The following is a 70,077-nucleotide window of genomic DNA, read 5'->3' as shown; positions in this document are numbered from 1 at the left end:
TCCAGTCCAGAATCACCTGCCAAAGGTTCGGCACACATTCCCCCCAGCGAGCCCCGTGGGATACATATCACCCCTCTGCCGATGAAAAAGCAAGCCAGCTGGCTCCAAAACTCACCCTCTCTCTGCCTTAAAGGGAAGCCCCAGAGTGGGTGCGTGGCCCAGGTCTGGAGAAATCAACAGGCAAGCATTCCATCGTTCATTCATTCGGTACCGCACTCTGGAGCCCAGCCACACTGTGTGACGACAATAATGACACCTGCCACGACCCTCGGGGAGCCCTTTCCCTCCTGCTGCAGTTTGGCCTCCCCGCGGCCTGGGGTCTGCTCTGCAGGACCTCTACTGTTTAGCCCCAGGCCACAGGACAGAGCCTGAGCAGAGCCTCCCCTGGGAGGCCTCCACCCAACTGCTATGGGACTTTTGCTGGGCAACTCACCAAGACAGAGAGAGGAATTCTCCACAAGCGAACGGGCCGCACTGAGAATCAGCAGGTCTCAGCCCAATGACAGTAACGACAAGGATGGCAGCAGGGAGCTGATACCAGGCACACAGCTGGGCGCCTTCAGTCAAGAGCTCAATCCCCCGCTGCCATCCTGGAGGGCATTTGGTGTTCAGGTTCACGCAGCTGGTGAGGAGCTGTGCAAGGCTCAGAGTCTGGAAGCTTCGTCTTTCTGCCCCCAGATCCTCTGCCCTACCCTACAACTGCTCTGTCCCTGACATGCTTATGACTTTCAGCATATCCTCCTCCAATCCCTAGGCCTCAGTTTCCCCATGTGTAAATTGCTGGAGCAGGATTGGCTGAGATCTCTTCCAACTCTGACAGTCCAGGGTCTTGATCTGGGAGATGCAAGGCGGAGGGTGGCCGCCAGGACCCAGGAAGGACCAGAGAAGGAGACCCGGCGCCCGGCTGGACCATGCCTCTGCCAAATGGAAGGGGAAGCCTCAGAATGGAGGTCAGTCTGGCCAGACGGCTTCTCCCTGGGAGCCAGATTTCTCCAGGACATCCAAGTTAAAGCCCCTTTGTGACATCCCCATGGCAAGCTGCTTGCTATAAGGGACGCCTGCCCTAATGAGCTCAGAATGTCGAGTCCCATCAATCGGGCAGCATGGACAGGAAGCGAAGAAACATCCCGTTCAGGGAGAAGGTATGGCTCTCTTGCCTTTGTCTGTTTTCTAGTAACATTTGTCACTGCTACACAGGAAAATAAAAACCAGATGGAATCCTGAGCTGAAGAGCGGGTCTTCCCCATCCCTGAGCAGTAGGACAAAGTCCAAGGCAGGCACGGAAGATCTCTGTGGCCCAGGAGAGGCTGCCTGTCCTCTTCTCAGCAGGGCAGCCTCCCAGCCAGGACCACCTGATGGCAAACAACCGGGACTTACCTGCCTCCTCTCTGCTGAGCCTCAGGAGGTTGTAGAACAGCTGATGAGCCGAAGTTTCCCCAGCTCTTCCAAACTCCATCTACGCCACGAATGTTCATGTCCTCTTTTCTCCTCCTGGGAGTCTCTTTTCAGCCTCTGTTCAGCGCACTGTTCAGCTAGGGCCACTCACAAGAAGCACACTCCTGCGAGGCCTACCAGCAAGCACGGGGCACTGAACAGGACACACTGGACCGAGACCCATCCAGAACCACAGTCTGAACCTCACCTCCTCCAGGAAGTCTTCCCTGACTACCACAGTCTTCTCCTTCAGAGTCATTCCATACTTTAAGACCAAGCCACACAACTTCCCACTCCGCATCCATTTGCCCTGCTTACTAAATATGTCGTGTGCGGTTTGCAAAGATCCTCACTCAGACTGTTGGCAACTCCTAGGGGAGGAGAAGCACTTGATACTTGCCTTGAGGACCCCCTTGGCCCTTAGCACAGTGCCTGGTTTATTAAAGCTGCTCTGTAGATATGTGGGAAGAATGCGGTTGTAGCATCACTTTGATACACTATAAGCATTTAGACAACATTTGATAAGCTCATCTCCCCCGCTATCTACTATGAGCTGTGCACAGGGCTGAGCATTTCTTTTTTTTTTTTTTAAGATTTTATTTATTTATTTGACAGAGAGAGAGATCACAAATAGCCAGAGAGTCAGGCAGAGAGAGGGGGATGCAGGCTCCTTGCTGAGCAGAGAGCCTGATGCAGGACTCCGTCCCAGGACCCTGGGATCATGACCTGAGCTGAGGCAGAGGCTTTAACCCACTGAACCACCCAGGCTCCCAGGGCCGAGTATTTCAACTGCATGAACTCAAGCCTGCAACAGCCTTATCAGGTGCAATTCCTCCCACTTAACAGGTCAGAGAAGAGAACTATGACCTGCCCAAAGAAGGAAATAAAGCAGGAATTTGCAGCCAAATCTTCCAAAACACCACTTCCCCTGTGTGTATGATTGGAGGCCTGTCGTACCTCTGAGGTACCTTGTTGAGAACAGCCCCCTCTCTGTTCTGATCCAGAAGGAGACAAGGCAGGATAGAGTGGAGGGTTGGCAGCGCTCCCCCCAAGGCCTCGCTTTGCCACACAGCTCATTTCGATTTCCTGCACACAATGGTGCCAACTCAGTGAAGCTCCCCCCGTCACGGGTAGGCTACAACCCCGCAGGAGAGGAGAGGCCAGGGGCCCCATCCTTGTTCCCCAGCGAACATCCCAGAGGCCAGGGCAGAATCTCCCTGGGCCTCAATTAGCTCACCTGCAAAGTGGGAGGGTCCGTGCGCATTCAGAGATTTGATGAACAAAGAATGAGAAAGAGGGCTGACGCTAGCTTAGGCACCCACGGAGGCTGAGATGGGATCGAAGCTGGGTCATTCTCACTGTCCCTTCTTTCTCTATGTCTGTTCCACTCCGGAACAGCAGCAGCACCCAGGGCAGCCACCGCCAAAACAGCAGGCCAGCACAGTGGTGAGCAGACGCTGGGCAATGGTCAGTGAACCGGCTCTCAGAAGACTGTGCAGCCAAGCCCCCCCCGTTCCCCAAAAAGTGCTAAGCAATGCCCTGAATGTTTTCCTGTGTTTTCTCCCTTTTCCCCCAAGCTCCCAGTCTGAGAACATTCCAGAAGAACTGCTTGTCTCCAAGTCCAGAAGCTCTCCAGAATCTTCAGTCCAATTTGTCTCAACCCTGGGGCCCCCAGGATAGGGTTGCCAGGTACCCTGCATCTCAGGACATCGTCCACCTGCTGAACACGCCCCCCACCCTGCATGGGCCGGCAGGATGTCCTCCGCGTCTAGTATTTGGCTTTTATCAACCGATTACGTAGATTAAGCCCTTCTAGAGCTCCATTCCTAGTTTTCCTGGGCATCCTCTATTTTTATTTGCTAAATCCGGCAACGTTACCCTGGGGAGCCAGGCATTCTGAGACCACAAACCACACTGCACCACACCCTGGGTGAGGGCAAAGAGGATGATTTATTTTCTTTTGTTATTTTCTTTTCTTTTTTTTTTTTAGAGATTTTATTTATTTATTTGACAGAGAGAAACACAGCCAGAAAGGGAACACAAGCAAAGAGGGTGGGAGAGGGAGAAGCAGGCTTCCCACCTAGCAGGGAGCCCGACGTGGGGCTCAATCCCAGGACCCTGGGATCATGACCCAAGCTGAAGGCAGATGCTTAACAACTGAGCCACCCACATGCCCCAAAGGGGGTGGTTTCTACACAGAGCATGTGAGCAGCTCTGTGTCTGTGTGCGTGTGCGCGCGCGTGCGCGCGTGTGTGTGTGTGTGTGTGTGTGCCCCAAGCCCACTGGGAGTGTGCTCTGTGTGTGGACAGGTATGAGCCTCTTCAACTTGGTGAGGGGGACCATCTCCACCTATCTCTGAACAAAGCATGGGGGAGAGGGGAAGACTCCCCAGAACTTTCCTATCCCCTTTTACACGGACTTGCTCCTCGTAGCTGAGGATCGCTCCTGCGGGGGTCCACCTCTGAGGGCTGCTCAGGTACTCCTCCCCAGCCACTCTACGCTTGCTGGCCAAGGAGCATCCCAGGCCTGTCAGGCTGAGGAGATCCTTTGGTCCAGCTCTTTCACAGCCCAGGTGAGAAAACCGAAGCCCAGAGAGAGGAAGGGACTTGCCCAAAGCTACACACAGCCATCAGAGAAAGAGCTGGAACTAGAATCAGGGCCCCCGAGTTCAAGTCCAGGGCTCCTCTCCCTGCATACACTGACTCTCTGACAGCCAGACTCGGTCACGGGAGAGCTGAGCTCTTGAGTAATCGACGGCAGCCCCTCGATCCCCAAACCACGGAAATGACCCTAACAGTGGCTGGCATTCCCGGAGCTCTTGCTTGTACTGCGTGCTGGGCTCAGTTAATGTACGCGGCAACCCCATGTCGGAAGTGTTATTACTGCCCGAATTTGTGGATGAGCAAACTGAGGCCGAGAAACTTGCCCCATGTCTCACAGCTGCTGGGTGAGCAGCAGGCACCTCGGTCACGGTCAGAAGCTGGCCTCCTCCTTTAGCTGGCGCTAAACTGTGCTGCATAGTCCGTTTTTCAGATGCCTCCATGGCCGGCGTGAGGGAGGGCCCATCAAAACAGGCCGTCATCACATCCCCAGGGTCCAAACCTTCTCTCTCCAAGTCAAAGGTGGCTACACGTCCTGGCCGCTTCTCCTCTTGCCCAAGTCATTCGTTGCAGCTAAGATTTTTGAACCCCCCTCACTAAGAGATTTTCCAAGACTCACGTCCTAGACAGGAGGTGGGACATGATCATGTTTCTAGCTTGTAAGCCCTGCCTTGCAACTCGCCCCTTGAGACGAGACACTTTCTCCTCTTTCCTTCTGAATGGCTCTTCCCTCCACGTCCCCCACACCCCGCCCCCATCTTCCCACCGTCCTCAGCTCAGGCCAGCCACTTACTTCAGCAACCATTTGTCCCAGCGCCCCCGACACCACACAGGTGTCCTGTGTACGTACCTGCTTTCAGGAAAGTAAGTAGTTTTTTGGTGGGCAGCCAGTTAAGGGGACTGGATACAGACTGAGAGCAGAACACAGCCCCCTCCCCAGGGGACTGCCCAGGGCATGTTATCAGGCGCTCTTGAAACCCAATGCCTGGTCCTGTGGGGCACAGGTGTGCCCCAAGACAAGGCTGGTTTTCCTCTCCAGGAAGAAGCGTTCCCTGTGGGGAGGAGGGAAGGGGCTCTGCTTTCTCCTGCCAGGTGGGATATCACCTCCGAGGACCCTCTGGCTGGACCTGCTTGCTCTCTCCTCCCCCTCCCCCAACTCCATTATTCCCTTCATTGATCCTCATCTCCCTCCGGACATTTCTGGGTCATTCGGGGTTAACCTCCTCCCACCTTCCTCTCCACCCTCCCCAACATCCTGCTCCCCAAGCCTCCCCAGACTGCCCCTTTCCCCTCCAGGCCAAGCCCCTCCCTCCTCTGTACAGGATCACAGGATGCACACGGGCTTCTTCAAGGTCGCTCAGCACCTCAACTAAAATCCCTGCTCTGTCCTGTCTGGCTGTGTGACCTTGGGCAAGTCTCTGAACCACTCTGAGCCCAGGTGCCCTCACCCGTAAAATGGGGATAAGAGAGTCCCCACATCTGAGGTCATTATTGAGAGGATTAAAGGAGATAAGGTACGTGAAGTTCAGAGCCCAGCAGAGAGCACGTTTAATAAGCATCGCTGCTAACACAGACACCAGGATATCATCTTACAGCACGTCCATGTTCCAACGTCCCCCGGTCTCGACTCTTAATTTATGGCTTTCCCACCAATGATGACAAAGGGTGGCATGTGAGTCATAGATGATGAATTTATGGCTTCCCCAATAAAAAGTATTGACTTTTTACAGCCTTATTTTTATATTATAATTTGTTTGTACTTCCTATGTATCGTGAATTAAACTAAATTATATTCCCTGCGGGTCAACTCAAACATATTTTTGTCATGAGACACACAGACCCATGGACACCAGCAGAAGTGACAGGGAAGGAGAGAGAAAAGGGAGAAGACAACGGGAGGACTAATGAGGGGAAAGATGGAGCAGGCCCGGCTAGAGGCAGGCACTCAGGCCAGAGCCTGAGACGGGCAAGGCCCAGACCGGGCTGGCTCAGAAATCCAGGTAGAATTCCTGGAGGGGGAGGACCTGGAACCTGCCCTAAAAGCTCAAGGAAGGTGTGATGGGACAGTAAGGGGACACAGGAAGGCATTTTGGCCCTTGTGAGCAAAGACTGAAATGAGGAACATAAAGGAATCCCCTGCGGGAAACTCCTTATACTTTCCCCATTTCTCACCCACACACACAGAGCTCTCTGAAGGGACCTCTCCCTCCCCTCAGCACCCACATTGTCATCCACACACACCTGACAAAGCACCCAGGCCCGTGTCCCGGGGGCGGCCCCACGGGCCCTCTCGGGCCAGGCCTGCTAGAGATGGCACCTTGGCCTACTCGCAGAGGCTGCTGGGAGGGCTCCAAACACCAAAGCAGGTGGAAGAAAGTGAGGGGTGGTACACCGAGGTGGCCGTGGGGAGACACTGCTCCGCGAGGCACCAGGACATCCTGCCTGGAGGGTCCAGGGACTCCAGACAAACGCCACAAGGGCTCCTTCCTCTCGCACCCCTCCCTCACTGAGCCCCCTGTCTGGGGCGCGCAGAGGGACAGCAGATCTGTCTCCAGAGGGTCAGCCGAGGAAGTCCCCCAGCTCTGCTCAGCCGGAGGCCCGCAAGGCCCCCCCGCCCGAGCACCCCCAGGCCAGCCCGGCCGCACCACAGCCCAGATATCCGTTTCCCCTCTACCTTCTCAGCACAGGGAACTACGGGGCTCTTGAAGAAACTCGAGAGGTCGGCTCCCTTGAAATGGAGAAGGAGGTCAGGAGACACATTTCCTAACTTTCAAAAAGAACTCTTGGGGATAATTAATCAACACATCACCAACACCGAGGGCTTGTTTTATATCAGAAGACATATAATTAAGGAAACAATAGCAGGTTTGTTGTCTATTTTGTTCCTAAAGAATGCTAATTGCGTTTAGCACCCTGACACTCCGAAGGTCCTCCCCAATATTTAGAAATCAAACAGAACTTGGCTGTGAGGGCATCGCTTTGCCTCGGCCGAGAACAGGGAGCGCTGGAGAAGCGAACAGGCCTCCAGCAGGTCTTCCCGTTGCTTTTTTTTGGGCCCCTGATCGCTACACCGGTGAGGAGGGGCACTTGCCATAGCGAAATCGCCCTCACTGTTGTTTAATGACCCCATCTGAGCAGCACCTAATTTGCTTAGGGTGCAAGCGAGCTGCCTGCCATGGGGAAAGGGCTTGCCAGGACGCTCCTTAGCAATGCAACCACAGGCTGAGGAAGTCAGAAGCCAGGCTCAGCTTTGCTCTGAGAGGCTCAGGCCCATGGCAGTGGTTTCCAGGTCCCCAGACCCCGCAGGCCAGAAGAGAAAAAAACAGCCCCAGATATCCCTAAAAGCAAGCTGGGGGTCAGGGCGCTCAGGAAGGTTCATCTGGAGGTGTTCAGAGAGTGACAACTGTCCCCCTCCTGGGCTGACCCTCCCAGGGGAGCCCTGCCCAGCGGCCCCTCCACGGAGGTGTGACAGCAGACCCTAGAATGTGACCGTAAACCCTGGCTGGGTGCTGCTCAGCTCTCCTAGTAGCCCCTGCTGGAGCCTGGTTCCCAGGGGTACTCCGTGCCAGGGCACAGCCGGAAAAGTAGTGTCTGATGGTGTCCAGGGCAACAGGCCTAGGACCACGGGCAGGCACCAAGGTGCCCGATGAGGGAGAGGAGAGCCCTTTCCTAAGACCCCTCAAGCCTGCTAATGTCTGCAGTGTGGCTAGCCTGGCAACATGTAGATCTTTGGTCCTCCCAAAGGAAGAGGGAGGCACCCACGTTTCCTCCCAAGTTGCACATGCAGGGATCCTCTTGGAAAGAAATTCTCCAAATGGGAGGAGGACCTCAACATGTGCAGATGGGCTGCCCTGTGTCCCAGATGGGTTGCCTCTCCTACCCATAACCCCGGGGAGCCCATCGCCCCATCCCCAAGAGGGCATAGGTGTAGGCCCCTATCTACTCACAAATAAGGGTGTGGCCTCATGGAGAGTAGAATTAGTAAGGAATCATAGTGTTGTGGTTAAGCTTTTACAAGAGTCCTGTCAGAAATACATCCTGAAATTGTTACTAGAGGAGAGGTATGAGGTTAGGAATTGGTTCAAAATAACAATGGGATGGGGCGTGCCCGGGAACGAAAGCTGGAACAAGACTGACCTTGAGTTTATCGTGTGTATGAGTCTGCTCAGGCTGCTGTAACAAGTGCCACCGACAGGGAACCTTAAACAACAGAAGTTTATTGTCTCACACTTCTGGAGGCTAGAAATCCAAGCTCAAGATGTCCACAGGGTGGGTTCCTTCTGAGGCCTCTCTCCTGACTTGTAGATGGCCGTCTTCTCTCGGTGCCTTTATGTCATCTTCCTTCTGGGTGTGTCTGGATCACACACACGAATTTCCTCTTTTTATAAGAATGCCAGTCAAGTTGGATTTCATAAGAACACCAGCCTACCCTAATGACCTCATTTTAACTTGGTCCTCTGTAAAGACCCCTGTCTCCAAACAAGGTCATGTTCTGAGGTCCTGGGGCTTAGGACATCCACATGTGAACTTGGAGGGGACAAAATTCAACTCATAGCATAGTTTTTGAAGATGGAGTGTGTAATACGTTATACTCTTCACTCTGAAGTCTATCAATCTGCATTTTTTAAAGATTGTATTTATTTATTTATTTATTTATTTATTTGAGAGAGAAAGAGAGAGAGAGCATGAGAGGAGAGAAGGTCAGAGGGAGAAAGAGACTCCCAGCAGAACTGGGAGCCTGATGCGAGAGTCTACAGGATCATGACCGAGCTGAAGGCAGTGGCTTAACAACTGAGCCACCCAGGTGCCCCTGCACTTTTTTTTTCCATAATAATGGGAGAAAGGGGCACATGGGGAGGTGATGCTCCAAACAATTGTCACATCACCAGATGACCTCCGGGGAGAGAATTTATTCTCCCAGGCCTCAGAGAAAATCCTAACACTCCCATCTGTTTCAGAAGAAAGACAGCAACTCTGATGGTCATCTTGGTTCCTCAAAAAGCCAACGCTGCCTTGGACCACAGTGATGGAAGCCACAGCAGCCAAAGCAAGGATGAGAGAATCCTATTCTATGGGGGACTAAAGGGAACCACTTGGCCCCGGGTGCTGTATTCCGGAAACCCTACTGCAAAGGGGACATTAAGCATCTCAGAGCTATAGCCTTACATCTGGAGCGGGGCAGCCGGGTGCTCCGGGAGGAGTGAAAGCATGCCGTAGCATTCAAAAAAGACTGTGGAATCTACTTCCTCCGTTTCTTTTGTATCCTCCTCAAAAGATTATAAGCAACTTCAAACAAATATACACACCCTTTATGTAATTCTTTTAAACTGATGGTATTCTATGTGCCTTCTTTTTGCTCTTATCAGTGGACATTTACATATCTTGGAGATCTTCCCATTTTTAGAACACTCTTTTTAGCTGCGGCATAAATCCTATTCTGGGGTAAATCATTTTTACCAATCCCCTACAGATGGATATTTAAATTGCTTCAAATATTTCCCTATAGTGAACAATACTAATTAATCTCATACATATATCACTTCACCTATGAATGATTAAACCTGTGGCATAAATCCATGTAAGTAAAAGGAAGAAAGGAAGAAAGGGAGGGTGTAGGGAGGAAAAGAGGGAGGGAAGAAGGGAGGGAGGCAGGGAGAGAAGAAATGCCTAGAGAAAGGGGCTGGGCTCTGGGGAATGGCTCTCCATCCTCCTTGGAGATAGATAACGGAAACATGGGTAAGAAGCACAATCAGAGGCAACAGAAAGGGCAGAGGGTCGGGGTGGGCTCTCTTTGTTCCTATCTCTTTGGGTGACCCCAGCACCACCGCAGCTTAGCATCTTCGACTGGTAGGAGAGAGCGGGTCCTGCACCTGGGAAGGAAGGACACAAGGGCTTCCTCCACCCCAGCTGCCCTCCATCTCCCCATCGGTCTGCACTAGAAAGAGAGGCCAGAGAAAGCAAAGGGCAGGAGACCAGTAGCACGAGCCTGACCTGTGGCAGAGGGAAGGCATAGGCTGACCACTTCTTAGTGCTGACACATAGTAGGTACTTGAAGCAAAAACAATGGCTACTCGCTCCTTGCTCACACTTGGCCTACGATCCAGCCCAGGGGCGAGGGAAGGGGTCAGAACACCTGAGATGAGCATCAAGGCCAGTTGCAAACTCCCAGAGGCTCCTGGCCTTACCTGTTCCCTGGGACCTGGAATCTAGTAATTTCTCTGGGCTGTTCTTCTGAGGTTTACACTGAACTCGCCCAGAAGAATCCTGTTCAGACAGCTGATGGATGGTGACCAAGTGAGGACCTCGCTCCTGGGTCTACACACACAGATCCCACATGTGCAAGCTGGTCTAGCCACTCCTGCCCTCCTGAGGCTGCCCACTGGGTCTGGCCTGTAGTCCATGCTAAAGAAAATCTTCTCAGCTGGGAAAACTCAAGCCGGTGGTGGGGGGTGGAGGGAGCTTGTGTTGGGTGGCAGGGGGTGAGCAGAGAGGGGCCTTGAAAGTGCTCTGGTCTTCCATCAATTTCAGCACTGACCAGCCCCCACACACAGCCAGGAGGTCCCTGGAACTGAGTAAGTCCCCTCTGCGCTGCCCCAGATGACAGGTGCAGAAGGCGACGTCTCAGTCAACGGGGCGCTGTTTCCACAGCAGTGGCCTTCCACTTGAACGGACCACTTCTGTTTCTCATGAAGACGTAAGTGCAGTCATTTCGAGCAGGAGACAAGTGGTGTGGGGTGAGCCCTTTGCAAGGCAGACCAAAGCGGGGGCCCAGTGAGGCCAGGAGAGCCAGGGAGAACCAGGGCAGTGAAGACAGCTGCACCCCAGCCCCTCACACAGTCCCCACCCACACACTTAGTCATGCCTTCCTGCCATGGTAACCCTGTGCTCACCTACACACACACACTCACAGGCTCTCACCCACAAAGTGTTCACACTCTTGCACTTCCAGTCACACACACATGTGACTTTGTAGTTAATTACTCAGCATTCCCCCCCCCCCCAACAACATGCTTGTGGTTACCACCCCTCTGTGTGGCGTGCAGTATCTCCATCGTGGCTGAGACCCAAGGCTGGGAAAAGGGCGGTGGGTGGAGGGGGTGACAGTCCCCCGATAAGTGCACTGCAGTGATGCGAGGATAGCTCAGAACAAAGCTGACTCTTACTAATAAAGGCACCTTCAATAATATCGAGCCAACACACAGAAACTCTGCCCGAACTCAAGTGTATGGAATACAGAGTGTGCACAGCCTAAAAGGCCGGGGGATGGGGGGAAATTCTCCCTGACATGCCGCTCACACCTCGTTCTCTAAGGCACAGAAGGGAGGCCTCTTCCCTCAGTTTGCAGACACAGTGTGGGCTGCAACAGCCCTTGTCCCTCAAGGCCTCGTGCCCACTTACACATCCATGTGTGTGCCCCACGTGCTGTGTGAGCACATTCAGGTACAGACACTCGGGCCTGCTGGGTACACAGTCAAACTGGGGCACAAAACTCTCTTCCTTATTATGTTCACTCCAAGGGATCCAAGCCCAGAGCCTTCCCCCTTCCTTGTCCTGTGCCGCTGCTGCTGGTAACCCCCGTCCCAGGCCTGGCACCCCACAGGCAGGCCCCCAGAAACCCTGGCTTGAGAACAGGATCCAACGAGCAGGGTCTCCCACAAGTGACTCCCCTGTCCCCTGCTACCTGGCACTAGCATGAGGCCACTGCCTGCACAGTCCTAGCTGAGGGGAGAGGCTGGGCCTCGTGGGGCCCTCTAGGTAACCAAGGACATCTCCGTCCACCTTCTGAGTGGGCCTGCAGTGGGTGCGTGGGGGTTTGGGGGGGAAAGGAAGGTGCTGTCTCAAGGAAACCTGGACTCCCACAGCCCAAGACCTTGCAGCCTCTTGGAGCCAAACAGAGGGGAAGCTCCGTCCAGGTCCGTCATTTTTAAATAAACCAGGCCTTCTGTCCAGGCTGCAGAGTCGGACCAAACCCTGCCCCCCACCCCCACCCCCAGCCCCTAGGTGGGTCCAGGAAACCCAGGGGAAGGACAGGAGGTGGCCTTGAGATGACAGAGGCTCTCCGACCTAAAGAGACCTTATGGGGGCCCAGGAGCCCCTCCCCACCCCCGCCTCAGTCCAAGCACGGCACCCTGAAGAGAGGCGGGGGGGGGGGGGGGGGGGGAGGGGGAGATGGTGTCCCAGGTAACACCGCCCGGTACCTCCACCACTCAACGGGGCAGGGTCCCGCCCAGAACCACCCGCTGACTGCTGGGGTGGGGGGCGGCCCTGGACGCCTGCCTGCCCCCCAGCTCCAGGCTAGCTCCTCGGGTTTAGGGGGGGAGGGGGAGGAGCATCCACACTCTCTGGGGAGCAGAGCGGAGCCCCGCGAAGTGACCCCGTTTCTGAATGAAATTGAGCTGCCATTTTCATCTTCTTCCCAAATGTCAGCTGCGTTAGATCAGATTAGGAGCTAATCTCTTGCCAAAATTCATTTCCGAACTAGAGAGGTGGCTGCGGGCGGGCGGGCGGAGGTTTGTTGTTTGTTTCGGTACTCCTCCCCCCGCCCGACACACTCCTTCTCCGCGGGGACTGGGCGGCCGTGCGGGTGGAGGCCGGGGGGCCCGCCCTGAGGGCGCGAGGGGAGCTGGGGGAGGTCCGGCCGCGGCACCCCCGGGAGCAGCAGGTCGCCGGCGTGGGGTTGGGAGGGCGGCAACCCGGACCCTGAGCTTCGCAGTAGCGCCAAGCCGGTGCGATTTCTTCTCCGAAAGCTCGGACGGCCGCGAGGCCCCAGGACGAGCCCTAGGAGTCCTTTTCCGCCGGAGACGAAGGGGACCCGGGACCAGAAGGGGCAAGACACGAGGGACGGGCACGGGGAGGGCCTGCAAGCCTGCACCGCATCTTTCCTGCGAGCCCGAGGTCCCTCCCCAAACCCCGCCTCCCCCTCCCCCAAGCCCCCATCCTCCCACCCTGCGGGCCAGGGTAGTAAAAGGGAAAGGAAAAGCAATTGCACCTAAAGAGAGAAGAGGAAAGGAAGGAAATAAATGCCCAAGCGAAGTGGTCAGTACCTTGCAGGCCTCATTTGACAAGTGACCAGAACACAGCCGCTGGCCTGAATGCATAATTACCCCCAAGTGAAAATTCCCCATCTAATTTGATATTTGGTTCTTTGCAGAAGCTATAGCCTTCGTAAATAATATACAAAGTAAGAAACCTAATCCCGCCTGCTAGAATGTTTAATTCATCATTATGCGAGCTAATTGGAAGGTGATTATATGGTAATTGCTCATTAGTGGTGTATATTTATCGCTGTACCTTATGTCAAGGCCATGGGAATTGTGTAGAGTCTGTTCTCTCATTTCAAGGATCAGTTTCAGAAGCAGGAGCGAAGCAGCAAGATCAAGTTCTTCCTGACGTCAGGTCCAGCAGAGGGCTATGGAGACCCACGCTATATATAGGGCCTGAGGTGGGCTGGGGGCAGGGGTGGCCTGGGACCAGGCTGAGGCCAGGAGCTGGGAGGTACCAGGCAGCCAGAACCCTGCCAGGAAACCCGGTCTTCCCAGGGAAAGAGAGGAAAGACATGGGGCTGGGGGCCCTGGACCCTTTTCCAAGCGCTACCCCATCCCCCCTCCAGGCTCTTCCCGGGTCCTGCAGGTGCGTCTGGACCTCTGGGCTTATGCTGGGAGGAGCCCTTATTTCTGCTCTTCCTCTCGGACCCCTACGGTGTGCGGAGGGACAGTAGGTGTGGGGTAGAGAGGAGGATGTCTAAGGCTTGATGTGGACACGGGGTAGGAGATGGGAAGCGAGAAGGTAAGGTGTGATTTGGAGAAAAAGCTAGAATTTGGAGCGCTGGCGGCTTGGGGTTCCTCTTCCCTCTGATCCCAGAAGACTGGGGCATTCTAACTCCTAACTCCCTGCCCGGCCAAAATTTTCTCTCAATTTCCCATCCAGAGAAGCGGGGCTCTGGCCCGACAGGACTGTGTTGTTGGTGGTGCCTAGGGAGGAGAACCCAGAGTCGCTCTGGGTAGGCAGCAAGACCAGCGCGAAAGAACTCTAGAAGCCTGAAGAAAGGCAGGACGTGAGCCCAGCCCAGCGCCAAGGCCAGTCAGTGCCCGAGTTGGGAAATCGCGAGAGGCAGGAAGGCCTGTCTGGAATCCCGAGGGTGCGGAGGAAAGATGTGGGCTGGGTCTGCGGGTGGAAGTGAGGGCAAGGAAAGGGCGGTGGGCCTCAGGCAACCTGGAGGACCCCGCCGGGAGTCTAGAAGACCAGCTTCCCGCCGAGCATCCTTGCACGTGCGCGCGATCTTTGGCGCGCTCTGGCGCCCCCTCGGAGGAGTGCGACGCACCCTGCCCTCCCCCGACCCCGGCCGGGGGCGCCAAGCACCCCTGCTCCGCAGCCCCCGGGGCCCTTCCAAACCCCCTTCCCACTCCCGCTGGGCAATAGGCACTAATGAACAAAAGGCCAATTAGACGCCGGGGCGCGGCTGATGAATGGACCTTTCGCTTTCAAGCGTGGCACCGCCTCGGGTTTCCTGGCGTACAGGGTCGCTCCAGGAGAAGCTGCCTCCCGGAGCGGGGTCACGGCTGGGGTCAGCGGGTTCTCAAAACTCCCACTTCCCCCTCGCTGCGGGTTTGGTTGGGGGAGGTAAATCCGGCGGCCGAGCCCTGGGCCTACACCAGCGGCCTCCGCAGCCGGCCTCGCTGCACCCCTACTTCACAGGCCCCTTGCCCCCGCCCGCCCGCCCGCCGCCGCCGCGAGGCGGCACCCAAGGAAATCTAAGCCTGATTGCGGGAACAATAAAGGCCGGCCTAGAAAAATGTGTAGGTATCCCCAAAAAACCGGCTGTTTTTTACGAAACTCCGGGGCGAGGGGTGCGCTGTAGGAACAATACGTGAACCCAGGCTTCTGGCGGGACACACGCGCCTGGATCGCGAGGCGTACAAAAGCTGCCCCTGTGCCGGGCAGGGGCGCCAGCACTCAGGGACCTCCACCCAAACACAGAGAAATGTTCCCGCGGGTCACACGCAGGCTGAGGGCCTTCCCGTTGCCTGCGATCCACAACTAGAGCCGAACTCCCAGATGCGCACTCTGCCAGCGGACCCTGGCACACACGTTCCCTACAGAAAGTCCATTTCTTCCACCTCCGTAGACACGAGAGCCACGCAGCCGCCCGCCCTCGCCCCACCTCGATATAATCTCGATGCCCAGGGCAAGCCGGACCCCTTGACACGCTCACACAACCCACAATGGGCAGCACTGAGCTCTTTGGCCTCGAACATGCCCTCAGCACCTTCAGCACCTACACGTCGTATCCTGACTTAAGTCCTGGCTCAGAGACACGCAATCACATCTCCGCACGAACACAACTGTTCCACGGACCTAACTCAGGCGCTCCAACCGCACAAACACACGAGCCTAGCCTCTCATTCTAGGGACTTCCACCCGCTTATTCCGACTTGAAACTGCCCACGGGCGGGCAGGCCAGCCCAGATGCCCCCACCGCGGAGCGGGGCCCGGGGCCGAGCCGCCAGGGTCCCTCCCCAGCCGGCCTGCGCGACCGGAGACTTTGTTTCCTGCGACTCTGAGGCGGGGACGGGGAGGAGCCGAGGTTTCCAGAGCCGAGCGCAGGCCAGAGCCCCCTTTCTGCCAGGCCCACTTGGCGCGGCTGTCTGCCTGCCACAATCCGCCCCGAGCACAAAAGTGGCCCGGCAGGTTCCGGGCCGCCGCCAACGCTCCCGCTCCGGCTCGGCTCGGCTGCCAGGAGCAGCGACGGAGGGAGCTGGGGGCACCGGACACCCAGAAGGAAAGGCAGAAAGGGGGAACCTTCTGGAGGTCCCAAGGCTTCTCCCACCCCAGGAGTTTCTGGTGCCTCGGAAAAAGCCCGACCCCGACCCCTCCCGTCCCGCGCCTGCATACTGGACCCTGGGCTGCGGAGGAGTAGGACCCCTAGCAAGACACGCGCACGGAGTCCACGGATACCTGGCGGAGAACCTAGGGCACACACTGGCACTGTACACTCCGCTTGACTTTCTCAGGGTAGCGCAACCCACCCCAAATCCACTTGGCACAGTGGGCTACACGAGAAAGGCCCACCAGTAATCAACAAGAGAGCAGGATGCAAACGTAACCCACATCCCCGTTTGGGGTAACAGGCGGGACACAAGGCAACACTCGTGCACTTCAGCCATGTGCAGGGAAGAACGCAGGACCTGCCCCTCGATGCCCGTAGAGCCCTTCCAGGGGCATCTAGGCCTGGCACCCGTATGCCACGCAGGCGTACGCAGACCTGGGGCACACAGCTCCCACGTACCCCAGCCCAAAGGGTTCCAGTCCCGCGTCCGCTCACTGCGGAGGGCTCACTGCAGCCGCGAGGGCCACGCGCCCCGCACCCTGCCCAGGCGCCCTGCGCCCCGCGCCCAGATAGTCATCGTGGGATGGCATCTCGCAAATATTTATATTCCTCAACGCCACGGCAGCCCGCGTCCACATTAGACGCTCTAATCCTGCCACTTTAAATAGATGAATTAATAAAGCAAACGAGCGGCTAATAAGCTGACTGTCCTGCCTTTTTGAGGCGGGGGAAGGACTCGAAAGTGCGCCAAATTTGTTTGCAGTGGATCAAGGCGAGCCGCCTCTGCTTCACTTTCTTTATCTTAATTCCGACTTGAAAAGATATAATTATCTAGTTTGAACAGAGCTGCTATCAAATCCTTCTTTGGGCCGGGAAGGGGGGCGTTGGAGTGGATTGCGGCTCTCTGAGCCGCTCCGTGCAGCCGGAGATAGCGCGTAATGAAGATGTGGAGGCCTGAGATACAAAGGGCATTAACCTCATTAGCATGAAACCTTTTCTTCTTACCATTGTGGGACCCTTTCAGCCGCCTAATCCCCCCTATTTTCAAAGCTTGGTTTGTAATAAAGCTTTTAGGTTTTTTTTTTCCCAAAGCTAATAGTATTCTCTGATGATTTTATTGCTGTTACACTACATAGGACGTTTACCCAAAAAAAAAAAAAAAAAAAAAATCTTGGTCACCCTCTCCCTTTTCTTGTACTTAAAAAAAGTATATAGTTTCTGCAGAAATAAGCCTTTTATTAAGATGGGAATTTTTTTTTTCTTTCTGGAAAGGCCAGTTGGAATTTCGACTTGGCTGTGCTCCGTGTTGGAGGCATTCTGCGTTGGGGGAAATGAGTGGAAGGAAAAGGTAACTTGTTTAAGAAAAGGGGAAGAGGTTCTGTGGTGCTATAGCAGCGACTGCAACGCACTCAGGACAGCCATCCGACAGGGAGGTCTCACTGTCAAAGCAGCTGGAAAGCCAACTTGTTTCCAGGATACCCAGGATAGCACCTGTCCCTTAGAGAAGCAAGCCTGGAACTCTCCCGGCAGCTTCCTTCCTCCCAGCATCATCCTGCAGGCAGGTGTCCCCCAAAATACATACACCTTCCTAGGGCAGACTGCGTGAAAATGTGCCATGGACAGCCAGGGTTCTCCAGAGGAACTGAGACAGAGGAAAACAGGAAAGACAGGCAGAGATAAAGAAGGAAAAAAGAGAGAGAGAGAGAGAGAGGGAGAGAAACCAAGAATGAATTCTACTTTAGAAGAGAAGAGGGGAAGAAAAAAAAGAAAGAAAGAAAGAAAAGAAAAATTTCCATAGTGCCCTATAGTCCCCACACGTGCACAGAATGTCTAATCTTAACTTTTCAAGGCAGGGTGTTAACAAAGCTTGTATTTTTGCCCTGCATTGTAACTTGGCCTTATCACAGTGTAAAGGGTGGGGAGATTGTCCTAAATTATGTCCAGGCGGCCCCCCTGGATCCGTGGATTAAGAGATTAAAGGAGACCACTGGGCAAGGCCTCCTCTTTCCCCTTCATATTCCTGGTATGATAATTGCTTAAACTGATTTGCACTTTCACAAAAGCTCGCAGGACGCTTTGTAGCTCGAACAGAACAGACGAGGTTTCTCTATCAATGGAAATAAAACTGATTAATGCAGCCTATCAGGATAAGAAGCAAATGAAGCATGCAAAAACAACCTCGTACCCCCAGAAGGGGGAAGGAGGAGGGGAAAAAAGCTAAGTTTCCTCCAAGACTGGTTACAACTTTTTCTTTAATGTTAAAATTAAGAGTTGAAGGTTTCTCGGAATGCTTGCCTTATAAGGCTGCTGAGGGCCTTGTGCTTGCCCTCAGACTGGGTCCTGACGGGAAGGAAGGAAGGAAGCAAGCAAGCAAGCTCCGGAGGGGGATAGGAAGGGAAAGGAAGGGAGGGCAGAGGAAGGGAAGGGAGGAAGGAAGAAGGAAGGGAAGGAGGGAGGGAGGGAGGGGAGGGAAGGGAAGAGAAGAAGGGAAGAAAGGAAGGATGGGAAGAAAAGAAAAAAACTGGTGGGGGGGAGGAGCCTGTACTTCGGGGTTTGAAGTCAGAAGCACAGTTTAAAATTCTTAGGATTCGGATTCCGCTAAGTGTTTCCTCCAATCCTAGGGGAATATTCTTCAATGCTTAACTATGTGTCCAGATTAAAACAACAACAACAACAACAACAACAACTAGAAATTAAGAGAAGTAAGCATTTTTTAACCTGAAATTCAAACTCAACTCCCTCAGGGAGCCTTGCAATGGGCAAAGGTCTGGTTGGAAAACTTTTCTCCCATCCCTTTTCTGAAAGGACTTAAGTTTTCCTAATCCTCTCCCTTTTCCACCCTCATCTCTCTTTAAAATGCCCAAGAATCCATCAGTCTGGCCCTTTTGTGGGTGAGGAGCCTGGGTTTCTTGAGCCTCATTGGAGAAGGACCACACTTAAATTATAGATACTTAAAAAAAAAAAAAAACTCACTTCAATTTCTCAAAACGACTACTCTGAGGGCATATTGATAAATCTTTATTGACAAAATATTGACATTGACATACTTCTTGGAAGTATATAGTGTGTTAGAATTCTAACAAATTAACACAAAACACAAAAATATTTACATTCTGGTATAGAAGACATTAAGGAAGCATTTGTCACTCTCTTTAGTAAGTCTATGATCTTGGAATAGAAACTCAGTGCTTGAAAACTTGCCGCCATGTCCTTGGCCACACTTAACATCCTCCCCGCTAACTACAGTCCTTTAGTTTTTGCAACAGATAGATTTAAAGTTTGGGAATGGCCTTTACAGCGAATGGTTGAATTTGGCCAACCTCTCCAACCACCAAAAGGAGTTTACTTCGGGGTTTTAAGCCTTCGGGATGTTAGGAAAGGGAATGTTCAAGAAATAGAATTAATTTAGGGTTTTTTTGTGTTTTTGTGTTTTTTTTTTCCCAGCACAAGTCCTGACTCCTCTTGTGGGCACCCTCCCCCACCACCCCCAGCCCCCCTTCCTGCTCCCCATTTCTCTGTAAGAGGACCACTATCGCGGAGCCTACTTCATTTACCTTTCACAATCACTTTGACATCAGAAGGTATCAAGAAGTGTTTACAGACTGCACATTTCTCGAAAAAAAAATCAAAATAAAAAGCACACAGAACCTGTCTTTCAAAGGAAAAGAAAATTACAATTCATTTTCTGTCTTTAGACACCATTCGTCCAACAACTGCAACATGCAATTCAAGTTTTTAAACAGGTGTGGGTTGGGGCTAGATACGGAATTTCGATTGCTAGTATTACTAATTATTTTTTAAAGATGGGGGGGAGACTCTGCGAAGTGCAAAAGAAAAAGTCCTGTGCCTGGTTGGGGTTTTCTTTTACCATCATTATTATTATCATTATTATTTTTTTAAAAATCAGGACTGCGATAAATGGAATACCTGCCAATCATCTTGTCTCGCTGGGCTGGCGTTTGACTGACAGCTTCCCTTGTTCAGAGTGCCTTCCACGGTGCCACCTTTGGATCTCTCTCTCTCTCTCACTCTCTCTCTCTTTCTCTCTCTCACTCTCTTTCTCTCTCGCTCTCTCTCTCAGCTGCCTCTTTAGACAAGGGGTGCCTGTTGATCAAGAAGCCTGCGTCCTCTGCCATCTCCGTGCAGCCTGGGGTCAGGACCCCGCGCCCTCGCTGCCCAAAGTCCGCGAAGCGCCGACACTCTCTCTGACTCCCTCTTCCTCTTCTCCGTGACTGTGTGTGTGTGCGGTTTGTTTTTGTTTTGTAGCTTGTTTTTGTTTTTCTTCTACCCCTCCTCTCCCTGTCTGTTTTGCTCCGTGGTGTCCGTTTCTGTGGGGTTCGGTTTGTGTTTTTAATCGTCTGAGGTCACGTCTATTTCCTCGGGACTCGCCTGCTTGGTGGCAATTCTCCACCGGTTAATATGGTGCGTCCCTTTTTTCTTTTGTTGCGAATCTGAGCCTTCTTCCTCCAGCTTCTGTCTTTTGAACTTCGTCCTTCGGTTCTGAAACCATACTTTTACCTGTGGACAAGAGGCGGATGGGGCGCGTTAGTCCCGCCACAGCGCCCTCCTATTGCTTCCTCCTCCAGGCAGTGCCTTCCAGAGAGCCCAGTCCCCCAGCGGCACCTCAAAAGGGATGGCCTCCCCCAGGCCTCCCCTTCTGGGGTCCGAGCTCCTAGTGCTGTCAGGAAGCCTGGCTCCCTACCCTTCTGGGCCCTGGTGGGGTGTTTCCCCCAGACCAGGTGGCCCAGAGGGCACAGTGCCCCTGCCCCGCCTGGTCCTGGAAGGGACACCCACCTCCTGCTGAAAGCAAAAGCCTTGCAAACCCTGGAAAACCCCTACAATGATCATAAGTAAAGTAAAATAAAAAGAGACAAGTCCCTGACTCCCTCTACCTCACCAGTGCAGGGAAGACCTTACTGCGGTCAGCGGCAGCAGCTTTCTGGTGCAAGGCCCAATGTGCTTTCTATTTTGTCTGTTTCCTCAGCCTTGCCTAAATACAGCGCCTCCTCCGCCAGGCCTCGGCCCTGGGTAGGCAGTCGGGATCTGCCTGAGCTTCCTCTTCCTCGCCCAGGACTCCTGCAGGTGAGCAGGAGTTGGGGGGCGGGGGAGTACTGGAGGAAGCCTGCGGGATGGTAGAATGCCGAGGCCTGGGGACCAGCCCAACTGTACCTTTCCAGCTGGGAAATGAAGCTCAAAATTGAAAGCTTCTGAAAGAACCGTGGGATAAAGAGGAAGTGAGAGAGAAACTAAACAAGAGGAAAGAAGAGTGGAGCTCCCTCCCTCCCCTCCTGCGGACCAGCCCCGGGATCCACCAGGCCCAGGCTCACAGGCTGGTCACATCATTTCCCATCAGAGCTGGTCTGGAGGCCTCGTCTCCCCAGAGCAGCTGCTAGAGGTCCAGGGAGCAAAGATGCGGGGCTGGGCTGCCATCCCCATCAGCACCAGGGGGTGCTGGGCACTGGGTCCCCATTCAGCCACCACAGGAGACACCAACACTGTCCCAGCTTCGCAGCAGTGCCGTACAGTGAGGGAAATGCGGGGGACAGCACCTCCCCTGTCCCCAGGCCTGTCCCTTCCTGCAAGCAGCAGCCCAGACCCCTGAAGCCCTCCCCTCTCCCTCCTTTTCTAAGGCCGGCCCAGGTCCCGGCTTGCTCTCCCCAATGCCCCAGTCCCCCAAAGTGCCCCATGAAAAAGCCGAGCTGGAACAAGGCTGAGTTTAATTTGCTTTGAGTTTGCTAATTGAGGGGGAGGACGGTTCATTTCTCCCCGGCGCTCGCCCAAGGCGCGCGACGGTGCGCTCGGGGCTTGACACGCACACAAAGACTCCAGGCAGCGTGGGCAGCGAGGCGGACAAAGACCACCGCGGCCTCGGCTATCCAGGAGAAATCAGCCGGGCCGCGCCTTGTGTCGGGCCCCGCACCAACCCGCGAGGCCCTCCTCGGTTTTGTCCAGGGGGACGTTTTAAAACAAAAGCCTCGACCTCTTTGCGCCTCCCAGAAAAAGTGTTACAACTTAATCTGCCCCAAAACGTTACTGTTCGCCGGGAACTTTGACCCCGCCCTGTGGCTCTGCGTACTGTAGCGCTACTGTAGCCCTAAGCCCCCTCCCCGACCCCAGCAAGAAGGAGCCAGGCCCGCCTCCGGAGCCCTTCTGCGCCGCAGGGGTCTGTCCCCCGAGGCAGACCTTCCCTGCAGCCTTCCAGCTCTGTTTTGCTGATTTAGGGATGCACCTAGGATGTCTGGCCTCTCTGCCTTCTGAGTCTCTGATCCCCTCAAGGGAAGTAACTAGAGCCCTCGGTGTGAACCTTGGGTCTGCCATGACACAGAACTCCAGTTTAACCCACTCCCAGACATCTCCAGACATCTCCAGCCTGGAGCATCCGCCACCTTGCCCCTCACCCTTCTGTGCTCTCCTTCTCCAGGCACCCAGCCCCGAGTCCCCAGACTCTAACCGAAAGTCTCACCAAAAGCGCACAGGTGTCTTAACCAGCAACTCTAGGTCATGCCCAGCCGGACAGGAGGGAGCTACTCAGCCGGTCTCCCCAGAGCCTAGGGGTGGGTGGGCTCTTACGATCCCTTGCGGGAACCCAAGGAAGCCAAGCACCTCAAAACTGATACATTCTGAATCCAAGCGTGGAACCAGCTCCCGGGCTCTTTGCCAAAGGCCCTCTCCGAACTCCGCACTTGCGAGCCGCCTGCACGGGGCCAGAGATGTGGGATGGGATCGCGGGGTGCACGCAGTCCTCACCTGAGTTTCCGTGAGGCTGAGGCTGTGCGCCAGCTGCTTCCTCTCGGCGCCCACCACGTAGTGGTTCTTCTCAAAGGCGTGTTCCAGCCTCAGAAGCTGGGACGGGGAAAAGGCGGTTCGGATCCGCTTCGGCTTCCGGGCCAGCGCGTTGTGCAAAAGGAAGCTCTCCGGGCTTGTGTCGTTTCCTGCCAGGGACATAGCAGAAGTCCCGTTAGAGGAGACCGCTCTGGCCGGCCGGGGCCGCGCGCTTCTCCCGAGCCGGGCTGGCGGGGCTCATCGCTCATGGCCTTCGCGCTGCCTGTGCGGCTGGGCCCGTGGGAACCCGGGGCCCTCCGGAGGTGGGCGAAGAGGACGCCGGCCCAGCTGTCCGCCCCAGAACACGGAGCACGTACCTGTGCGGCACCCACCTAGCCGCTGCCCGGGCGGGACAAGTCCCCAAGCTTCTGACCTCCGCGGGCTTCGCAGCCGCCCTGGAGCCACGGGCCTCACCACCCCCTCGCCCCGGCGCCCGGTTCAGAGGGGCAGCAGAGCCAGGCCCCGGGACTGGCGCCCAAGATCCAGAGAAACTTTCTCTTTTTTTCTGACCTCGGGGAACATTAACCCCCGGGCTGGAGAGGCGGCAGGCCGCTATGCAGAGTTTTCTCGGGAACTTCATTTTTTATTAAGTCTCTTGCCCTCCGGGAAAATACAGAGGCTGGGCGTGTGGTTGCGGCCGGCCGGGGCCGAAATTTGGCCGGCGGGTGCGCAGGGTTTCCGCAACCACTGCCTCCCCAGGACCCGGCTTCCGCACTGCCCGGCTCCAGAGAACTAGAAGACGAGAGCGAAAGGATCGAAACCCAGGGGCTGCCGAGTTGCGGGCGCGCTATGGGGCTGTCCTCGGTCCCAGAAGATCCCGGCTACTTCGGGCCTGGTGGGGGCACCAAGGGCGAAGCTGGCAGGGAATGATGAAAGGAACCATAAACTTTGCGAGCAAAGCCAGAATAGTTTCGGGTTCACTCAGGAGGGTGGGAAATCGATTCACTAAAAACCCAAACAAAGAAAAACAAACCGAGTTGTTTAGGAGAGAATGGAGGCAAATCCGGTCCCGGAATTAGGATGAAAGGCTGTTTTTGTTTTGTTTTGTTTTGTTTGTAATTGGGGAGGGTGGTGGCATCTACCGGATTCTGGGTTCTGATAGGAACGCAAAGGGTTAATGAATGGACAAGCCGCTGAGTATTGATCGGCTGTCGCGGGAGGTAGGTCTTTTCCCCCAAGCTCCGACCACTAAACTAATTGCTCGTCCCGTTTTCTGGAGTTATAACTTTCTTCCTACCCCCACTCAGAGGAAAAAAAGCGAACACATTTTTTTTTTTAATGGCAAGGGAAAACACTTAGATCTTTTCGTCCAGCCCTTTCCCGATAGGGTTCATTTCTTTTAAAAGAAAAACAAAAACAAAAACAAAACAAAAACCAGACAGAACCTGCTTTCCCGCCGCGGACACTCTGCCCCCATTCGAGCAGATCTTAGCGAGTGTGCGGAGCCTCGGAGGTTACTACCCGCGAGGGTTCCAGGCTCCTCCCCAGGCCTCCAAAAAAAGGGAAAACAAACCCCTAGGCTACGCTCTGGGGACGCAAGGGTCTCCTCGCCGCCCGAAGAGGGTCGGAAACTGAGAAGTCGCGGGGCTACGCTTGAAGGGACGAAGAGTGGGTGGCGAACAGGGTCTTACGCAAAAGCGAACCTGGTGGCCTGGCCGTGGCCCTGGCCCCTCGGAGCTAGGGCAACCAGGGCACCGCGGAGGAGACGGAGAGCCTGGGTACCCCGCGGGCTCCGGGACTCCTTGGCGGCCGGCGCTCAGAGAAGGCTCTCCCAGCCTGTCTCCACCCGAGAGCGTTCGGGGACAACTTCTCCCTTTGCGCCCCTGTTTAAGGGGTCCAGCGGCCCCAGGCCAGCCCCCAAAGCGGCCGCAGCTTCGAAAACTGGGGACCAGCACCATGCCCGGCCCCTCGCCGCCCAGTTTCCGAATCGGGCGCGCGGGCCCGCGAGCTGGTGGAACCTCCTCCCAGGCCCTGCCAAGCGCCCACCCGGCGCGCAGGCCGAGGGCAGTGCAGGACGCGGCGCGCTGCAGCCCCGCGACGTGGCACGTACCTTGGAAGCGGTGGCCCAGATATCGGTAGCGGTGGATGAGCCAGGGGTAGAAGGTGGACGGGTCCCGCTGCTGCGAGGCGAAGAGGGGGTGTGGCGAGTGCGAGGAGGGCAGGGGGTGGGCGGCCAGGGCGTGCGGCGGCGGCACCGGGTGCACGGGCACCGCGGGGTTGGGCGGGTGCGAGACCGCCTCGGCGAACACCAAGTCCGGGTTGGAGTAGACGCCCCTGCCGGCGGCGGCGGCAGCGGCGGCCGAGTGGAAGCCGTTGAGGAACGGGTTTATGGGGCTGGAGTTGGCGTAGCTGAGCGCCGCGGGACGGATGGGGTCCTCAGAGCGCGAGGCGGGCAGGGGACTGTCCTTGGCCACCAGCGACTCGATGGTGAAGCAGCGCTTGGGCGCCGGCTGGAACATGCTGCGCCGAGGAGCGGGCGCCCGAGGCTCCCGGCTCCCGGCGACCGCGGCACGCTGCCTCCGCCGCCCGCAGCCCGCGGCGAGGACGGACGAGAATTGGGGACTTGTTTGTTTGGGGTGGGGGTGGGGGGAGGAAAGGAAGAAAGAAAGGAAAGGAAAAGGAAAGGAGGGGGGAGGGGGGAGGGAGAGACAACGCCGAGGATCCCGAGAATCTTGCACCAAACGCGCCCAACCTGGAGAGAGGGGGAAAAATCCTTCCAGAAGAATTTGCAGGCGTGGATTGGGGTAATTTTTTTTCCTTTTTTTTTTTCTTTTTTTTTTCTTTCTTTTTTTTTTTTTTTTTTTTTTTTTTGGCGAGATGGCGTGGGGGGATCGGAGTTAGAGGCGGGGGGGGGCTTTCTCGGGGGAGGCAAAAAAAAGTTTTCTCTCCTCTGCAAAAGGCGGGCAGGGCGCCCTAAGTCCAAGGACAATCCATGGAAGTGTTCGCTTCTTCACAAGTTGTGCAAACGATTTGTTAGTTCATGAGCCTAATTAGTGCGGGGATCACATAAACAGCTTCCTCCGAAGCCTGGTAAATGGCTTGATGATTGGTCGCTATTACTCGCCCTGAGGTGGAAGGGGGGAGACTCTTTAAAGTGCGTCAGAGGGAGGCGAGCGCCTGGGAACCCGGAGGCCTGGATCCCGGCCGAGTGTGGAACGGAGTCGGCGCCGCGGCCTCGGCCGAGCCTCCTGCGCCCGCCGGGCCGCTGGCCTCGCCGCGCCTTCGCCCCGCGCTCCTTGCTCCCTCGCTCCCGCGTCGCCCGCCGCGGCTTCTCCTCCTCCTCTTTCGCCTCCTCCTCTTCCTTCGGCCTCCTTTCCTCCTCCTTCTCCTCCTCCTCCTCTTCTTCCTCCTCCTCCTCTTCTTCCTCCTCCTCCTCTTCTTCCTCCTCCTCCTCTTCTTCCTCCTCCTCTTCCTCCTTCTTCTCCTCCTCCTCTTCTTCTTCCTCCTCCTCTTTCCCCACCTCCTCCCCCTCTGCCACCGCCTCCTCCTTCACCACCACCACTCCCTCCGGGGCACCCCGGTCCCTGCAGAGTCCCCGGCCCGCGCCGCCTCTGCTGCGGCCCCCCGATCCCGAGCTGGAGGGACAGACGGACGGACGGACACGCAGATCCCTCGCGCCTAGCTCTGGGCCGCCGCCGCCCCCCCCCCCCCCCCCGTGGCCCTGCGTCGGGGAAGCTGGGATCGCCCCCCCGGAGCCCGGCGAGGGTAAGTGGATTCCGGGCGAGGGCTAACGGAGCCGCTCGGTTTCATCAGTCCCCACCCCCCCCGCAGAACTCCCGGCGGTTTCCCAGGTGAGGATGGAGCCTGGGCTGGAGGTTGGGGGCGGGGGTGGGGGGGGTCATCCAACCACGCGTAGCGTCGAGGTCCCAAGGTTGCTGCATTCGCGATTCTTGGCCAGGTTTGTTCGTTTGCAAGTTGAGGCACGAGTAAACGACCCTGCTCGGGCCACGGGCTTCCCACCAGACCCCACAGGCTCCAGGCTTTTTCTCCCTGCGAAGGCGCTCACCTCCTTCCCCCAAACTGTTCCTAAGGGTAGTATCTGGGACTAGGGGTGTCCAAGGTCAGGGGAAAGGTAGACGCGGTGTTACTATTACCGTTACACTGTCCTTAGGACTTGCGTTAATTTTATTATTATTATTATTATTATTATTATTGCTGCTGTTGTTGTTTTATTATTATTATTTCTATTATTATTCCGCCATCTGTCGTCCCAGGGGCGGGTTGCTGTGCAGGGCTTGCAACTAGGGACTGCAGATCGCGTCTCCGGTCCCAAGCCGTGTCCGCATTTTCGAGCTCGCCTTCGGTTTTGGGATGATTTTAGGGCCGAGTTCCCTCGTCCCCATTGGCTCACGCAGCGGCATAATTATGATCACGTCCCCCAGGCTGCTGGCGCTGCTCTCTGTTTATTGGTGGTTAAAGATCTATTATCTATTCATCAGCCGCTTCTTTTTTCCTTTTTTTTTTCTTCTTGCCAATTGCATTCTTCTAAAGTGAAGTACCAGCAGGTATTTTGCACGTTTACAATTAATGAGGAAAAAAATCTGGCATCCTTTAAATCTATTACTTAGAGGTCCATGCCATTTCTCTTAAGGAGGAAGAAATGCCTGTGTTTGGTGACTGGGTTGCCCTGAGACCCGAGAAAAGTCGATTGGGAGGGGGGAGAAGAACGAAGACCTGACCTGAGAGCCAGACGGCTTCCCCACTGGCTTCATCAGTGGAAGATCTGGGTCTTTGGACATACGCCCCTGCTTGCCCAATTGCTCACCTTCTTGCCCTGGGGGTCTCCCCTGACCTTCTCTGGTTTCATCTGATGTATTTTTTTGTTCACGTCAATTTCTCAACTTCTTTATTCCAGGCATAATCTGTTTGGGGGTGGGGAGGAGAAACCCTTTAGGAAAACCCTCCAGGCAAGAAAGGTTAGAAATGTGTTTTCTGGGGTTGTCTGGGCACCTGACCCTAGCTAACAGAGATCATCTGAGCTGCACACCGCCCCCCTCAACTTTCCCAGAGCATGCACACTTACACACATTCACACACAAGACAGGTGTGGGCCTTGGCTTTGCCGTCATGGCCGGAGAAACCTGACCCTGTCTCAAGCTTCAGACCTCTGATGCCAGCTCTGGGCTTGGGTGGTGGCTGGGTTTCCACCCTTCCCAGGTTCTTGTGGTCTTGCTTTGCAGCATTCCCCCCTCCCCTCATCCTTTTTCCCAGGCCTAAGGATGCAGGGTGTTTAGTCCAGCCTCTTGTGGTGGGGTGCGTTTAGAGATGTACCTCCCAGTGGCCTGAACCGCTGACTTCCAGAAATACTCCGGTTCACAAATCCCTCCCTCCATTAAGCTGTAGGGACACAAGCCCCATGGTGCCCAGGCTGGCAGGGAACCTGAGGCCACCTGGTAAGGGGGTTGGCTGTTGCTTGTCAGCAAGCCTGGGGAGGAGGTGGAGGTCAGACTTTCATTTCCAAAGCCAAAAAGAAGCATCCAATTTAGGTGGGCTTAGATCATGGATCCTGGAACCAGAGGGAAAGGTTCTTCTCCTTGAAAGGCTCTCCAGGAAGGATGGAGGGTCAAAACTAGGGGTACTAGAAGCCCTGCCCTGGCTGTAGGGTGGGGAATGAACATTTATTTCCCAGTATGAGTGATCTTGGCGGGGGGCAGAGGGGGCATGAAAGCAGATGACCTTGAGGGCAAAGGAGATCCAGTTAGTGTCTGGGAGGTGGAGTGAAGCTCGCCTCTAAAACGTAAGGGAGTTCAACCCCTTTTTAAAAGTCAGAGGCTGGGTGCTAAAGTGTTGTTGGTACGCCCTTAAATCCTTTCCTACCTTTGGCTGGGAGTGTCCAGAGTGCCCAAGGGGGTGAGCAACAGTCTGGAGCCCAGATCCCCTCCTCTTCCTGCCAGAGGCCGGAAAGTCTGCAGGGGCAAAGGGCCCAGATTGCTCAGAGCCTCGTCTCCCTTCCTGCAAGATCGTCCGCAGCCCATCGGCCTCTTGCATAGTGCCTGGAGGGTGGCTCCGGGTCCCTTGTGGCTGGCAGGTGGGCAAGGGTGGGGGATCGCCAGGGTCGGTTTCCTCTGCCCCGATTGCTGCCATCCCCAAGTCTTGCTCAGGCCCAGGAGAGAGAAACGGACTTGGGCCACACAGAAGCTCTGGAAGCCAGATAATCTATGCTAATTCATGCGGCCAGGGACCTGAGGAACACGGGAAGGTTCGAACTGAGCCCCTACGTGCGGGAGAATTAACTAGGACAGTAACTCATTAACCAGACTGGTGGGTGAGGCTCTGGGTACTGGGCACTCTGGTCTGGACTCGGACCCTAGGCCAACTCTACCCCTGCTCCTTGTGCCTCAGAGCTGCCCCTCACTTTATTTGCGGCTTAGGCCTTTGCAGAATCTGGCTCCTCTTTGTTCCTGAGCTGCCCTAGAACGATGGGTGTTTAGTTAAGTAAGGGAGCAGGCAGTGAGCTGCGAGGGGGTTTCCAAAGCTCCATCTTACGGCAAAGGGCTCTCCCTCCACACACCCCAAATCACCTCAAGTTGGGCTCTGTAGGTTCAGGAATCTGCACTGAGCAGGCAGCTGGCCTAGCAGACCCAAGATGAAGGTTTGAATCTGGGATCTGTCATTTACTGGCGGAGTGATCTTAGGCAAACACCACAACCTCTCCCCGCCTCATCTTGTCATTTGTAAAAATCTGACCAATGCTGCCCTTGAGGCAGTGGAGGGCAGAAGTCAGGCCTGTGTTTGAGGAGTGATAGAACTCTTCTATTTCTTGGTTATGGCAGTAATTACACCTCTATGAGCATTTCTCCAAACTCACAGAACTGTGCACTAAGATGGGTGAATTTCCCTGTATAGTCTACGGTAATGACCCTGCCCCACCCAAAAAATGCCAGGCAGATCTGGGTGACCTTGAGCAAATTGCCCAACCTCTCCGTGCCTTTCTCTTCTGTGAACTGGAGATAAATAATAGTACCTTGGCCCTTGGGGTTGTTCAAGGAGATAAGCCAAGCAAAGTGCTTAGACTGTCATTAGCACATAATGAACTGTAATAAAAGTTAGCTCCTGTCCCGGGTGTTCCTGTTGTTACTACCTGCCCACCTCCAGGGCTCGTTGCTGGGCTTCAAAACTGAACAACATAGTTGTGCAACGTAAGCTATTGCTTGTCTCACAGTCCTGCCCCTAGCTTCTCTGTGCTCCCCACAAAGGCCCAGGATTTCCTGGGCAGGTGCTGAGGGGATAGAAGCATGGATTCCTAGCTAGTGGGAGGCATCAAAGGGCAGAAATGTGGCGGGATCTCTCATAACTCTCTGTTCTGAGTTTCCCGCCTGGGGCACATTCATCGCCTCCTGCAGCTCGGGATGATGCCAGGTGCTCCCTGGGGTCACTACCTTTGCCACTACCTTCTCGAGTCTCAGTTTTCTTATCGGTGAAAAAGAAATGTTCATATCTTCACAGTCGTTGAGAGCAGCAAGTGAGCTAATAGTCCCCGTTCATCAAATATTAGAGTGGTCCAGTTCTCCTGGTGCACTCCGTCACATCCAGGACCCTTCCGGTGAGCGGGTACCGGTTGCGTGAGCCCGCACTGTGAGCCCTCCCGGAAGCGTGGGGAGCGTGGCCGTCCGCGAAGACGGAGCCCTTTCTGGGGCCCAACGCGAGGAAAGGAGGAAAGGTGTTCCGGGACGGGCCTCCCCGGGGGGTCGGTTAAGAATTCCTCCAACTCACTGTGATTCCTAGTCACCCGTCCTCTCCGAACGCGCAGGGAGAGGATGGGAAAACGAACAAAATAAATCATCTTTAAAACATGTTTTTAAAAAAATTGTTATTAGAGCAAAATCCCTTCCTGGCGTCCTCCCTGGAGGCAGCTCCCTGGGCGGGGATCCGCGTGCGCGCAGCGGCGCCTAGTGGCGAGGGCGGGAGCGGGCAGGATAGCCGCGGAGCCCCTGAACGGGGTACGTACGCAGGGGAGTGCTGGGGTGGCGTCCCCAGGGCCAAACTCTTGCGGTGACCGCAATCTGGGCGAGGAGAGGAAGTCTATGGAGGCTCACTGACTAGAGTAGAGAGGACGACTTGGAAATGCGTTCCTCCCCACCCCCACCCCCACCCCCACCCCCCCCCCCACCCCCACCCCCCCCCCCACCCCCCCCCCCACCCCCACCGCCACCCCCACCCCCACCCCCATCAGCTCTTGGAATCCCAGCCCCAGTAGGAGTCGGGCTCCTTTCTCCGGAGTGCAAGGAAGGAGGAAAGGGTTCAGTTCTAAAAATGACTAGGCGGCCCTGTGGTCACCTGTGCCAGGGCGATGGCCAGCTACCGCGCAAATACAACCACAGATCCATGCCTGAAGTCTCAGATCCCTCTTTCCAGCCACAGTAGTTCAAGGAATGGACCCCTGTTGCCCGCGCTGGCCCCAAGTGGGGTGGAGTCAGAGGAGCTGGGGGTCACGCCCAGCTCTCCCAGCTTTGCGCCCCCTCCTGGGCGGCCAATGTTCTAGTGGTTATTGCTGAGGTGGGGATTGGTCCCCAGAGGGATTGGGGCGGCCACCGCAGGCCGGGTGACAGTCCCCTTCCTCTTGGAGCCCGCAGACCCCATCTGCCTCAGGGCAGGCTAGCCTCTCCCTTGAAGTGAGGCCGTGGAATCCTCTCGGGGTTTGCTGGAAATCCAGCGGCATCCTCCAGGTAACTGTTCAAAGCGTCCACCTGCGGGTCAAGCCCTCCCAGGAGCGTCTGGACCCTAGTCTAGGTCTTTGCTTTCCCAGGTGACTGCAGGAAACTGGTCCTGTCCTTCTCTGGACGTTAGCAGGAGCTTGTGAACTCCTGGGGCTTCCGAGATCTGTCCAATTTTAGACCTAACATTTCAGAGCCAGGAACTGGCACTGACCCATTGGAGCTATAGGCAGGAAGTGACCCTAGAGTTTTAACACCTTCATCAGGTTGAAACACATCAGTCCCTCAACACACTGGCTGTCTGGATTCACTACTGGAAGGGAAGACACAGAATCAGAGCAGGTCCCCGTTTCTTTCTCCCTCAGCTGCCTTCAGGTGAGTCTAAGGCAAAGCAAAGATGAGTGAGGGACAGACTGATGGACACAGGCAAGCAGGAATTAGAAACCACTGGCCTTGCTCAGGCAACAGCTCCACGGGGGTGGAGATAGTTGGGTCTCTCCTGCACTTGCCCCTCCCCGCCACCCACCCCTAAAACTATAGTTCCATTGAGCCCCAAGGGCAGTGACTCTTGCCAGGTGCTCCGAGAGGCTGGGCAAGATGTCTAGCAAGCCACAGGACCAGCATGAAGGTGGGGGACACACCTTCGGATTCCCCTACTACCTTCTTTGGCATCTTTTCGTTAGAGACTCTGCTCTTGTCACCTGTGAGCGACCTTGTAAATTGGGGTTCAGTCCTTTTAGGAGCTCCCTGGGATTGTCAGCACTAACGAACTATCAAACCTGGGGATGGCTTCTGAAACACTGCTCCTCTTTCAAGAACTGAATTGTTTCTTCTTTCAGTGCCTTTCCTTTCTCTCTCTCTTTTTTTGGGGTGGGGGGAACCTGGGGGCCAAGCTAGGGCTTAGAAATGGATCCTAGCCACTTGAAGAAAGAAACTGGAGACTTTCTCATAGAGGCTGCAGCTATCCTTGAAACCTGGAGAGGATGACTGGAAGGTTTAGAAGAAATTGTAGAATTTAAAAGCCCGTTTGCTCACACTCCTGATCCCAGGAAACTTCAGAATCTGATGTCGAAGGAGTCATAATACCCATTTTCCAGATAAGAAAACTGAGGCTCAAAGAGGTAACAAAAAACGCACTCTCACCTCCGGGTTGCGCCTGCTGTGGGCATCCCACGAGGGGCCCTGGGACGGCCCCGCCCCCCCCCCCTCCAGTATTGCCAAACGCCTACATTCCAGCCAATGAGAAAAGAAAGGGAAGAGTCTACGCAGGCGGACGGGGGCGCCCAAACAGTCGCTAGCAGTGCGGTTCATCCAGGCGGCCCCACATAGTGGAACTCTGGCGCTAGCCTGGAGGCCACTTGCCCACGATCTCTCTCCAGGCCACCTTTCCAGTCCACAGGCCTCGCCCCACACCCCTTTTCTCTTTCCCTGCTCCCCTCCTGCGGATTCAAGCCCGGGGTTTAGGACAAGAGGGTCATCTGCGGCCTCACTTCGGCCAGGGAGCTGAAGAGCCAGTGAGTGCATCGCTGGGTGGCCTGGGCACTCACTCCGAAGCCCCGGCTGAGATTCTGTGGCCCAGCACCCTGGCGTTGCTCTCGTGGGCGACTCAGAGCGACCCTGAATCCGCAGAGCAGCGCCTGCGGACGGAAAAAGTGGATCGGGGTCCCAGCTCCCTTCCCAGGCAGCAGGGCGGCCCGAAGGCCCCTCCTGCAGCTACCTGTGCGTGCCTGGCCTGGCCAGCCTGAGCGGACCTGCGCGGAGAGTGCACAGGGACAGGGAGCTTTCAAGGAGGCACGCGGACAGGGTGTTCCCCGGCCCCCCGTCCTGATGAGACCTCCTCCCGGAGCGTGGACCCCGGCGGCCTTTAATTGCAGACTGCGGCCAGGCTGCCTCCAGGGCAACCAGGGGGGTTGAGAGGAGCCCCACCAGTGGGGGCCCCGCAGCTGCACCCCTGCCCACCACACTGACAGTCCGGGGCTTCTAGCGTCCGGGGGTTGGACGCGCCAGGCCCCGCTCCCCTATTTGAGTCCCTTCCGCTCCTGGGCGCGGGGACACGCCGAGCGCCCAGCTTCCGCGGCCGGCGGAGAGGCCGAGCGGGGCCCGAGGGGACCTCCGGATCGGGCCTCCGAGGCCTCCCCGCCGGGTCCTCCCGTCTCCCCCACTCTGAGAGGCCCGACCGCAGTCGCCCTCCGCTTAGCCGGCCGCCCGCGGCTCACCCGGAGCAGCGCCACAAAGGGTGGCATTGCGGCGGCGCGGGCAGGGACCTCATTGGTTCAATATTAGCTTTTCATTCCAGTCTATTGTGCCCATCTGAGATAATATTGACTCTGAGGTGAGAGCCCGCAGACGACAGAGCTTGTCTGACACTCCGCGGCAGGGCGCTCCGGAGGCAAGAGAACCAGAAATGGAAAGTTAAGGGGACGGCAAACAGAAGCGGCGGGCGCGGCGGCGCGCCCCCGGGCTGCGGACCGCCCCGCCGCAGTGCGCTCTCCGCCGTGTGCGCCCCGGCCTGCGGCGGGGGAAGCGGGCTTCGGGGCAGGGTCTCCGTGTCCCGAGCCCGCCCTGAGGAGGGGGCCCCGCGCGTTCCCATCGGAAACAGCCCTCGCTTAACACACACTCCCTTCTTCCAGACGACTGGTTTTGAGGTCCCGCTTCTAGGTAACTGGAGAAAAACTGACTCCCCTACACCCTGTTTTAGCTTGCCAGGAAGCCAACGACGGCCTCTGGGATATTTTTCCCTTTTAAAAAGATGAAACTCTTCAGGGTAACTTCTCTGTCAAAGCGTTTCTCCTGTTTCTCCAGCATGAGAAGAGTAAACGCCGCAATTATCACGAAGCCGCAAGACTTGGAAGCGCGCGGTTAATATCGCATTTCGAGCTGTGCATTTTGCTTTGCTTGGAGTCGTCTCCTTGCAGCCCATGCGCGGGTTTCTTAACTGCTTTTCTAGCCGCAGCTTTTTTTTTTTTTAATTAATTTATTTATTTTTATTTGCTTATTTACAGCAAAGCCGCAGCTTTAAAGGGCCTCTGAAACGTCAGGTCTTGCATATAAAGATTCGTTTCAATTTCCAAATTGCCTCTAAACGCCCACATTGGAAAATGGCACTTTAAGTTGTCTTATATGTCTGAGACAGAACACTTAGGTTTACACGCTGGGGGACCAAACGTCAAATGTTCAGGGCTTGCAGTGAACGTGGGGAAGGATGCCCCAGGGTCTCATTGAGGAAATTTGTGTCTCCCCCAACCCCCTCATTGGAGACTGACCTCTGTAAGAGATAGTCAGTTAACTTCATTACTCCAACGAGGAGCTAGCTAGTCATTTGGAATATTATGTCGTCCCAAGACACGTGGGCCGGTGGGGAGCTGGGGTGGGGCAAGGACTGGGGAGGTACCACCAGCAATGGGGACCATTGTGTGCCTGCCTCCTTCTCAGGCTCCCTGGGACTGCATGCTACCTGGCCCCTTGGGTATTTCAGAGGAGCACATGCTGTTTAATATAATGACCTATAATGTATCATATTATGTATGGTCTGCTGGTATTATTTATATAATTTATTGCATACTATATATAATTAGGTATATATTATTTAACATAGAGCGTATATTATACAGTTTCACATATTATATGCTGTTTGACATATTTAACATCTAGTTACATTATTATATTACTTATTAACACTTAACATGTTTAATTAATCATACACTATATATTGTATGCTGTATACAGTTCTGGTGTATGTGTACATATACACACACTTGTCACGTATGTGTTGTGTGTGCAGAAGTATTTGGGGGAGCCTTTAATCTCCCTGAAAGTGTATATTTGATTGCTTAACACAACGTGGTAAAGTCCTGATCGAAACCACGTTGGCACCAGCTCTGTCTTTATGACAAATAACTCTAGTGCCCAATGTTGGCCCCAGGGAAAGGCGGGGCGGGGGTAACTCTGACGGGAGGGACGGCAGGTCCCTCTCTGGAAAGGGCTTTTCCAAATGGCCCTTCCCTGGGAACAGAGGAGCCCACGTTCCGGACCTGGCGGCCGCCTCCTTTTTCTTTCGCGTTGCGGTGGTTGTGTTGGTTTTGAGAAAGGCTGTTTAGAGGCTCCGACGGTCCCTAAACTGATGTCATGAATTAAAAATGAATTTGGGGAGTGCAGCATCTGCTCGGCTGAGACGTGTGGCCGGGAGCAGAGGCCTTTTCGGAGGCTCCGGGCTCCAGACGCCTGGGCGGCGGGCTCGGGCCTCGCCGTTCGATGCGGCCGCGTAGCCGCGCTCCGGGCTCCCGCCGCCGCCGGCCTCCCCTCCCCGCGCTCGGGGAAGCGGCCGGGGGCTCGGAGCGCTTGCGGATCAGGTGCTGTCGACTGCAGTCCGCTTCTACTCGGGATCGAGGGCTGGAATGAGCAGGTAGTCGCCCGCTCCCGCAGGAAGGCCGGGGCGGTGTGGCCCGAAGAAAAGCAAGTCGGGATCTCCCAGGACGCACGTGTTCGTCCTTTTCAAAAGCAAGAACCGCGCAAGAGATCCAGTGGATGGCGGGGGGAGCCGGGGCGGGGGGGGGGAGCCGGGGAGGGGGGGGGGGAGCCGGGGAGGGGGGGGGGAGCCGGGGCGGGGGAGGGCGGGAGGGCGGAGAAGGGAAAAGGAAAATAAAAGACAGTCGATGTCAGGTATGGCCGAAGACAGCGTCAGAAATGAGAAACGCCCTCGCTTTCAGCCGGGGAAACGGGACGCGCGGCTCCTTCCCCCTCTGAGGCCTGGGAGTCGGGAAGAGGGGCTGGGGGGAGAGGGGAGTCCGGGAAGCCCTAGCGAAGGGGGGCGGTTCAGAGACTGCCATGGTACGGTGGGCTATTTCTTAAAAAGAACTCCTCCCCTCACTGGCTACCTGGTCTTGCGGGACAAAACAGTGAAAGTTGCAAGGAAAAACAAAACAAAACCCCCAAACCAAAAAACAACCCCTCACCAAGAGGTTTGGGTTTCCCACTTCCAGCAAAAATCCTGAGCTCTGCAAGACCGAGCTCACCTCCGATCTGGGTCCAATTGCCAGCCTTGGGAAAAGGTTTGGACATCACAGGGGTGGAGGACTGCAGGTTGGGGCCTCCTGCTCTGACCCTGAGGGGAGTCCTAGGATGAGTTGGCCACCGGAAAGTGGGAGAAAGTCTTCTGTTGCTAAAAATAAAATCAGCCAACCTTCTCCCTCCCCAGCGGCTGCCTGTCTGCAGGCCTGGCTGCATGGCTGGGCGTCTGAACACGCACAGGATGCCAAGCCTTCCAGATGAGGAAGGAATCGCAGTGCCAACCATGTGGCCGTGGATCTCCCCCAGATGGGCTTTGGCACATCTGGCCCATCTGTAGTACTGTCTCCATCCAGGTGATCCATCTTGCCTCTGCCCAGCGCAGTTGGAAAACTTGATTCTCATTGTGGAAGCATGAGAGTTCCCTATTTCTGCCCCTTGCTCTGAGCCCCGCTGATTGTTTTAAGGGCAGCTGCTCAGGTGTGCTGGGAAGAAGATAGGGTCTGTTTCATTGCTCACTTGCTGCCGGGCATCTTGCATGAGAGATGGTTCATTTCTATCTCTGGTGGCACCTAGGCAAAGCGTCTATTACCAGGTTCTAGCTCATCCCATCCTCTCAGAAATCCATGGAAGTACTCAATCTATTTCCACCTTCCAAATATGAAAACTGAGACTCTGAAGTAAAGGGTTTCACCGCAAGGTCACACACACATAGCTAGTAAGTGAAGGAGTCTGGCTTCCAACCCACATGTATCTGACCCCAGCCACTTGTCCTCTCCCTCCCAACTTCTGCATCCTATCAGAACGCTCCCCTTCTCCCCAGCGAGGAAGTCAGGGCCCAGAGTGTAAGGAAAGAGATAACACTCTGCTCTGAGTCCCCCCAAAAGTCAATGACTGCAGAATTCAGAGCCTGGATCCCCCATTCTCTTGGTCTGGAAGAGACGAGAGCCAGCATGTGGGTAGAAGTTGTGGGTTACAAAGAGTCTGCTCCCACCTTCCTTTGGCCACCTTCCCACATACCCAGTGAGGTGGCCAGTTGTTACCCCATTAGAGAGGCAGAGATGGGCTCACCAAGGCTGAGCAACTTGTTCACTGCCCAGCCAGTTCACGCAGAGCCCTGGCACTGGCCTGGGCCAGCCGGTTCCAAGCCTCCCAGCTCCGCACACCACATATGGGACCATTTAACCAACAGAGTCAGGCCTTGCACTCTGTTGTGAAATTGCTAGGTTGTTTTCCCTTTAAGTGTTCCTGCAAATATTATTTGGGGATTCAAAACTTTCTCTTCGTGTATGCCCCTCTTGTACTCATTCCTTCTTCACCACACGCTCTTCTGTGTCACAGGGCCTTCAGGGAAATGAAACAAGGAGTTACCCCCTTTCTGTGTTTAGTGATACTCAGAGACCAGAGTGTATAGATTTTTACCTACGATTGTATATTTTGCCCTATAGCCATTTGCTTTATGCTCATGACTAAAATGCAAATGTGTCATCGAGAATTTTAAGTTTTGTGTGTTTTTCATGATTTTAATGGAATTTTTAACCCTTGCTTTAGACTATGTTTTCTATTTGCTAAGATCCAAGGGGAAGAGTTTGAGGTAGGAGGAATCCTTTGCTCAAATGGCCCCATATCCAAAAGCATCATCAGGAATCCAGACAGGGACTGGCTAGAGAGGTCTCTAACCGGAGGGGATGTACCAAACACCTACCATCGGGATGAGCCTTCGGACAGCCCGAGCTCCATCTCTGTGCCCAACTGAACCCCGCTTCTTCACTGCTCCCCAAGAGGCATGTCTTTCCATTCCAAGGAAAGCTTTATTTTGTATTATAAAATTATATGTATATTTTCATACAATTGTAAAATTATAATTATAAAATTATATGTATATTTTCATACTAGGCCAGAATGTGTGAAGAAATAAGTAGCAGTCACTTGAATTTCCCCTAGCCAGAGGCCACCACTGTCAAACATTTGGGAATGTTGACTTTTGACACCTTGGAAAAGAAAAGAAATTCTATTATGTCTACACATGTTCGTTATTGTTGTTCTAGTAAAGAAAGAAAGAAACCTGCTCTGTAGTTCTGTTTATATGAAATTCATAAGTAGTTATAGAAGTCAAAACAGTGGTTGCCTCCAGCAGAGGGCTGGCTACAAAGGAGGGCAAGAGAACTGGAAAAGCTAGAAATGTCCTCTATCTCGACTAGGGTGATGGTAACATGTAGGTATACAATTGCAAAAACTCATTGAACTTAAGACTTGTTTGTTTGACTATAAATTTTTATACCTCAATAAAGAAAAAGAAAGTAAAGGAAGAATCTTGGGCAAATATTATAGCCAAAGAACAAGCTGGACAGGGGGATGAAGGGGAAAAAAAAAAAAAAGCATAAGATGCTCAACTAAGACAAGGACACACAGACCCAGGGCTTTACAGAGAGGGATACAGGCTTGACTCGGTATACTGGCCTCCCCCAGCACCTCCCTGTGGCAGGCCTGCACTTAAATCCAGGAGGACTGGATCCTTAAAAGGCCAATGCAGTAATGAGAGCCTGCTGGGGCTCACCGACTACCATACTCTCCTCTCCAATGCTGTGACTCCTCCTTGTTAGTCAGACTCTGCATTTCCTGGTAGGGGCGGGGTGTCCCTCAGAGCCTAACAAAAATCTGTGCTGAGTCAGGAAGGAAGCTGGAAAGCCTTAAGTTTCAAATAGGTTATGTTCCAAAAATTTCTTTCTTCATCGCTGTCTAGGACTCAGAATGTTGTCTTTCATAGTGACAACGTTAAAAATGTTCAAGACTTCCAGTTTCTCCTCCCCCCAAAAGCTATTAAATGTCTACTCATAAGATAAAGAATTATATAGGCTTGGTAGGAATATAAGGGTGTTGAATTATACTGGCTGTGTGCCACGAAAAGCAAATTCCTCCCCTCCCCACCTCCAAAATGTACCTGCTATCTGCTAGACACTGTGTTAGCATTTGGGATTCAAAAACGACAAAATCTCATGATCTCTTCCCCCAAGCAGCTCACTGCCTAGTAGAGGAAGACCTTGGAAATATGTAAGTGCCAGAAAATTCATAGGCATTGTGATAGAGGTTGTCATAATTAAAGAAAACAGAAAAATAGAAGTGAATGCTAGTTGGCAGGGGAGAATAATAAATTTTGAAGTGGGGTGAGTTGTTGGGCCAAGGAATTAGGTAAAACTCCATGGAGAGACTCTAACGTCCTGGGGCACTTTGAATGGCAGTGGTCCTAGATCTGATTTTACTACAAAATGTCTATCTTCCTCTACCACTTCTCCCATTTTTTTAAAAAAGATTTTATTTATTTATTTATTTGACAGAGAGAGAGAGAGCGCACGCACACAAGCAGGCAGAATAGCAGGTAGAGGGAAAGAGAGAAGCAGTCTCCCTCCTAAGCAGGAAACCTGACATGGGCTCCATCCCAGCACCCTAGGATCACGACCCGAGCTCAAGGCAGACACTTAATGACTGAGCCACCCAGGTGCCCCAAGGTATTATTTATTTATTTGAGACAGAGAGCATGAGAAAGGGGAGGAGGTTGGAGAGGGAGAAGTAGACTCCCGGCTGAGCAGGAAGTCCAAAGTGGGGCTTGATCTCAGGACTCTGGGATCACAACTTGAGCCAAAGGCAGACACTTAGCCGACTGAGCCACTCAGGAAATGGAAATGGAAAATGTCTTCCATTTTCATGGCAGAGTATGACAGTTGGACTTCTCAGTCATGTTTGGGGTTGGTTGGCTTTGACTTTCAAATTATTTGAAGGGAGTAGAAGTGGGCAATACTTAAAATTCCAAAGAGCAGAGTAACAAAAATTTAAAAGGTATATAAACCTTGGAGAAGTCTTGTCAGAGGTAAATTTGACCTAGTGGTGAGAGCAAAAACCATAACCCCCAACACTGAGGAAGAAAGAAGGGCCATTGCCCACACCAGTCACCGGATGGTGAAGTTGGGACAGGATAGCTTGGTTGCATTCTGGAAAGCAGACTGGGTTAGTAGACTGTGCCCTCAGAAGTAGGGCACCTCTTAAAATCACATATAGTATTTGGGGATCACGTAGTCATTCAATCAACACATAGCCTTTACCATTTATGAGGAAATTTGCAACTGACCAGAAATTAACAGGGTTAAAAGATCTAGTGGATCATGATCCTTGCCCTTAAGGATTATTTGGGGGAATTAGATAACTATTATTTAATGTGCCCAGACAGAAAATCCCCTCCTGACCCTGTTCTATCAGCAAGTTGGGGGTAATAACAATGCAAGATCTACTGACCTCACACAATTGTTCTGAGGACAGAATGTGATTAGGAAGTAAACATGCCTTTGTCAAGTTCTGGCATTAGACAAGCATTAATCGTTAAAATGGTTCTCAGCTGTGTGCTCCCCTTGCTGGTCAATTTTTCATTCAACAAATATATACTGTGCATTTCTGCTGAGCAGGCACTGTTAGGGGCACTGGGAACATGGCAGTAAAGAAAACAGACAAGGTCTCTGCCCTCATGAAGCTGACGTTCCCCAACAGGAAAGTCTATGGGCACGAATAAAAAATCCCATCAGCCATGTGAGAGAGGCAGGAAGCTTAAAGCTGAACAAAGCTATAGATACATATTCACTGTGTAGAATATTGAAAAAACTGGAAACAACCCATGTTTCCTTTAATGGGGAACTGGTAAAAAAAAATTGAGTTACTTCTGTACAGAGAAAATTGTATCACTATAAAAAGGTAGGAGGAGCTATCTCTTTGTAATATGACAAGAAGATCTTTAAGACGTGTTGAAGGGGGATAAAGCAAGCTCCAGAACAATACACAGTATGATCCCAAACACTTGCCTGTTTGTTTGTGTATATACTTAAATGAGGTCTTAGAGAAAAATTCTGGAAAGATACAAAGTGACAACAGTTCTACTTCAAATGCACATTCAAGGGAGCAGAGGGGGTTGGTGGGGGAATGTGTGGACCAGGCACATTTATTGACTGAGGTATACAAGTATACAATGTATACTTCTTGATTGTTCCATTTCCCGCAATTGGTGTGTGGCTTGTGTAATTAAACAAGGTGTATGCATGTGTGTACACCTGAGTTAGAGCAATAGGATTATGGATGACAGTTGCTCTTTTAATCTCCTTTAATGTTTTATTATGTCTATAGAGAGATATATGCACCTAGATGAGATGAAGCCAAAACATAAAAGGTGGAATGAAAACATGGTGCCCTGGCTCGGAAGTCTTGCCTCTCCCCACCCCGCCTGCAGTTTATAGTGAAACCCTTTTTTAAGAGCATCATGAGATGTTGGATAAAGATCCTTGATCTCCTAGTTCTGAGACACATGTAATTATTTCACAGGTAAGTAGCCTCAAGGATCTTTTTGATAGATATGTCCTCATTGTGAAAGCATCACGCCTGTCCCAGCAATAATTGAGCTTTGGCTGGAGCCAATGTGGGGGTTCTGGTATGTGCTGGGTGACTCCCAATTAGGTTCCCCTGGCTCCCAACCCAAGCCATGTGAGCTGGCCTTGGCTTTGGCCAATCTCTGAAACCCAGCCCATTCATGCCGTCCAGATCTCTTCCATTGCCGCCCCCCTCCCCTGCCCACCCAACCGGGGACCACAGGCAGATCTTCAGGGTCTCTAAAGGAGGCAGCTGGCCTGCGTGGCCTATAATGTCATTCATACTCCCACACTTCTCGTTTCTACTGGTGCAAGTTGTTACAAGAGACCACAGTTCATTCACATGCACCTGCCATGTGCTGAGGACAAACAGAAGCAGAAAAGCAAGGGCTCTGGTTTTAAGGGCTTGCTCTTGGCGGAGTCAAAGGCTTTGGGAAGTTGGAGCCAATGAAACCACTGGAAAGGTGGACTCCAAATAGCCCTTTGGCTCCGGCACTTCTGTCCAGTCTCTGGCTCTAAATCTCTTGCATAAAGCTGCCTCCGCTCCTCCAATCCTTTTGTTCTGAAAGGCAGCTGGTCGCGCCCCTGGCCAGGAGTATTGCTTCAGATCCCTGAGACTGGCCCACACCCATGTTACAGCGGGGGAACAAGAGTCTCCGTGTGGGGACGGGGATAGCCAGAGGTCAGGGTGAGATCCAAAAAACTGGAGCGGGGACCCAGGACCTTACAGCCAGTCTGTTGGCTCAGCAAATCTTTATTGTGCACTCGCTGTGTGCCTGGCCCTGTGCTAGATTGCAGGAGCACAAGCATGAATCAAGGGCACTTGGGGCTTCCAGACCAAGCTCTATGGTTAGAAGTCTTTCCTGGCAGGCTGACATCCTCTGTTGGAGAACATTCAGATCTGTCCCCTTCTGCAGCCCCCCCCCCCCCTGCACAAACAGTCAGCTTAACCATCTTAGCCACCAAGGAGCAAAAAGCTGCCAGAGGAAACCATAAGGAGGCATGCTAGACACTGAGTCAAAAAGGGGCTGGGGGTCAGAAGTCATCCTAGGCTGTGCAGAAAACTCCGCAGTGCCCTTGGTCAAGGCCAGTCTCCAGCAAGGGGAACTTGCTTCCCTGCACTGAGGGCGGATGGTGTCTTCCCAGACGTGTGGCAGGATTTGAGAATGAGCAGGACCTCTCTCGTTCCTTCTTCCCTCCTCCCAGCTGTGTGACCTGGCTGGGGGCTCAACCTCTCAAGTCTCAGTTGTTTCTTCTGTGAAATGGGAATAATAACAGTCCCGCTGATTCTTCTTTCAGCGGGAGAAAGATGATTCTGGAGATCAAATGAGGTCAAGGATGGAAAAGGAAATTATAAAGCACTTTACAATACAAGCAGGTGTTGTCATCCTCTTTGAGGCCTTCCCCCCCCCCACCCCCCGGCCACCACCCCACCAGGAAGGCCCTCGGCCCCCAGCTGTGTGAGGTTTTCCCACACGAATGCAGGAACATTCATGTGGGCGGCAGCAGGAATCCCTAGCCGGCTCCTGCTATTGGCTCGAGGGGTCTTTCTAGAACCCACAGATGCCCTCCCAGGAGTTCCCTTAGAAGCCAAGTAGACAAGCCAAACCGGCCCTGGCTGAGCCATCCCGTTTCTACTGCGGGCTCAGGCGCCACCCTGAAACCCACTGAACCAATGCCATGGATGCCCAACAGGTGACGACAAGTGGCGTTTTCGGGGTGCTTCATGGGCACCCCGAGAGAGAGGCTCTTTTTGAGGAGGAACAAGGAACCCTGGGGGCAGCAAGGCACCAGCACCTCTGGTCCTCACGTGCTGTCTACCTTGGGCGCGTCGCCTCACCTTTCTGGGCACTGCTGTCAGATGGGCATTGTTGTTTTTTATTATAAAAGTGGGGCGCCTGGGTGGCTCAGTGGGTTAAGCCTCTGCCTTGGGCTCGAGTCATGATCCCAGGGTCCTGGGATCGAGCCCCGCGTCGGGATCTCTGCTGGGCAGGGAGCCTGCTTCTCCCTCTCTCTCTGCCTGCCTCTCTGCCTACTTGTGATCTCTCTTTCTGTCAAATAAATAAATAAAATCTTTTTTTAAAAAGTGACTCATAATCATAAAAGATGTAAATGTGACAGAAGAGGAAAGTGTCCCTAAAGATGCCTCCCCAACTCCTTTTCCATCGACCGTCTGCTACAGAAATTCTTTTCAATACACTAATAGTTACGTGTGTATCTTGAACAGAAACTGGAATCACAAAGATACCTTGTCTCCTGGACTTTTCTTTTTCCTCCTTTGTGTAAGTAGGTCTGCCTCCTTCCCTTAACCATCTGCAGCGTGTTCCAGCATCTCTTGGGCTATTTTGTGACATTTCCGTAGGATAAATTCCCTGGCATGAAATGACTGGGTCAGAAATATTTCTCCACATCCTCAATACATACTATTTTCTTCTCATTTTAAACTGCTCGTTAGCAAGGTTGAGAATCTTCTTTTGTAAGTTTAGTGGCTATTTGTATTTCTTCTGTAAAAAAGCTTTCTTACATCTCCCAATTTTTCTATCGGCACGATGGTCATTTTCTTGTCTGAAAGCAGCACTTTATATAGTAAGGCTCTTGATCAATCGCTTGTCATATGTTACGTTATGTCTCTAGTTTGTCATGTGTTTTTAGTGTGTGTCTCCCATACCAAAGATTTGAATATTTATTCAGGTAAAATTGTTAGCTTTTTTTTTAATAAAGATTTTATTTATTTATTTGACAGAGAGATCACAAGTAGGCAGAGAGACAGGCTGAGAGAGAGGAGGAAGCAGGCTTCCTGCTGAGCAGAGAGCCCGATGCGGGGCTTGATCCCAGGACCCTGGGTCCACAACCTGAGCCAAAGGCAGAGGCTTTAACCCACTGAGACACCCAGGCACCCCAAATTGTTAGCTTTTTTCCTTTATGGATTCTGAGGCTTATCTGTTGTCAAGAAAGGCTCTTCACATTCTCAAGATTATGCAATTATTTGTATCTGGTTTCTTTTGCAGCTTTTGTCACTTTAAAAAAGTGTGCATCTTGAATACATCTGGAATTTCTTTTTCTGTGAATGTGGCATGAGGTCAAAACCCACTCTTTCCCCCTCTTCAAGGGATAACTGATGATTCCAGTACCACTGATGCACCAATGTAGCCTTTCTCGGCAAACCCAAATTACGATCTTTATCACATAAGTTATACGTTACTCCAGTAGCCTATTTTATTCTATTCTACATTGTACTTTTTTAAAAGATTTTATTTATTTATTTGACAGAGAGAGAGAGATCACAAGTAGGCAGAGAGGCAGGCAGAGAGGGGGAAGCAAGGCTCCCCACTGAGCAGAGAGCCCGACGTGGGGCTCGATCCCAGGACCCTGAGATCATGACCTGAGTGAAGACAGAGGCTTAACCCACTGAGCCACCCAGGTGCCCTTCTATTCTATTTCATTTGCTTATCTGTTTGATATTTTTATAACATTAGCATACCACTTAATTATTCTGACTTTTGTAGTATCTTTTCAAATTCAATGGGGCAAGCCCCATCTCATTTTTCTTCTTTTACAGAAATTGTCTATCCTTGTGGATCTGTCCTCCTGGATAATATTGGAAGTCAACTTGCCAGTTCTTCTAATCAGAAATTTTATTGAAGTTGCAATTTATAAACTAACTTGGGGGAAGAATTGAGATCTTAACAATATTTAGACATCCCAAGCAGAAAGACAGTTCTTTATTTTATTTAGGTTTTCCTCGGTGTAATCAAACTTGCTTCTAAACGGGTCTTAGATATTTCTTACATAAGTTAGTGTATTTTCAGTTTTAAGGTGATTTATGCTTTGTTTTGTTCTGTTTTTGTTACAACAAAAGGAATAATTTTTATATTTTCAACTCGCTATTTCTATTATATGAGAAAACTGTTTGGTTTGTGTCTGGGAATCCTTGCAAACTCTGTTGTTTCTTAAGTAATCTGTTGAGTCTCTTGGATTTTCCACTTAATAACTGCTTTACTTATTACCCAAGGAAAACATGTCTATTATAGAACATGAAAACACACAAAAGAAAAGGGACAAACAGTACCTGTAAAATCCACTCTTTAGAAAAAGTTATTCTTAACACTTTGATGAACGTCCCATCCCCCAAAAGATATGTGCATATCCTGGACATGTTATATACCTTTGTATATATACACACAAACACACATAAAACAGTGTAATTTATATGACATTGGCATACATCTACTGAGGGATACAATAATAGCTCTAAGAATTAAGACAATACACATGTACAGAGTTGTTTAAATAGCTTCATGCTATGCATAATATTTTCTAACCCACTTTTCCTATTTAATAAACCATCACAAACCTTTTTCCACAATGTTACTATTCTACATTATCAACAGCTACATTAAAGGTATGAGTTTATTTAAGCAACCCCCAATGGCAGACATTCAGAGAGTCAATTTTTTTATATTAGAAATCTAAAGTGAACATCTCGTTACTTAAAGCTCTGTGAATATTCATGATTATTTCTTTAGAAGAACTTTCTAGGAGTGGAATTCTGGGTCCACAGGCATGCAGAAATCTAAGGCTCTGGTGGTGACAAGTTGACAAATTGCCCTCCGAAAAACTTGTACCAAATTATTCTTCTACTTCCACTCTTCAGTACCTTTTTCTTCTTAAGATTCCCTCTTTCTTCGGTAAACACGGTACTATCGGCGTTTCTCAAGTCTTAATCTCGCTGGCAACGTCATTTCAATGGTAACAGAATGTTTTGTCAGCTATCAACCCTCTGTCGGAGTCCCCGCATTCCCGTTTCTGGGATAAACCCAAGAAGTTCCCAATTTCCACACCAAGCCCCTTCGTGTGATAATGAGGAACCCCAACTTTGGGCTCCAGTTTCCAAAGGAGAAATGAAATGGTTAACTCCACCTCCATTTCGTTCGCTCTCTGCTGACGGAAGCTGGCCAGGGGGCTCCATGACATGTTGATCATTCTAGGAGATGACTAGCTACTTAGCAGAAGGTCTGTCTGTGCTGCAAATAAAAATGCCCCTTCCCTGTCATTTTTTTATCCGTGAGAAAGGTGTCCTATTTCTCCCCATCAGGTGTGCACTTGGCAAGAAACTCCTAATCCAGAAACCCTTCCAGCCAGGGGATAAGTTTTTCTAAGCAGCAAATGACTACAAACACATCTGCATTGACAAGTCACAACTTATATCCTTCTATGGTGTTTCTGCTCTTTTGAAAATGTTAATAAAAACTTAATGTGGAAAAAAAACAACTTTTTCCAAATATGTGTACCAATGAGCCCGAGGCAACTCATACTTTCTTATAAAATAAAATAGGTCACTCACATCAATCATGTTGTCTTAGCACATTTTTTCCAAATTAGGAATTCTCAATCCATCATACCACATTATGGCATCTCTTTTCCAAACATTTCCTTTTAATATGCTCTTTAACATGATAAGCAAATCTAATAGAATACATTAGCGTCACTTCTCAGTGATGGAGTGTTTCCTCCTGCTGCAACTCACGATGAGTTCAGGGGAACATTTCGACTAGCTCACCCTCTAACGGCAGTCACTTGTGGAAAATACGACGGTGACCCCGAAACTGCCAAGGCCACCCATGGGTGTGAGTGACGGGACGGGACGGCTGCCTCACCTCTCCATGTGTCGCTTGTGTAGGAAATGCAAGAGATGTGTGTGTCCCAAAGCAAACTAATAAACCCAGATTCTGTGTGCGAAAGGAGTGTTTATATTCAGCCTGTCGATTCAGGAAGGTTCCACACGCACATAGTATCCTGTATAGATCAAAAGCTTGTACTGGGCTTCATTTTAAAACCACAGTGCTCGCAGCACATTGCCAAATCTCCTGGATCACGCAGAAAGGGAGGATCCTTGGCTTTATGCGTGTGAGATTCTCCAAAACCCGTTACCCTCTTTTTGTAAGGGAACTTGGACCCCGCGGGAAGTGCATGCTTTGTTTACGATCCACCAGAGATAAATATATTTCCATGTTCCTATATCTGACAACATGTACCTGGCAAAAACAGGGCATTTATTTCCACTCGGATCTCTGGTTCTCGGACTCATGTGTTCAGTGTTAGCAATTGTGTTTCTTTAGGGATTTTTTATTTGGACAGAGTTTTGGAATAAACTATTTGGGAAAGTTGGAGATGGGAGAGGTTTGTAGAGCGCCCAGAAATTCAGCTGTTTCAGACTTTTGGCCACCCAACAGGAAAACATCTGAGTGGAAAGGGGAAAGTTCAGTCTGTTTTCCGGACCTTTCGACTGGACACATAGGGTCCTGTGGACACTGGTTTAGATTCCCCAGTCTAAGGGGAAGTTAAGTTTTGGATTCTGCTCAGCATAGCTTCCTGACACTGTCCCATTCTTACGCAGAGCTAATGACGTGAGGCTGTGTGCCCAGGAAACGTCATGAACTCATTTATTGCAAAAAATGAGGCAAAGCTCCTGCCCTTATGGGGCATGAAGTCAGGTTTGATATTGAACTGAACATGATGAGAAAATGGCAAAAAAAAAAAAAAAAGGCCCAGGCTGTTCAGAGGAGGGAGAGATCACTGCCAGGTGGGGTAGACATAATAAAAGTCTGAGAAGCAGATAATCTTTGAACCAGACCCTGACCAGTGAGTAGGCTTTGGATCTACAAGGTGGGGCAGGAGCAGTCTAGGTCAAGGGCTCCTTGGGAGTCAAGGGACAGGCGTAGGGAAAACACACAGGGAATGGGATGCATGACAAGTAATTCAGGACCCATGGGACAGAGGCTGCACAAAGAGAGGCAGGAGAAGAACTTGAAGGAGGAGTTTAAAGCAAGCGTGTGAGAGGTCTTGAATGTCGAGCTGGGGTGCCAAGGTTCCAAGGAGGGCTTCCTCTCGCGTGCTTCAGAATCCTTCTCATCACATGGTGCATTTACCGGGAATAGTGAGATTATTAGGGTGACGATATTGACGTTGGTGCGTTTGAACCCCCTCCATCTTCCGTCTCTTCTACACATCCCCTGCTACATGTAAGCAACAGCTATAGAAAATTGAAGCTTTCCATTGCTGAGAATGGTAGAACCATCCTGGAAATTCCTGCTGGCCTCAAAACCATTGCCCACAGAGGTCTAGGACTCTCCCAAGTTTCGGTGTTTTCCGTGAGTTGACTAAAATGTGTCGAAGCTGCCCCTTTCCTTCTGGCCCATGGACCCAGAGGGGGCTCAGCTATGGCAGGCTTCAGGTATTCCAGTAAACTCATTACTTTGTCCCACAAGTATTTATTGAGCAGCTACTGTGTGCCCCAACATTGCTCTACCTGCATTCCACAAAGTGTGTCAACGAAGCCCAACAGGCTCCCTGTCTTCATGGGGCTTCCTTTCTGGTGGGGAAGACAGAAGGTGAACAGTAATTTCAGAGTGAGATGGAAACAAAAGAAATCGGCCAAGCCCCGGGAGGCTAAAGGGGCACATCCCACGTCAGCGAAGGTGGTCAGAGCCGGCCGGAAGGATGAAGGCTGGAAAGGACCAGCGAGATGAGGAGCCCAGGAGAAACACAAAGGCAGAGGACATAGCTAGTGAAAATGCAGAAAACTAGAAAAAGCCAGCAAGCCAGGGGCAAGGCAGCAGGTGGGCTGGAGGGTGGCAGGAGCCGATCCGGGATTTGAGGTGCCATGGGAAGTTCCTGCAGGGTTTTAAGCAGGAGAGTGGCCCGGCTGTGAATGTTGGGGGACCAACCATCGAGCCCCCACTGGCCACCATCTGCTCTGGCCCTGCCATCACTAACTTGCCCTGCAAAGTCAAAACAAGCGCTCAAAGTGCATCGGCTTTTATTTTTACAGCAATCTTTGTACCCAAACCACCGTAGCATTTTTAATAACAAACTGGCAGGGAGTCAGACATCTGTACTTGAAAAAAACAGCACAAGCCAAGTATTTCTAAATGTTTTATATTTACTTGTAACATTAGAATAACCATGAGGTTGCTTTTTGCATAATCGGAACCATTCTCATTAGGGTTCGACAGATCTCGTCCTTCATGGGCTTGGGCGGTGGTTTTCATTAGAGCACTGACATTGATCTGATGGGAGTGAATCTTTCCTTGAGCGTTTGTGGAAAAAAGGGAAGAAGTTGAGAGAAGCCAGGACAAGCTAGGAAAGTATGAACTCTGCAAAGATAACCATCGGCTTGGAATTGGGGTGCCCTGGAAAAAGCCCAGGCTGGACAACCTCAGCCAAGCGACTTAACCTCTCTGAGCTACCATCTATTCATAGGCAAAATGGGGATGATAACAGAACCAATTTCCTGGAGTCGTGGTGGGGTCTAGATGAAATAACATAGGTAAAGGGGCCTGGTACGAGGTCGTGTTCTGGTTACCTTCCTCCAAAGTCAGTACTTAATATGTAAGAAGGAGATGCTAACCCCTCATCGATTTGTATCTTTTTTTTCTAAAGTAGGGTTGTCAGATTTATCAAATAAAAATACACGGTACCCAGCTGAATTCAATCTTCAGGTAAGCAACAATTTTTAGTAAAAGCACGGCCCATGCAATATTTGGGATGTGTTTACAGTCAATAAATATTTGTTGTTTATCCGAAATTAAAATTTAGCTCAACACTCTGTGTTTTATCTGGAAACCTAGTCTAAAGATTTAATGGTTCTTAAGAACCTTAAGAAAAGTGTTTTTTTGAGACCCGGTCCAGGGTTAGTCTCCTAAAGGAGCGCCAGGATCAGATGTGGTTTAATATCCTTGCCAAGACCGTGTCTTTCTTGCTCACGGAATCCCCGGTGTCTAGAACAGAACCCACCACCCAGTGGGTGCCCAATAAAGACATACTGAGTGGGCAGCTACAAGACCGTGGACCTTGTTGTAAGTCAGACTTGGTAAGGCTGTCTGTTTAAACATGCCTGATGGACCAAGCATTTCCTTTACCTGAAGGAGGTGAGAAGGCAGACCCATCGGCCCCTCCGGCCCTCACTCCCCACCCCCAGAGTGGACCTGGATTCGAAAAGGAGGGCAGGCTCCATGCTCCCGTCTTCTCTCTCAGCCACCTGCAGCCAGGGTAGAGTCACATCTGTACATCTGTACACGCAACGTGCAGACATCTCAGCCCCTGCCCCGAGCTCCCCTCCAGGGCTCCCCTCACAACAGCGTGGGCTGCGAGACTCACTTCATCCTTCATTTATTTTATTAAAAAAGAAGATAAAACTTCAGGTTCAGCGTCAGTTCTTTTTTCCCTCTTCCTTCTGGTGACCAGGAGACCTCTGGGCTGGGCACTGGGGAAATGCGGGCTTTCAGGCTGGGAGAAGCTGAGCGGAGGCGGGGAGGGGAGGAGAGGGGTAGGGGCTGGTTCAGGTAGTCAGGTGTGGCCCCTCCTGGGCTTCCCAGGCCCCCAGAATGTCTGCATTCCCCAAGAAGTCATGAGCACAGAGGATTTCCCCAGGAATCTGGGCTGGGCTTGTAAAGATATGATCCCAACATCAAGAAAAGAAACCAGCCAGTAAATTCCTAGTTAGTTCATTTTCTAAGACTTCTGAATGTGTTTTGAATTTTCTCTAAATTAAGATAATCATGAAAGGTTAAGATATTTAAACAGAGCTCCACCTGATCCCAGGGCTTGATTTGTATGCTTAATTAGTTCCCGAACATATGGTTCAGAGCTTCTTATAAAAACAGGGTAATGACTCGAGGTATATTTGGGTATTAGATTGAACGATGTTAAAGGGACATTCGGACCCATCTCAAAGGCCTTAACCTGCCCTTGATCTGTGCTGGAAGCTTTTGCTGACATCTGTTGCAAAGAGATATTAAAAAAAAAAAAAAAAACTTTCCAGTGGCCTCATGATAAAACAAAAATCCATACGGAGATAGATATCAGGCATTAAAATACTTAGGATTCAGCATCGCCTGAGGAATGTGTGGCCCCAGAGTCTAGCAGCGGGTGGGGGTGGGTGTGAGGAGAGGCTCATGTGAAGAGGAGACAAGTCCTCTGAGCTGAGCGTGGGGCTGACTGTGCGGGGCCTGGGCTCAGTATGGAGATGGAGCAGCTGCGTCACAAATGTCCCCAGGGCCCTTTGTTCTTTCTGGTGTTTCACTCCCTGCTAATAAATCAGGTGCTCCTGTGGGTGGAACAAGATTCAGGTCACCAACAGCCACTTCCCCGGCTCCTAGGCAACCCCGCCGTTCCCCACTCCCTCCCGGAAAGGCACTCTTGGAGACTCCCACCCGTCGGATGTCACGTAGCAGTGAGATAGGGCGCTGGCTCCTCCCCACCCTCCCCAGGTCTGGGTGTATGACCAGTCCCCCTCCCCCCACCCACATGGTCCAGAAAGGGGAGATCTCTCTATGTATTTGCTCTGCTCTGTGTAAGAGGGCTTTCCAGACCAGTCCGCGCTGGCTCCACCCGCCAATCAGATTGTTGCCCTAAGCCCTTCCTATACAGGCACTCAGGATCCATTCTAGTGGTGGAAATTTGGGCCACAGGTAGAGAATGGTTGTTGGGGTTAGAGCCATCTGAGGCCATACCGCGGGTGGAGCGGGGGGTGGGGCCCATCTCTGACTTCAGGGTTCTATTGCTTTGCCCAAATTCATGCATTCATCCTCACAGTCACCTGTCCTCTCAACCAGCACACACCAAGTCCCTGTCATATGGGTGGGGTGCTGTGGGAGAAGCAGAGCTGGTTTCAGCGCAGCTCTGCCCTCCAGGCGCTCAGGGTCTCAGGAAGATGGGGTTGACCCGAGACCGTCTCAGGCATGGCAGAGCGGTGTAAGCAACACCGCACAGAAAACCCGAGAGGAAGAGATCATCTCAGGCAGGGCGGTGAGGGCAGCTTCTCAGGGGACGTGGCATTTGCCTTGGGCTCCAAAGCTGTTCCCGTTTGGATGATGTTAACGAGGGGTGACGAGGCCCTCCGGGTGGAAAGGAGGGCGAGAACAAAGACCCAGAGAAAGGAAACCACCATGGGGTGCCCAAACAGTGAGTCATCGCTTTCCAAGGGGACACATGCCGCTCATCTGCCCCTCAAACATCCTTAGGAAGTTGAGGAAGCAGGCATAATTATTTCTGTTTTATAGATAAGAAAATCAAGATGCAGAGAAGGCATTATTCTCATCCCAAGGTTTCACAACCCAGATGCAGGAGAGACCAGATTAAAAAAACCAGGATTACACTGCCTGGATTCACCTTTGGCTGGAAAGTTGAGATGGCCAAGGGTCTGAGAAGCTGCGGGAGAGCTGGGCGGTTGCTCCTCCCCCTGCCATTGCAGGGGGACGTCGTGGAGGACCTGGAGCAGGGCTGGACCGTCCTCCGGGCAGCTGGGAGCAGGAGGAGCCCCGGCAAATAGAGGCTGGCTGCAGGAAGGTGAAGGAGGAATCGGGGCCAGTCTCCCAGAGCTCGTTCCATCCAAGCCGGACCAGGAGTCAGGGGACAAGGGATGGCACGGTTCGAGAAAGGGGATTTGACACTCCTCCTGCAGAAGGCAGAAGAGAGTCCAAGGACCGGTGTAGCTGTGCATCCAGAGGGCCGGCTCTGGGTCCTCCCCAAGCCAGCTGAGACCGAGACATCCGTGACAGCTCGCCGAGAGTGGTACCACGAGCCACCCGCTGTCACATACTTGCCTTCACTCCATCCCCCGAACAACCACAGGAAGTGGTTTATCTCCTCATCTCCATTTTACAGATGAGCAAACTGAGGTGCACAGTGGTTAAGGAAAGTGGCCATGGTCACCCAGGGAGGAAATGGCTTAGACTGGTATGTGAATAGGACTCTCCTTCACTCACCCCCCCAACTGAACCCCTGACTACTACCCCTCCCCCAACCCAGCTGGAACCCCTGACGACTACCCATGACCTCCCCATTAGGTCTCACATATCAGCCAGAGGGTCACGAAGGGCGTGGCTTTCATTGCCTATTGACGTCCTCCTACCCAGCTGTCCTCGGCCTGCGAACCCCTCCCCAAACTCTGGCCCAAGGTCCCGTTTCCCCCTTGTTACCTCCCCCTGGGTACTGAGGGAGCCTGCTGCCACAGCCCAGCAAGCAGGAGGCCAGATCCAGGCTGTGATACAGATAGACAGAGAGAGTCCCTGCAAGCTGGAGACCCAGCCCGGGGCATCACAGCAGGAGACCTCAAAGCTGGGCCAAGCTCCCTGGGACCGAGATCAAAGCCAGCGGGGGTGGCAGAGCAACGAGGAACAGAAATGTGCAGGGGTGGGACTGGTCCCGTACCATTCCTGTGGCTGGATCGCTGGGCTGGGGCTGCTTTGAAGGTCCGGGACACTCCCCTACCCAGGGTGCAAGGCGAAGACGTCCGTCCCACGGCAGGACGTTGAGGACAATGACGGGGGGGAGGGGCGGGGGGGGTTGAGAAGTTGTCTGTGAACAGGTGAGTTCATTCTCCCAGCCTGGAGGCACTGACTTCTCCTCCTGGGGCTCCCTTCAACGTGCTGCTTGTCACTGGTAGCCCGGATGCTGAGGCTGCCTTCAGGCTCTCGGGTATAGCTGCTTGCATTTTGCTGCATGGGTGTGGATGCCTCATGGCTCAGTCTGTTACACTTTTCGTGGCTGTGGGCACAGCGTCATGCACATTGTAGGCCTTCCAGAAATTCCAGAGAGCCGCCTGCAGAAGAGGCACAGCCTTCGTGTGGCCCTAGGTCGGCAAAGCACTTAAAAGACAGCTTACTGAGAGCCAGGGTCATCCACAGCCTGGGAAGAGCACTGTCCAGGGAGCCCACACCCAAGGCTCAACGCCGGCTTTACCACCAGCTCCAGAACAAACCATGTCTGCAGCACTCAAGGAAGGCTATCTGGTCCTGAAGTTTCCACGAAGCTCTGGCCTGCCAAGCTGGGCCGTCTCTCAATGCATCCTGGTCTTTCCCTTGCTGTCGACAAAGGGTCAAATGCAGGGCTTCCTCATCGTCACCTGCTGGCCACCTCTTGGTCAGTTCTTAGTCCCGGGTCACCTCCTCTGAGAGGCCCTCCTTGGCCACTCAGCCTACAGTGTTCTCCTGACCCCCACCCCAGGCAGTCTCTACCATCATCCTTTTTGTTCTATCTGACCTTTTCCTGTGTGGATGTTTTTCCACTTGTTTATGAACTGTCCGCTGAATGGGATGTACGTTCTAGGACCGCAGGGATCCTGTCTGGAGCTTTGCCTTTGCCGCTCCCTGCTCAGTCTGCAGAGCCTAGGAGAGAACCTGGAGGACGGGTTCTCCACGAATGTTTGCTAAATGAATGAATGAACCATGAGCACTTTTCTGAGTCATTATAGTTCTTCAAAACCATGTTTGAAATGGATACAAAATAGTTCAAAGCGTGGGTGCATTAAAATATATTAAACTAATCCCCTCTTGGGAAGTTTAAATTGTTTCTTATTAATAACAATCATTTATTAAGTGCCTAAGAAAGTCCCTTTCATTTCCCTACTTACTGGCCATCTCCTGAAGTGAGTATCCGAGCTTACAGAGCGGGGACACTCTCTTCTTGTGAGTCACTGTCCCCAGCCCCAACGGCATGGCCTGACATGCTGGTTGTTCAAAGATATTTTTTATTAAATTAAGTAAGGGCTTTCCTCCCACCAAGAACGCTTTCAGTTATTTTTGCTCCTCCCTACAGTTCTACATTTTGGAAAATTGCCTGTTTACTACACGAATGTACTTTATGATGTACTAACTGCTTTCCTGTCTTACAAAGTCCCTTCCAGCTGCCGTCTTCCCTTTTGGGCAGCTTATGACCAGCGTGGGAGAGTCAGCATCTCTATGTCCCGCTGATGTCATTCCAGACCACTGCCAAGGAATGCAAAGTGTCCGACAGCCCAAGTGACCTTTTTGGGAGTCACGACACCATTCCACGAGGCTCTTAGAAATTGCAAAGATGCTCAGGAATCCACGGAAGCTTCTCGGCTAATCCTGGAGCCCTAGGGTCCCCGGACTGTACACCTGCACTCCTTATAGGGGTGCTGGTGCCTGAGGGCCCGGCAAGCTTTCCTCTCTATTCCTTCCCACCGCTGCCGGCCACTGCAGAGACCCTCAGACCCAGCTCAGCGCCGAGGCCAAGCTGGCAGGGAAAGCAGGACAGCTTCTGGGGAGTCGTCTGGCCCCCAAACCCATGGAGGGCGGAAGCCTGGCCACACACAAAGGCCTCCCTGGAACTGGACGAAGCAAGTCCAGATGGCACAGTATGCTGAGACATCCTGGGGGTGCCCCTGAGCGGGCCCCTCTCATGGCAGCCACAGTGAGGAGGACACAGGGCCCTTCGGGATGGATGGCTGAATGGGCACAGAACCCCCAGCCTGTGAAGGAAGTATGTCAACGCTGCTACATTATGTTAACTTTAATATGCGTCCATAGTATTCGCAACACTTCTTTGAGGTACCTTTTGACTCTTCAAAGGCTGGTATCTCTTTGAGCCCTATACAGGAGGAAGACGGAGCAGACAGCATGGAGGCCAAGAAGGATACAGTGACAAATCTGAAATGAACCAGCAAGATGGGGGTGGAGAGGCCAGGACTGGAGCCTATTTACACCAGGCTTCCTCCAGAGGGTACGGATGGGGGCTGTGTACCCTGGAGGGGCTGTCTGAATAAGATCAGGTTCACCACGTTCGGTTGGGCAGGTTGTGCACTGCATCAGGGCAGCCTCCCTAAAGGAGTGCCAGTCCCATCTTGGATAGCATAGACATGTATATATATTCCATTTCTCTGGCTTATAATAGTGTCTATTTTAATAAAATCAGCATGTTAGGGCGCCTGGGTGGCTCAGTGGGTTAAGCCGCTGCCTTCGGCTCAGGTCATGATCTCAGGGTCCTGGGATCGAGTCCCACATCAGGCTCTCTGCTCGGCAGGGAGCCTCCTTCCTCCTCTCTCTCTGCCTGCCTCTCTGCCTGCTTGTGATCTCTCTCTGTCAAATAAATAAATAAAATCTTTAAAAAAAATCAGCATGTTATAACACTTTTCCAACAGACAGAAGCAATATGTTTTGGGGAAGAGGCCCCCTTTCTAAATATGTTCAGAGGTCCCGTATGACGATCCTGATAGAAGCCACTTACATTTAGGAAGACTATGCTTTTCTGGGCAGACAGAAAGGAAGAGGGGTGGTCTCATCATGCCTAGAAATAAAGCTGCCCTCAAGGTAGAGGAATCTGGAAAAGCAGTATGGAGGATAAAGGAATCTGCAAATAAATAAGACAAAAGACAAGCTAAGAAGAAAATGGGCCAAGAGCACGATCCATTGACTAACAGGTGAAGAAAGGGGCATTGGATGTGTATGGAGGTGGCTTGTGGGCATCTGTCATTGTTTGTCCCACACAACAACCCAACCCCATTCCTCCTAACCCTGTGCTGACCTTTGAGGGCACAGTGGCCTTTTCCCCTTTGCAAGTTATCATGGGGAGAGGCAGGTCCCCCCTCTACTACGGAAAGCTAAGGAGGCAATTCTTTCTTCTCTATGCCCCTGGCACCACATGGGCTAGCTGACAGAGTCCATAGAAGTCGCCCAGATGCAATGCTCAACTTCATGTAATCAAGGGAACAAATCAACAAGGATTATGCCCGCACCCATGAGAATAACATAAACTGCGGTAACTGATAACAACCGCTTCCGGGAGATTGCAGGGAAACACACACTCCAGATGCCCACGACGACGTGTCAATTGCGCAGCCTCCTTGGAGAAGAACTGGACCGCCTTTCTTCAAAAGCACCTGTTCTGGGGCGCCTGGGTGGCTCAGTGGGTTAAAGCCTCTGCCTTCGGCTCAGGTCATGATCCCAGGGTTCTGGGATCGAGCCCCGCATTGGGCTCTCTGCTCAGCAGGGAGCCTGCTTCCTCCTCTCTCTCTGCCTGCCTTTCTGCCTACTTGTGATCTCTGTCTGTCAAATAAATAAATAAAATCTTTAAAAAAAAAAAAAGCACCTGTTCTCCCACTAGTACACACGGCCAGTGATCGGCCCAGAGAAGGGGTCACACGTGCGCAAAGACACAAATACAGAAATATTCATTATAATAGTGAAAATTTAGAAACGAACCCAACATCTAGAAACGGCCAGGAGATGTAAACAGGAGTAGCCTGTGGTAGGGCCGCCGGTGGGGTAGCCGGGCAGGGGTTAGAGACAGATGGTGCTGTGTGCACAGACGGAAACATATGTCAGAGAAACACCGATAAGTGGCCCTGGAAAACACAGATTCCTTTTATGTTTCACCTCTGGAGGGCACAAACACAATAGAGGATCTTTCTTTCTTTCTTTTTTTCTTTCTTTCTTTCTTTTTAAGTTTCTATTTATTTATTTGACATACAGAGAGAGAGAGAGAGAGGGAGCTCAAGTAGGGAGAGCAGCAGGCAGAAGGAGAAGCAGAAGTGTGCTCTCCCCTGAGCAGGGATCCCGATGTGGGATTCAATCTCAGAACCCTGGGATCATGACCTGAGCTGAAAGCAGACACTTAATTGACTGAGCCACCCAGGCGCCCCCCCTAGTCCAACTGTATCCAAGTTCTAAACACAGAGAAAGGGGCCTGAACACACGTTTTACAAACTGTTGATAATAGTTGAGCCTAGGAAGAAAAGTGCAATTTTGTTCTATTTATTCAAACGTTCACAAATGAACCTCCCCTCCATCTAACTATATGTTCCTGGGGAGCCAAATGGTGAAACCCTTTGACTCTGGGGTAGAACTCCCTTGAGTTCAAATCCTGATCTTGCTGTTTTCTTAACTGGCCATCTTTGGGCACATGATCTGAGTGTTAATTTTCTTAACGGAGAAAATCCACATGACACGTTCAGCTCAAGGCGTGTTCTAGGAGAATGGCTTTCTACATGTTATTTATTATGTTGGAATCTCTGCTCTCTCTTAGCCCCCAATCTCTCAGGGCAATAGGAGATGCTAAGAAATATTTGCTGAATGAGTAACGTTTCTGATCGTAAGACTGTCTTTCTGAGGTCTACAAATATGAAAGAGAATAAGCTAGAAGCCAGACCTTACTATTTTCACATTTCTTCCAATTCAGTGTTTTTCGAACTGTAGGTTATAATCAACTAGGGGGTCAGTTTAGAGGGTCGCAAGCAGCATTTAAAAACTATAGAATAGAAAATGTCAAAAGTGTGGGTAAGAACAAGCATTGTTTCATGAAATTCATTTTGTGGCTGTGTGTATGAGGTTGCCATGTAAAATGTATTTCTTACTGCTGAGGACAGTCAAAATTACATGAGGAAACCCTCTGTCAAATGCAGCCTTCCTGAACAGCCTGGGTGTGCTACCCAACTCCGTGCTCAATGTCACGGGCCAGAGAAAGACTGAGTCTCCTGTAGCAGCCTCACGAGCCTGTGTGGTGGACCGGGGAGACTGGGGCCCACATGACAGCCTCCTTCTTCCCTCCTTACCGGAGGTCTTTCCCTCATCAAGATGATGCTGGCACTTGGGGGACAAGAAACCTCACGCCCTATACTAGATTCTCAGGGCTGCCATAACAAAGTACCAGAAACCGGATGCCCTAACATAAGAGAAATTGATTCTCTCACCTTTAGGAAGCCAGAAGTTCAAGGTTGAAGTATCCTCAGGTTCGGTTCCTTGCAGAGGCTCTGAGGGAGAGTCTGGGCTATGCTTCTCTCCTAGGCACTGTGGCTGCTGGAAATCCTAGGCATCCTTTGGCTTGTGGGGGATGTCTGTCTCTGCTTCACATGACATTCGTCTCTCTATGTCCCCAGGTGTCTCTGTTCCCAAATTTTCTTCTTCTTATAAGGCTACCCTAGTCCAGTATGACCCTGTCTTAACTTGATTATAACTCCAAAGACACTATTTTCTGTTTCTCTCTCCCTTCCTTCCTTCCTTCCTTCCTTCCTTCCTTCCTTCCTTCCTTCCTTCCTTCCTTTTGAGAGAGAGAGAGAGACCATGAGCAAGGGGAAGAAGGGAAGGGGGAGAAGCAAAGGGAGAGGGAGCATCTCGAGCAGGTTCCACACCCAGCACAGAGCCTGACGCAGCGCTCGCTCACTCTCCCAACTCTGAGATCAGGACCTGAGCCAAAACCAAGAGTCAGGTGCTCAACCAACTGAGCCACCCAGGGGCGCCCCTCCAAAGACCCTATTTTCCAATAAATTTGCATTCACAGGTTTTGATGGATACGAGTGGTTTTCATTTGTTTTTCTCTTTTGGAGGAGGCAAACCATAGCCAACCCAGAGTCTCTAGTTCCGGAGAGTGAGGAAGGAAGCACATTGGTGCTTTAGTCAGAGGAATGACGATGGAGTTAATAGCGAGTTTCTTCTCTGGCCCCGTGCTGTGAGCTTCGGCTCGGGATTCCAGAACTCAAGACCCTTGGACTGGAAGGGACAAGCTCCAGTCTGCTGAAGCTGTGTCCACACTTCTGGAACAGCCAGAGTGGCTTACCCAGCTGGCAATAAGACCTGGGCCATTATTTCGGACACGGAAGTGTTTTGCTTGAAAGAAAGGGAACCCACTATCTTCTCAGTTTATGGTGGAAAAAACTGAAGTCAAATTATTTTCCTTAAATCCAACAGTTGGAATTGGCCGAGTCAGTCCCAGAGCCCAGCACTGGGCTCTGTGCAATGCTCTTTGTTCGTGGCCTTTGTCTTCAGTACGCAACTCTAACAATTCTGGTGACGCCTATGGGCGGCTTTCAGGAATGGGGGAGATTCCCTTTCCTCTATAATCTCATCAGCATCCCTCAAAAGCACTTCAAATGTAACAAAAAATAATGTTATTATGGGGCACCTGGGAGGCTCAGTGGGTTAAGCCTCTGCCTTCAGCTCAGGTCATGATCTCAGGGTCCTTCTGCTCAGCAGGGAGCCTGCTTCCTCCTCTCTCTCTGCCTGCCTCTCTGCCTACTTGTGATCTCTGTCAAATAAATAAATAAAATCTTCTAAAAAACAAACAGAAAAGTGTTACTGTTTCATACGGACATCTCCTCAACCTTATGAAAGGGTGAACACGAGCATCTTTAGGAAACTGCAGATGTCTCGATAAAGCTGAGGCAGTAGACTTGACAAGCAAATGTTACAGTTACAGCTTCGGTACGTGCCCCTTAGTCACCCCCTCCCTTTCCAAGCAGATTGTCCGCCCCACACACACTCCCCACCCTTTCCAGCCTGGAATTCTGACTCTAATGGAATAATGGGCAATGCCCACTGCTTCCTCCTCGGCGCCTGGACACGCCAGGCTCTGTGCTAAGCGCAAACCACGAATGACCTCATTTTCCCTTCCAGAAGCCCTTTAACGGGGGAGCTTCTATCTCTTCTCGCAGATGAGGAAGCTGAGGTCAAGTCTGGCCCCCAGACATGTTTTGGGTTTCTGTAACCTGAATGTCTCTCTCGGGGCAGGACTCCCCTGCTATCAGAGGTGCCACCGATTGTTATAACCACACTTGCTCAAACCCAGAAGAGAGGTTTCCTATGCTCAGCAGCATTATCGAGATATAAGTCACACACCATATAATTCGCTTATTTAAGGCGTACAATTCAATGGTTTTCGGTATATTCGCAGTCACGGGCAACCATCACCACGGTCTGTTTTAGAACATTTTCAGCACCTCATAAAGAAACCCTGAACACTTTTAATTATCACATCTCTACCTTTCTATCCCCACCCCCCCCACACACACACACAACCCTTGCCACTGACCAGCCGGAAGCACTCATGAGTCTACTTCCGATCTCTAAGGATTTGCCTCTTCTGGACATTTCCTATCAGAGGGACCATGCCATGCGTGGCCTTTGTGTCCGACTTCTTTCACTCAGCATCATGTGTTCCAGGTCACGTATCAATGCTACCTTTCTTTTTAGGAGTGAATACTATTCCATTGTATAGATGGATATACCACATGTTGTCCGTCCATTCACTGCTGTGAGAGATACCATGCGGTCAGTCCCTGTCACAGAGCTTCATCTTCCTTAATCCTCGCAATAACCTGTCACAGTACTTCATCTTCCTTAACCCTCACAACAACCTTATGAGCTAAGTGCTATTATTACCTTTATTTTATGAAGAAAGGAACTCACGTGCAGAGACATTACCCAGTTTGCCCAAAGTCACACAGGTAGTGAATCCCTGCTTGGCCACTGAATTTGTCTGGAATTCCCGGCAATTCTCAGGACTGATCCCTCTTTTTTTTAGGGTCTTCAGAGGCAACTCATACATACCTCAGCCCGCTCACTTAGCCCTTCCTGGAATCCAAAATGGTGCACCAAGTGCCCCCCTTCCTCACTGCCCGCCTCCCTACTCCTCACTGCCACCTCTACTCTGACCCCCACCCAAACTTGGCTCCTTCTCCAGCCTGTTCAATCATTCCCTCAGTCAGGAATGTTCCAGAAAACTACCTTGCAATACGGACAAACATCTTTATTCAACAAATGATGCTTGGTCAACAAACCCCTTCAAGGGCTGTCGTTTGAGCCCTGTAAAATCCTCATTATTTGGGACTTCACTAATTCAATATTTGTGATCTTTTCAAGAGGCTCTGCTGGGCTAGAGTATGATTCAGTTAGCAAACTTTTCTTCAGTATGAATCACAAATTCATAGTGTAAACAAGATGGTAGGAGGCATGTTCAAACAAAGTGTTTTCAAACCTTTTCAAAAATTGCAGAAACACCCAAGAGCCACACAATAGGTGAGATGCAAGTCACATACGACTGTTACCCATTCTTTAAGCAGGTCCCCTACAGATCCAACAGGGAACCTTGCTGAATGGGATAGTGGTGAGACTCTCAAGGTTCAATACACCATGACCCCCACCCTTTAAAATACATGGTGTATCAGACTCACTCTGATTCTCCCAACCCGTCCTTGTTCTCAGCCTCTCTCCTTCAATGGAAAATCAGACTCAGCAGAACAAGGTACTGAGCCCCCAATTCCCTCTTGGGCCCCACTGGGCTGAGAAACATTTAAGATGGGTCTGGAACAGGGCGCCTGGGTGGCTCAGTGGGTTAAAGCCTCTGCCTTCGGCTCAGGTCATGATCTCAGGGTCCTGGGATCGAGCCCCACGTCGTGCTCTCTGCTCATCAGGGAGCCTGCTTCCTCCTCTCTCTCTGCCTGCCTCTCTGCCTACTTGTGATCTCTTTGTCAAATAAATAAATACAATCTTAAAAAAAAAAAAAAAAAAGATGGGTCTGGGAAAGGACCAGCAGGAAAGGGGTTTGAGAGAGAACTTCCAAACTTGGAGATGCCTCCTTCCCTTCACAGAATTGTTATTCTTCCCACAGAGAAATTCCACTTAGCTGAAAAGTCTGAAGAAGGTGTGACCATCACCTGGGACAAGCATCCTCTGCCTCCAGCCTATTTAGTGTTGCCGTTGATGTAGGCATTTTCTGCAGTCCAGCAAGCAGGGAGAAGTGGGAAAGGCCGGGAGTGGGGGGGTGTCCACTGACCCTAGCGTTTCCAGAACGAAACTGTCTACTTCTTTCTCAGGACTGTAAAATGTTGTGGGTTCTGGTTGCCCCCACCCTGTCCCAGGTTAGGAGTTACCTATTTTATTTATTTATACTTTTTAAATATTTTATTTATTTATTTGGCGCAGAGATAGAGAGAGAGAGAGAGAGCAGAAGCCAGGGGAGCGGCAGGGAGAGGAGAGGAAGAAGCAGGCTTCCTGCCGAGCAGGGAGTCCAGTGGTGGGGGGGGGGCTCGATCCCAGGACCCTGGGATCATGACCTGAGCCAAAGGCAGCGCTTAACCACATGAGCCACCCACGCAGCCTAGAGTAAACTATTTTAAAGTAATGGAGAGATTTCTGTCTTCTACCACCTTCTAGGGGACGCCTTTAAGCCTGTCTGCAAAGCAGCGTCAGTGACGTTCTTTGAGGGTGGCGGGGTGGGGGGTAAAAGCTTACCCAGCAAAACACAGGTTTATGACTCCCTGTGCCTTGGCTTCCAGCAGCCCCACTGGTGTGGACTCAAGGACTAGTGGGCAGGGAAGTCAGGGAACTCTCTCCCGAAATGGTTTTGTAGCTGATTTTTCTCTGGGCCCCTGTCTCTCCTGCCGCGAAACGGAACATTTGGCTGGAAGGGACTGCAAACAGCTTTCAACTCCTTTCCTAAGTCTGATCTTTCGGTAGAGGCGGCCTAGAGAACTGTGCTCAGGAGGATTTTGAGGGTATGGGGGAGAGCAAGAACTGGGATTAATGAGCAAAGTCTGCTGCCACCATAGGAATGAGGGTAGTGGCACCATTTCCTTGCTGTACATTTGCCACTCCTGACGTTGACAGAATTAGTCCTCTTTGGTTACAGACTTGTAGGATTTTTATGGCTCTTCTTGACTGCGCTATCTTCTTTGCCTTCTCCAAGGACCTATGTCAAGGGCTGTGTCCACCCCGTGGGCACTGACTTAGGTCTTCAGATGGATGCTCGTAGAGTTAGGCCATGCAAGGTAGGGACAACTAAGGCCAGCTTTCTGAGACTCGAAATAAGCCCCCCAAAGAGTCTTTCTCTGTCGACACTGAACTGGATCCCCCAGGGCATGGAGCACAGCCAAAGCGGATGACCACTTCTAAGATTATACACTTTGCAACGAATGTACATTTGTAGCCTCTATCTGCACAGTTTAGGCACGGAGGACGAAGAAAGCCAAACACCATCTGAAAAAAAGAGAACGTCCTTTTGAACAAGGACTGCTAGGAAGGGGGTATCTCCCCGTCTGCAAAGCAGAGGGATCCTTGCAACCGAGCAATGAGGTCATGCGTGCCAAGCACTCAGCACGGAGCCTGATACCAGTAATCGATAGCTGATAAAAGCGATCCAGGGTCCCGGGATTATTCTCTAAGATCGCTCTTTGGTGGCGCTGGGCCCGAGGATATGAAATCTGTTCTAAAACCAGCCCTCCCATCGGCAGGGCGGGAGCCTGCTATCTCACGGCCGGGGCCCCGCGTTGGCCAGTTCCAATAACACGATTAGTCATTTTTCATTCCTGAGATGTCTACCCATGGGTGGGTGCGTGTGAGCCTGTGTGAGTGCGTATGGGCCTTTCAGAGCAGGGGAAAAATCCATATTCTCTCTCTTCTGACCGAATTAATCAAATAAATCTTCTGTAAGGAGTTGCTAAATGAATCACAGATGGCTCTGCCCTTTACAGGTTGCAGAAAGCACCCGTTACAGTTCTTTTAATTTATCAGAGGAAAAAAGATGCCCTCGTGTGCCCCTTCCCACTTGCAATAATAATCAGAACCAGTCCATTTTCCGAGGGTCCGAGACTCATTTTCCAAAAATGTGTATCAATAGATGTAACAGCAGGAAGATTATTTTGCCAAGTTCCAGCCTCCAGCACAGCAAAGGTGCCCTGGCTGGGGAGAGCGTTTATAAAACCACATTTAATAAAAGAGAGTGTTATATTAAGTATGTTTGCTAGTGTATTTAAGCATATGGTTTCCATATCAGGCGTAAAGATGGCAAACACATGCTTTACCTTCTTTCTAACCTTTCCTGGAGACGTCTTTTCCAGGGGGTAGTGGGATGGGAGGGTTTGGGGTGGACGTGAGTGTGCGTTTTGTTTTGCTTTTTACAACACAGGCTCACACGGAAAAGCACCAAGGAATGTTCAGAAAACATGTGAAGACTCTGCCTTTTCTATTTATGTAATTAGCCCAAGAAACTTGCTCTGCGTCCTTTCTTCAGCTGCCCTGACATTCTCCCAGAGCTACGTTGCCTCCTCCAAGGCACCGGGGGCTGGCTGACTTAGAAGTGCGAATCAGTTTCAGCTGCAAAGAACTTAAGCTCCTGGATTTTCAGCGTGAACCCCTTGGTACAGCAAGAACTACCCGGGATGGCTGCCCGGCTTTGTGTCCACGCATCCCCATCCACCAGCCAGCCGGCCGACGCCAGGGTTTGTCTGCCCAGAGATCCCCTCTTGGTACTTGGGTTGGGTATTGGGGATTTGATCTCTTTCCTTTCCATCAGAGGCAGTCGGCAGTGGCCTGGGGTCCCCGGAAGAGCAGCTGGGAGAGACCTCCATGGCCCACCACCCTAAAACACTCTAAACAATCCCCTGATTCAGAGACAATCCCAGAAGCCCACATGCCACACTAGGAAGGGGATTTGGGTGGGGGGCATCTGCAGTGAGGCCGCCATGCCTCCCCCCCGACCCCCGCCACCGGCCCGAACAGATTTGCCTGAGCGAGTTATAAATCTACTAGTACCATTTCTTTTTCGTCACTTGCCTAATCCTGTGCCCTTCGTTTCATGTGCTGTAATTATTAACATCTGCTTTCGGAGCCCGGGCCGCGTGGAGTTTGCAAAGGCAGTTTTCAGTCTAGAACAATGGTGACAGCTGTTTCATTTAGCCTAGGGCTAGCACTTCCTGTTCAGTCTACATCTGCCCTCCTGTGTCCAATTTCTGTTTCGGGGTTTTGTGTTTTGTTTTCTGGGTTGTTTCTTTTTTTTTCCCCTTCATCTGACCTTACTATACGTTTAAGAAGCATTTCTAACTTAGCACTCCGGCTAATATTTCCAGCACATATGCTTATTAGATCAGCGAAAGCCGGAGAAAGATAGGGGAAAGCCAGGATCGTGTCCAGCAGCTCACACGGTAGAAGGCAGAGGCAGAGAGAAGGGCTGACCAGGGACCCAGGGAGCCAGACGCTAAGGAATTCCTGGCCCTTAAGGCTGTGAAAGGGGCTGACCCCACTGGAACTGAGACACAGGAAAAATGGGCTCAGCTCCTCTGTCCCGTGGCCTGGTGTGATCTCCACAGCTTATTAGGTAAAGAGTTACCCAAATATCCTCCTGAAGGAACCATGTTTCTGGGTGGCCACCAAGGCTCAGAGGCCCTTGCCTTTGGGAACTGAGCACACTCATCGGATGAGGCACAATTCAGAGGCCCTGGATTCACTTTTTCCCACTGAGTCACCAGCCGTGCGATAAAAATCCTTTCTGATGTGCACAGGGAGGTTCCGTGGGGTGGGGAAAGGAGGGGCTGTGGATAAGAGAATGAAGGAGCCCAGCTTCGGACGATCTGCCTGGGCCCTCTGAGCGGAGGTGACTGCGTGTGACTGAAGGGAGTGGAGAATGAGCCCTGCTCCTGCCCCCCCCCATCCACCCCTCCTCTCCTGTCTCCCTCTGATGCAAGCTTGGGGTCCCCAGCTCGACTGGCATGCAGATGTCAAGTTATTATCTGAGACCCCACCGGAAGTGCCTGGTTAGAGACTCAAGCTTGGCGACAGCCTTCCTTAGGCATTGCTGGATACTGATCGCCAAATCGGGCCGAAACCAGTCTCTGCGCGGGTAAGAACTTGGGAGGGATGAGTCCCTGTCCTGGGTGGGGGGGGGCGGGCCACCGGTGTGACCCCTCTGATCAGGACTTGCTGAGTGGGCCCAGGCTCCCACCGCACTCAGGGCATCAGGCCTGGCAAAGCCCCTCGAGATCTGCCTCCCACGCCCTCATCTTTATTTCGTTCAACAGAGGAAGAAATTGAGCGTCAGAGAGAGTGGAAGGGGCTCCGAGGGGCACAGCTTGGCCACGCGCATCTCTGCAACAGAGAAGCAAAGGAAGGTAAACCCGTGTTGCTTCTGGAAGCTTGCGGCATTCTCACCGTCTTCTGTACGAAATGTCTCCCTCAATCCCAGACCGTCTGTGCCCTTCCAAGTGGCTCACGTGGAAATAACCAGAGGCCGACTCCCAGGCGGGAGCCACACCCCACTCCGACACTGGGCTTCTAGCTGCCTGGGGAGAGCTGACCCCGTGGTTCGGGAAGGTTGCACAGACTTGCCCCGGGGGGGGGGGGGTCACGGAGGTCCCTGGCGTGCCGTCGAGGGCCCCATGGCTTCGCAGGCTAAGTGGGCAGAAGGAAGAGCTCACGTGTGGAAGAGATGCGGCTGAGAAAGGGTCCCCCCCCACCATCCCCACCAGGTGTTTGGGGTGCAGAGGGGAGGGGGCTCAGGCCCAAGGACACCCACCACTCCCAACCCTTGACCTGAGCCTGGAGTGGCTGAGAGGCCTGGCCCAGGCCAGGACAGGGGTCACAAGGGACTTTTTCACGAGCTCTGGAATCCAAAATGGTGGACAGTCCAGATGGGGCTGGGCCCGGGCCCCTTGGCCCTGCAGGACAGCCTCCTTCCTGTACCCATTCTTTCTGCGCGCCAGCCCGGCCCCTTCCCTGCCCCCTTCCTTTCTCACTCACTCCTTTTCTTCTTAAAGTTAATTGCAACTTTTTTCTCAGCGCTCTGATCTGGATAAGCCACATCTCATTAGAAAAAGATTTAGCTGGAGCCAAAGCAGGCTGGAGAAGGAATCCCTAATCAACAGAGAAAAGATTTGGGTGTAATTGCTCTCTCCCGCCATTCTCTGCACCCCCCCACCCCCCGATCTTTTTCTGCTCATTAATCTGAAAAGAAAGTCGCAGCCCAACATCTTGGTGTTCAAGTATCCGCTGCTTCGGCAAACAAATCAAAGTGCTCTGGAGTTTTCTTTGGCGGGGGGGGGGGGGGGTGTCCGCACCAACAGTGTGGTTTGTTGGGGTACGTGAGCAGAGCCTTTTGCTTGTGGGGTGCAGTGTGTGATGCGCCTTGGTTGGGAGAGTAGAACTCTTAGACAATGTGTGTGTGTGTGTGCACGTGCGTGCAAAGTGCTCTGGTTGTGGGGGAAGGTGTGAGTGGGTGTGTGAACCCTTTGGTTGTGGGGGGGTGTGTGGGTCTGAAGCCCTTCAGTTACCGGGGTGGCATATGCTTCGATGTTGGGGGCCGTGTGTGTGTGCGTGTGTGGTTGTGAAGCACACTGGCTGCTGGGTACGTGTGTTTGCGGGTGTGAAGTGCGTTGGGGGTTGGGATACGGTCGGCCAGCCTGAAGGGAGACCCTTCAGTTGTTTGCACGGGAGCGTGCGTGGTCTGGGCTGTTGAGCGGACGTGCGGAGCGGCCTTCGGTGTGTGTAGGTGTGTGTGCCGTGCACAGGAGTTGTCTCAGTCAGGCCTCAGGAGACCCCAGGAGGGAGTGCTCACCCCGTGTGTAGAGGACGGCGCTCTGACAGCTTGCTTCCTTGCCGAAGTCACACTGTAAGAGCAGTAGGGAGGCAGGGCTCTGGCCCTCAACGTCTGGCTTCCAGAAGAAAGCGAGGAACCGTCTGGGAGCGGGAGGTAAAGGGAGAGTGGGAGAGTACCCCCAGGCCCTCTGGGAACCCAAGTCCCCGTGTCTAAGCTCTCCCGCCTACTTTTCTCACTTTGGCCCAGCCCAGGCCTCTGGCCCTCCTCCTGAACCCCGGAGACCACTGCTGCTGGGAGAACCCAGGCATCCTCCCATCTCAGCCCCCCGTGGGTGAACCGGGCTATTTCTCGGGGCACAGTCCCTTGCACACTTGCACACTAGACCCCGAAGAATGACCCAGTGTGGCTACACGCCCCAGACATGGAGCTCCCTTGTAAAGACAGAGTCTCAGTCCAGGCCACAGAGTCGAGCCTGCTACAGTGAGGCCATGTTCTACACTGGGAAGAAAGGACAGCACCCAGGTGGCCAGAGGGCTCAGGGCCTCAGGTCGCCCAGGGAAGGGAGGGAGGGCATTCTCCCTCCAGCTTCCCCGTCGTCTCGGCCTCCTCTCCACTCTTGGTTCTGATTGGACTTTGGCTGTGGTGAATGAGGAACACTCCTGATTCACTCCTAGTATTGTGAGTTAGGAACACTCCTGCCACGCCAAGGACAAAATGGTCACAGACATTTGCAGAGCAGGCCGAAGCTCTGTGTGTGACCCTGGAGGAAATGACTCTGGGGACGGAGACTTTTCAAAGGCACCCAGTGACCGGTTCAGAGCAGGGGGGGACTGGGGATTTGTCACCTTCCCCGCCGAGCCCGAAGGCAGACCCCCCACGCCCGTCGGGCCCCCAGCAGACTATCTTCCGGCTACAGGAAGAGGGTCTTAAGTCCCCAGATCAGGTGTAAACACAGAGACTTGAAACACAGAGCCATGTGCTCAGAACGCTTAGCACGACCTAGAACAGTGCCATCCAATACAACAGCCACTTGCCACATGGGGCCTCTGAGTGCTTGAAATGGGGCCAGGCCACACCAAGACAAGCCCTAAGTGGAAAACCCACACCAGATATTTGAAGACTTGGTGAAAATCAAACATCCAAGTATCTTATTAACAACTGTATATTGATTAGGTATTTAAATGATAGTATTCCAAATATATTAGGTTAAATGAAACAAATTATAAAAATTAAAAATGGCGCACGCACGTCAAGTACTTGGGTTCACCTGATTCCTCTACGTTTTTAAAAAGTGGCTCCTAAGAAAATTTCAGATGACCTAGGTGACTCGCATTTGCCGCCCCTCTTATATTTGTGTGAGCAGCGGCCTGTAATATAACCCTTTCATGAATATTGTTATTCCCATTTTACCGATGAACCAACCCGCTCAGCGTTTGAGGGTCTGGGCCGAGAAC

The 70,077-nt window shown here is 52.2% G+C and overlaps 1 protein-coding gene and 1 long non-coding RNA gene across 3 annotated transcripts; one reads left to right on the top strand and one right to left on the bottom strand.

The window, feature by feature from the left end:
• Positions 1-19,363: 19,363 nt before the first annotated feature.
• EMX2 (empty spiracles homeobox 2) lies at positions 19,364-25,302 on the bottom strand. 2 transcript variants are annotated; one of them, XM_046028021.1, is made up of 3 exons: positions 24,734-25,295; positions 22,609-22,793; positions 19,364-20,379 (listed from the first exon to the last, which is right to left on the bottom strand). In XM_046028021.1, exons 1-3 carry the CDS (start codon positions 25,140-25,142, stop codon positions 20,212-20,214), a joined length of 762 nt encoding a protein of 253 aa, XP_045883977.1. In that variant the 5' UTR covers positions 25,143-25,295; the 3' UTR covers positions 19,364-20,211. The 2 variants fall into 2 exon arrangements, with proteins under 2 accessions (XP_045883977.1, XP_045883978.1); XM_046028022.1 differs by lacking the exon at positions 22,609-22,793 and having other exon boundaries at positions 20,276-20,379; positions 24,734-25,302.
• Positions 25,303-26,149: 847 nt separating this feature from the next.
• LOC123955715 lies at positions 26,150-45,773 on the top strand. The gene is made up of 3 exons (XR_006821321.1): positions 26,150-26,388; positions 41,505-41,699; positions 45,303-45,773. It is a non-coding gene; the product is annotated as an uncharacterized LOC123955715 (long non-coding RNA).
• Positions 45,774-70,077: the final 24,304 nt, after the last annotated feature.

This window comes from Meles meles, chromosome 13 (assembly GCF_922984935.1).
Source record: "Meles meles chromosome 13, mMelMel3.1 paternal haplotype, whole genome shotgun sequence".
Classification (NCBI taxonomy): domain Eukaryota; kingdom Metazoa; phylum Chordata; class Mammalia; order Carnivora; family Mustelidae; genus Meles; species Meles meles.
This window is presented reverse-complemented; position numbering and strand designations above follow the sequence as displayed.

Bases quoted from the DNA above. Each gene is read 5' to 3' on its own strand.
- EMX2 (XM_046028021.1), bottom strand. From the start codon at position 25,142: ATGTTCCAGCCGGCGCCCAAGCGCTGCTTCACCATCGAGTCGCTGGTG. The intron at 22,794-24,733 runs GTACGTGCCACG...TGTCCCTGGCAG, and splicing joins TCTGGGCCACCGCTTCCAAG to GAAACGACACAAGCCCGGAG. The intron at 20,380-22,608 runs GTGAGGACTGCG...TCTTGTCCACAG, and splicing joins TCAGCCTCACGGAAACTCAG to GTAAAAGTATGGTTTCAGAA.